This window comes from Schistocerca nitens, chromosome 6 (assembly GCF_023898315.1).
Source record: "Schistocerca nitens isolate TAMUIC-IGC-003100 chromosome 6, iqSchNite1.1, whole genome shotgun sequence".
Classification (NCBI taxonomy): Eukaryota; Metazoa; Arthropoda; class Insecta; order Orthoptera; family Acrididae; genus Schistocerca; species Schistocerca nitens.
This window is the reverse complement of record NC_064619.1, coordinates 582,102,864-582,171,110: the sequence shown is the minus strand read 5'-3', so window position 1 is coordinate 582,171,110 and position 68,247 is coordinate 582,102,864. Positions and strand designations below refer to the sequence as shown.

Genomic DNA, 68,247 nt, shown 5'->3' with positions numbered 1-68,247 from the left:
ATATGCGTTTTTCCCATATATGCGTTTTTCCCATATATGCGTTTTTCCCATATTTGCTTTTGAAGCATATTTAGTGAACCCTTGATGCTACAGACTCATACCAACTGATTCTTTCCTCTAGTCAATTTGTGCCACAAATTTCCCTTTCGCTACATTTGCGTTTTTCCCATATTTGCGTTTTTCCCATATTTGCGTTTTTCCCATATTTGCGTTTTTCCCATATTTGCGTTTTTCCCATATTTGCGTTTTTCCCATATTTGCGTTTTCCCATATTTTCGTTTTTCCCATATTTGCGTTTTTCCCATATTTGCGTTTTTCCCATATTTGCGTTTTTCCCGTATTTGCGTTTTTCCCGTATTTGCGTCTTTGCCGTATTTGCGTCTTTGCCGTATTTGCGTCTTTCCCGTATTTGCGTCTTTCCCGTATTTGTGTCTTTCCCGTACTTGCGTCTTTCCCGTACTTGCGTCTTTCCCGTACTTGCGTCTTTCCCGTACTTGCGTCTTTCCCGTATTTGCGTCTTTCCCGTATTTGCGTCTTTCCAGTATTTGCGTCTTAGCCGTATTTGCGTCTTTGCCGTATTTGCGTCTTTGCCGTATTTGCGTCTTTGCCGTATTTGCGTCTTTGCCGTATTTGCGTCTTTGCCGTATTTGCGTATTTGCCGTATTTGCGTTTTTGCCGTATTTGCGTTTTGCCATATTTGCGTTTTTGCCATATATGCATTTTTGCCATATATGCATTTTTGCCATATATGCATATTTGCCATATATGCGTTTTTGCCATATATGCGTTTTTGCCATATATGCGTTTTTGCCATATATGCGTTTTTGCCATATATGCGTTTTTGCCATATATGCGTTTTTGCCATATATGCGGTTTTCTCATATTTGCTTTTGAAGCATATTTAGTGAACCCTTGATGCTACAGACTATGTCATACCAACTGATTCTTTTCTCTAGTCAATTTGTGCCACAAATTTCCCTTTCGCTACATTTGCGTTTTTCCCATATTTGCGTTTTTCCCATATTTGCGTTTTTCCCATATTTGCGTTTTTCCCATATTTGCGTTTTTCCCATATTTGCGTTTTTCCCATATTTGCGTTTTTCCCAGATTTGCATTTTTTCCAAAATTTTTGCATTTTTCCCATATTTGCTTTTGAAGCATATTTGTTTTTGAAGCATATTTGCTTTTGAAGCATATTTCCTTTGGAAGCATATTTAGTGAACCCTTGATGCTACAGACTATGTCATACCAACTGATTCTTTTCTCTAGTCAATTTGTGCCACAAATTTCCCTTTCACTACATTTGCGTTTTTCCCATATTTGCGTTTTTCCCATATTTGCGTTTTTCCCATATTTGCGTTTTTCCCATATTTGCGTTTTTCCCATATTTGCGTTTTTCCCATATTTGCGTTTTTCCCATATTTGCGTTTTTCTCATATTTGCGTTTTTCCCATATTTGCGTTTTTCCCATATTTGCGTTTTTCCCATATTTGCGTTTTTCCCATATTTGCGTTTTTCCCATATTTGCGTTTTTCCCATATGTGCGTTTTTCCCATATTTGCGTTTTTCCCATATTTGCGTTTTTCCCATATTTGCGTTTTTCCCAAATTTGCGTTTTTCCCATATTTGCGTTTTCCCATATTTGCGTTTTTCCCATATTTGCGTTTTTCCCATATTTGCGTTTTTCCCATATTTGCGTTTTTCCCATATTTGCGTTTTTGCCATATTTGCGTTTTTGCCATATTTGCGTTTTTCCCATATTTGCGTTTTTTCCCATATTTGCGTTTTTTCCCATATTTGCGTTTTTGCCATATTTGCGTTTTTGCCATATTTGCGTTTTTCCCACATTTGCGTTTTTCCCACATTTGCGTTTTTCCCACATTTGCGTTTTTCCCACATTTGCGTTTTTCCCACATTTGCGTTTTTCCCACATTTGCGTTTTTCCCACATTTGCGTTTTTCCCACATTTGCGTTTTTCCCACATTTGCGTTTTTCCCACATTTGCGTTTTTCCCACATTTGCGTTTTTCCCACATTTGCGTTTTTCCCATATTTGCGTTTTTCCCATATTTGCGTTTTTCCCATATTTGCGTTTTTGCCATATTTGCGTTTTTGCCATATTTGCGTTTTTCCCATATTTGCGTTTTTCCCATTTATGCGTTTTTCCCATATTTGCGTTTTTCCCATTTATGCGTTTTTCCCAAATATGCGTTTTTCCCATATATGCGTTTTTCCCATATATGCGTTTTTCCCATATATGCGTTTTTCCCATATACGCGTTTTTCCCATATATGCGTTTTTCCCATATACGCGTTTTTCCCATATACGCGTTTTTCCCATATACGCGTTTTTCCCATATACGCGTTTTTCCCATATATGCGTTTTTCTCATATTTGCTTTTGAAGCATATTTAGTGAAACCTTGATGCTACAGACTGTCATACCAACTGATTCTTTCCTCTAGTCAATTTGTGCCACAAATTTCCCTTTCGCTACATTTGCGTTTTTCCCATATTTGCGTTTTTCCCATATTTGCGTTTTTCCCATATTTGCGTTTTTCCCATATTTGCGTTTTTCATATATTTGCGTTTTTCCCGTATTTGCGTTTTTCCCATATTTGCGTTTTTGCCATATTTGCGTTTTTGCCATATTTGCGTTTTTGCCATATTTGCGTTTTTGCCATATTTGCGTCTTTGCCATATTTGCGTTTTTGCCATATATGCGTTTTTGCCATATATGCATTTTTGCCATATATGCGTTTTTGCCATGTATGCGTTTTTGCCATGGATGCGTTTTTGCCGTGTATGCGTTTTTGCCGTGTATGCGTTTTTGCCGTATATGCGTTTTTGCCATATACGCATTTTTGCCATATACGCGTTTTTGCTATATACGCGTTTTTGCTATATACGCGTTTTTGCCATATACGCGTTTTTGCCATATATGCGTTTTTGCCATATATGCGTTTTTCCCATATTTGCTTTTGAAGCATATTTAGTGAACCCTTGATGCTACAGACTATGTCATACCAACTGATTCTTTCCTCTAGTCAATTTGTGCCACAAATTTCCCTTTCGCTACATGTGCGTTTTTCCCATATTTGCGTTTTTCCCATATTTACGTTTTTCCCATATTTGCGTTTTTCCCATATTTGCGTTTTTCCCATATTTGCGTTTTTCCCATATTTGCGTTTTTCCCATATTTGCGTTTTTCCCATATTTGCGTTTTTCCCATATTTGCGTTTTTCCCATATTTGCGTTTTTCCCATATTTGCGTTTTTCCCATATTTGCGTTTTTCCCATATTTGCGTTTTTCCCATATTTGCGTTTTTCCCATATTTGCGTTCTTCCCATATTTGCGTTTTTCCCATATATGCGTTTTTCCCATATATGCGTTTTTCCCATATATGCGTTTTTCCCATATATGCGTTTTTCCCATATATGCGTTTTTCCCATATATGCGTTTTTCCCATATTTGCTTTTGAAGCATATTTAGTGAAGCCTTGATGCTACAGACTGTCATACCAACTGATTCTTTGCTCTAGTCAATTTGTGCCACAAATTTCCCTTTCGCTACATTTGCGTTTTTCCCATATTTGCGTTTTTCCCATATTTGCGTTTTTCCCATATTTGCGTTTTTCCCATATTTGCGTTTTTCCCATATTTGCGTTTTTCCGATATTTGCATTTGAAGCATATTTGCATTTGAAGCATATTTAGTGAACCCTTGATGCTACAGACTATGTCATAACAACTGATTCTTTCCTCTAGTCAATTTGTGCAACAAATTTCCCTTTCGCTACATTTGCGTTTTTCCCATATTTGCGTTTTTCCCATATTTGCGTGTTTCCCATATTTGCGTGTTTCCCATATTTGCTTTTTTCCCAAATTTGCGTTTTTCCCATATTTGTGTTTTTGCCATATTTGCGTTTTTCCCATATTTGCGTTTTTCCCATATTTGCGTTTTTCCCATATTTGCGTTTTTCCCATATTTGCGTTTTTCCCATATTTGCGTCTTTCCCATATTTGCGTCTTTCCCATATTTGCGTCTTTCCCATATTTGCGTCCGTCCCATATTTGCGTCTTTCCCATATTTGCGTCTTTCCCATATTTGCGTCTTTACCATGTTTGCGTCTTTACCATGTTTGCGTCTTTCCCATATTTGCGTTTTTCCCATATTTGCGTCTTTCCCACATTTGCGTCTTTCCCACATTTGCGTCTTTCCCACATTTGCGTCTTTCCCACATTTGCGTCTTTCCCACATTTGCGTCTTTCCCACATTTGCGTCTTTCCCACATTTGCGTCTTTCCCACATTTGCGTCTTTCCCACATTTGCGTCTTTCCCACATTTGCGTTTTTCCCACATTTACGTTTTTCCCACATTTGCGTTTTTCCCACATTTGCGTTTTTCCCACATTTGCGTTTTCCCCATATATGCGTTTTCCCCATATATGCGTTTTCCCCATATATGCGTTTTCCCCATATATGCGTTTTTCCCATATATGCGTTTTTCCCATATATGCGTTTTTCCCATATATGCGTTTTTCCCATATATGCGTTTTTCCCATATATGCGTTTTTCCCCATACATGCGTTTTTCCCATATATGCGTTTTTCCCATATATGCGTTTTTCCCATTTACGCTTTTTTCCCATATACGCGTTTTTCCCATATACGCGTTTTTCCCATATACGCGTTTTTCCCATATACGCGTTTTTCCCATATACGCGTTTTTCCCATATACGCGTTTTTCCCATATACGCGTTTTTCCCATATACGCGTTTTTCCCATATACGCGTTTTTCCCATATACGCGTTTTTCCCATATATGCGTTTTTCCCATATTTGCTTTTGAAGCATATTTAGTGAACCCTTGATGCTACAGACTGTCATACCAACTGATTCTTTCCTCTAGTCAATTTGTGCCACAAATTTCCCTTTCGCTACATTTGCGTTTTTCCCATATTTGCGTTTTTCCCATATTTGCGTTTTTCCCATATTTGCGTTTTTCCCATATTTGCGTTTTTCCCATATTTGCGTTTTTCCCATATTTGCGTTTTTCCCATATTTGCGTTTTTCCCATATTTGCGTTTTTCCCATATTTGCGTTTTTCCCATATTTGCGTTTTTCCGATATTTGCATTTGAAGCATATTTAGTGAACCCTTGATGCTACAGACTATGTCATAACAACTGATTCTTTCCTCTAGTCAATTTGTGCAACAAATTTCCCTTTCGCTACATTTGCGTTTTTCCCATATTTGCGTTTTTCCCATATTTGCGTGTTTCCCATATTTGCGTGTTTCCCATATTTGCGTGTTTCCCATATTTGCTTTTTTCCCAAATTTGCGATTTTCCCATATTTGCGTTTTTCCCATATTTGCGTTTTTCCCATATTTGCGTTTTTCCCATATTTGCGTTTTTCCCATATTTGCGTTTTTCCCATATTTGCGTTTTTCCCATATTTGCGTCTTTCCCATATTTGCGTCTTTCCCATATTTGCGTCTTTCCCATATTTGCGTCTTTCCCATATTTGCGTCTGTCCCATATTTGCGTCTTTCCCATATTTGCGTCTGTCCCATATTTGCGTCTTTCCCATATTTGCGTCTTTCCCATATTTGCGTCTTTACCATGTTTGCGTCTTCCCCATATTTGCGTTTTTCCCATATTTGCGTCTTTCCCATATTTGCGTCTTTCCCACATTTGCGTCTTTGCCACATTTGCGTCTTTGCCACATTTGCGTCTTTCCCACATTTGCGTCTTTCCCACATTTGCGTCTTTCCCACATTTGCGTCTTTCCCACATTTGCGTCTTTCCCACATTTGCGTCTTTCCCACATTTGCGTCTTTCCCACATTTGCGTCTTTCCCACATTTGCGTCTTTCCCACATTTACGTTTTTCCCACATTTGCGTTTTTCCCATATTTGCGTTTTTCCCACATTTGCGTTTTTCCCATATATGCGTTTTCCCCATATATGCGTTTTCCCCATATATGCGTTTTTCCCATATATGCGTTTTTCCCATATATGCGTTTTTCCCCATATATGCGTTTTTCCCCATATATGCGTTTTTCCCATATATGCGTTTTTCCCATATATGCGTTTTTCCCATATATGCGTTTTTCCCATTTACGCTTTTTTCCCATATACGCGTTTTTCCCATATACGCGTTTTTCCCATATACGCGTTTTTCCCATATACGCGTTTTTCCCATATACGCGTTTTTCCCATATACGCGTTTTTCCCATATACGCGTTTTTCCCATATATGCGTTTTTCCCATATTTGCTTTTGAAGCATATTTAGAGAACCCTTGATGCTACAGACTGTCATACCAACTGATTCTTTCCTCTAGTCAATTTGTGCCACAAATTTCCCTTTCGCTACATTTGCATTTTTCCCATATTTGCGTTTTTCCCATATTTGCGTTTTTTTCATACTTGCGTTTTTCCCATATTTGCGTTTTTCCCATATTTCTGTTTTTCCCGTATATGCGTTTTTCCCATATATGCGTTTTTCCCACATATGCGTTTTTCCCCACATATGCGTTTTTCCCCACATATGCGTTTTTCCCCACATATGCGTTTTTCCCCACATATGCGTTTTTCCCCACATATGCGTTTTTCCCACATATGCGTTTTTCCCACATATGCGTTTTTCCCACATATGCGTTTTTCCCACATATGCGTTTTTCCCACTTATGCGTTTTTCCCACATATGCGTTTTTCCCACATATGCGTTTTTCCCACATCTGCGTTTTTCCCACATCTGCGTTTTTCCCACATCTGCGTTTCTCCCATATATGCGTTTCTCCCATATATGCGTTTCTCCCATATATGCGTTTCTCCCATATATGCGTTTCTCCCATATATGTGTTTTTCCCATATTTGCTTTTGAAGCATATTTAGTGAACCCTTGATGCTACAGACTATATCATACCAACTGATTCTTTCCTCTAGTCAATTTGTGCCACAAATTTCCCTTTCGCTACATTTGCGTTTTTCCCATATTTGCGTTTTTCCCATATTTGCGTTTTTCCCCATATTTGCGTTTTTCTCCATATTTGCGTTTTTCCCCATATTTGCGTTTTTCCCCATATTTACGTTTGTCCCCATATTTGCGTTTTTCCCCATATTTGCGTTTTCCCCATATTTGCGTTTTTCCCCATATTTGCGTTTTTCCCCATATTTGCGTTTTTCCCATTATTTGCGTTTTCCCCATATTTGCGTTTTTCCCATATTTGCGTTTTTCCAATATTTGCGTTTTTCCCATATGTGCGTTTTTCCCATATGTGCGTTTTTCCCATATGTGCGCTTTTCCCATATGTGCGCTTTTCCCATATGTGCGCTTTTCCCATATGTGCGCTTTTCCCATATGTGCGCTTTTCCCATATGTGCGCTTTTCCCATATTTGCGTTTTTCCCATATTTGCGTTTTTCCCATATTTGCGTTTTTCCCATATTTGCGTTTTTCCCATATTTGCGTTTTTCCCATATTTGCGTTTTTCCCATATTTGCGTTTTTCCCATATTTGCGTTTCTCCCATACTTGCGTTTTTCCCATATTTGCGTTTTTCCCATATTTGCGTTTTTCCCATATTTGCATTTTTCCCATATTTGCGTTTTTGCCATATTTGCGTTTTTGCCATATTTGCGTTTTTCCCACATTTGCGTTTTTCCCACATTTGCGTTTTTCCCACATTTGCGTTTTTCCCACATTTGCGTTTTTCCCACATTTGCGTTTTTCCCACATTTGCGTTATTCCCACATTTGCGTTTTTCCCACATTTGCGTTTTTCCCACATTTGCGTTTTTCCCACATTTGCGTTTTTCCCACATTTGCGTTTTTCCCACATTTGCGTTTTTCCCATATTTGCGTTTTTCCCATATTTGCGTTTTTCCCATATTTGCGTTTTTCCCATATTTGCGTTTTTCCCATATTTGCGTTTTTCCCATATTTGCGTTTTTCCCATATTTGCGTTTTTCCCATATTTGCGTTTTTCCCATATTTGCGTTTTTCCCATATTTGCGTTTTTCCCATATTTGCGTTTTTCCCATATTTGCGTTTTTCCCATATTTTCGTGTTTCCCATATTTGCGTTTTTCCCATATTTGCGTGTTTCCCATATTTGCGTGTTTCCCATATTTGCGTGTTTCCCATATTTGCGTTTTTCCCATATTTGCGTTTTTCCCATTTTTGCGTTTTTCCCATATTTGCATTTCTCCCATATTCCCATATTTGCGTTTTTCCCATATTTGCGTTTTTGCCATAGTTGCGTTTTTGCCATATTTGCGTTTTTGCCATATTTGCGTTTTTGCCATATTTGCGTTTTTGCCATATTTGCGTTTTTGCCATGTTTGCGTTTTTGCCATATTTGCGTTTTTGCCATATATGCGTTTTTGCCATGTATGCGTTTTTTCCATGTATGCGTTTTTGCCATGTACGCGTTTTTGCAATATACGCGTTTTTGCCATATACGCGTTTTTGCCATATACGCGTTTTTGCCATATACGCGTTTTTGCCATATACGCGTTTTTGCCATATACGCGTTTTTGCCATATACGCGTTTTTGCCATATATGCGTTTTTCCCATATTTGCTTTTGAAGCATATTTAGTGAACCCTTGATGCTACAGACTATGTCATACCAACTGATTCTTTCCTCTAGTCAATTTGTGCCACAAATTTCCCTTTCGCTACATTTGCGTTTTTCCCATATTTGCGTTTTTCCCATATTTGCGTTTTTCCCATATTTGCGTTTTTCCCATATTTGCGTTTTTCCCATATTTGCGTTTTTCCCATATTTGCGTTTTTCCCATATTTGCGTTTTTCCCATATTTGCGTTTTTCCCATATTTGCGTTTTTCCCATATTTGCGTTTTTCCCATATTTGCGTTTTTCCCATATTTGCGTTTTTCACATATTTGCGTTTTTCACATATTTGCGTTTTTCACATATTTGCGTTTTTCACATATATGCGTTTTTCACATATATGCGTTTTTCCCATATATGCGTTTTTCCCATATATGCGTTTTCCCATATATGCGTTTTTCCCATATATGCGTTTTTCCCATATATGCGTTTTTCCCATATATGCGTTTTTCCCATATATGCGTTTTTCCCATATATGCGTTTTTCCCATATATGCGTTTTTCCCATATATGCGCTTTTCCCATATATGCGTTTTTCCCATATTTGCTTTTGAAGCATATTTAGTGAACCCTTGATGCTACAGACTGTCATACCAACTGATTCTTTCCTCTAGTCAATTTGTGCCACAAATTTCCCTTTCGCTACATTTGCGTTTTTCCCATATTTGCGTTTTTCCCATATTTGCGTTTTTCCCATATTTGCGTTTTTCCCATATTTGCGTTTTTCCCATATTTGCGTTTTTCCCATATTTGCGTTTTTCCCATATTTGCGTTTTTCCCATATTTGCGTTTATCCCATATTTGCGTTTATCCCATATTTGCGTTTATCCCATATTTGCGTTTTTCCCATATTTGCGTTTTTCCCATATTTGCGTTTTTCCCATATTTGCGTTTTTCCCATATTTGCGTTTTTCCCATATTTGCGTTTTTCCCATATTTGCGTTTTTCCCATATTTGCGTTTTTCCCGTATTTCCGTTTTTCCCATATTTGTGTTTTTCCCATATTTGCGTTTGAAGCATATTTAGTGAACCCTTGATGCTACAGACTATGTCATACCAACTGATTCTTTCCTGTAGTCAATTTGTGCCACAAAATTCCCTTTCGCTACATTTGCGTTTTTCCCATATTTGCGTTTTTCCCATATTTGCGTTTTTCCCATATTTGCGTGTTTCCCATATTTGCGTTTTTCCCAAATTTGCGTTTTTCCCATATTTGCGTTTTTCCCATATTTGCGATTTTCCCATATTTGCGTTTTTCCCATATTTGCGTTTTTCCCATATTTGCGTCCTTCCCATATTTGCGTTTTTCTCATATTTGCGTCTTTCTCATATTTGCGTCTTTCTCATATTTGCGTCTTTCCCATATTTGCGTCTTTCCCATATTTGCGTCTTTCCCATATTTGCGTCTTTCCCATATTTGCGTCTTTCCCATATTTGCGTCTTTCCCACATTTGCGTCTTTCCCACATTTGCGTCTTTCCCACATTTGCGTCTTTCCCACATTTGCGTCTTTCCCACATTTGCGTCTTTCCCACATTTGCGTCTTTCCCACATTTGCGTCTTTCCCACATTTGCGTCTTTCCCACATTTGCGTCTTTCCCACATTTGCGTCTTTCCCACATTTGCGTCTTTCCCACATTTGCGTCTTTCCCACATTTGCGTCTTTCCCACATTAGCGTCTTTCCCACATTTGCGTCTTTCCCAAATTTGCGTCTTTCCCACATTTGCGTCTTTCCCACATTTGCGTCTTTCCAACATTTGCGTCTTTCCCACATTTGCGTTTTTCCCCCATTTGCGTTTTTCCCCCATTTGCGTTTTTCCCACATTTGCGTTTTTCCCACATTTGCGTTTTTCCCACATTTGCGTTTTTCCCATATATGCGTTTTTTCCCATATATGCGTTTTTTCCCATATATGCGTTTTCCCCATATATGCGTTTTCCCCATTTATTCGTTTTCCCCATATATGCGTTTTCCCCATATATGCGTTTTCCCCATATATGCGTTTTCCCCATATATGCGTTTTCCCCATATATGCGTTTTCCCCATATTTGCGTTTTTCCCATATTTGAGTTTTTCCCATTTTTGAGTTTTTCCCATATTTGCGTTTTTCCCATATTTGCGTTTTTCCCATATATGCGTTTTTCCCATATATGCGTTTTTCCCATATATGCGTTTTTCCCATATATGCGTTTTTCCCATATATGCGTTTTTCCCCACATATGCGTTTTTCCCCACATATGCGTTTTTCCCCACATATGCGTTTTCCCCACATATGCGTTTTCCCCACATATGCGTTTTCCCCACATATGCGTTTACCCCACATATGCGTTTTCCCCACATATGCGTTTTTCCCACATATGAGTTTTTCCCACATATGCGTTTTTCCCATATATGCGTTTCTCCTATATATGCGTTTCTCCCATATATGCGTTTCTCCCATATATGCGTTTCTCCCATATATGCGTTTCTCCCATATATGCGTTTCTCCCATATATGCGTTTTTCCCATATTTGCTTTTGAAGCATATTTAGTGAACCCTTGATGCTACAGACTATGTCATACCAACTGATTCTTTCCTCTAGTCTATTTGTGCCACAAATTTCCCTTTCGATACATTTGCGTTTTTCCCATATTTGCGTTTTTCCCATATTTGCGTCTTTCCCATATTTGCGTTTTTCCCCATATTTGCGTTTTTCCCCATATTTGCGTTTTTCCCCATATTTGCGTTTTTCCCCATATTTGCGTTTTTCCCCATATTTGCGTTTTTCCCCATATTTGCGTTTTTCCCCATATTTGCGTTTTTCCCCATATTTACGTTTTTCCCCATATTTACGTTTTTCCCCATATTTGCGTTTTCCCCATATTTGCGTTTTTCCCCATATTTGCGTTTTTCCCCATATTTGCGTTTTTCCCCATATTTGCGTTTTTCCCCATATTTGCGTTTTTCCCCATATTTGCGTTTTTCCCCATATTTGCGTTTTTCCCCATATTTGCGTTTTTCCCCATATTTGCGTTTTCCCCATATTTGCGTTTTTCCCCATATTTGCGTTTTTCCCCATATTTGCGTTTTTCCCCATATTTGCGTTTTTTCCCATATTTGCGTTTTTCCCATATGTGCGTTTTTCCCATATGTGCGTTTTTCCCATATGTGCGTTTTTCCCATATGTGCGCTTTTCCCATATGTGCGCTTTTCCCGTATGTGCGCTTTTCGCGTATGTGCTCTTTTCCCGTATGTGCGCTTTTCCCGTATGTGCGCTTTTCCCGTATGTGCGCTTTTCCAGTATGTGCGCTTTTCCCGTATGTGCGCTTTTCCCGTATGTGCGCTTTTCCCGTATGTGCGCTTGTCCCGTGTGTGCGCTTGTCCCGTATGTGCGCTTGTCCCGTATCTGCGCTTGTCCCGTATGTGCGCTTGTCCCGTATGTGCGCTTGTCCCGTATGTGCGCTTTTCCCATATGTGCGCTTTTCCTATATGTGCGCTTTTCCCATATGTGCGCTTTTCCCATATGTGCGCTTTTCCCACATGTGCGCTTTTCCCACATGTGCGCTTTTCCCACATGTGCGCTTTTCCCATATGTGCGCTTTTCCCATATGTGCGCTTTTCCCATATGTGCGCTTATCCCATATGTGCGCTTTTCCCATATGTGCGCTTTTCCCATGTGTGCGCTTTTCCCATGTGTGCGCTTTTCCCATGTGTGCGCTTTTCCCATGTGTGCGCTTTTCCCATGGGTGCGCTTTTCCCATGTGTGCGCTTTTCCCATTTGTGCGCTTTTCCCATATTTGCGCTTTTCCCATATTTGCGCTTTTCCCATATTTGCGCTTTTCCCATATTTGCGCTTTTCCCATATTTGCGTTTTTCCCCTATATGTGCTTTTCCCCTATATGCGCTTTTCCCCTATATGCGCTTTTCCCCTATATGCGTTTTACCCCTATATGCGTTTTTCCCCTATATGCGTTTTCCCACATATGCGTTTTACCCACATATGCGTTTTTCCCACATATGCGTTTTTCCCACATATGCGTTTTTCCCACATATGCGTTTTTCCCACATTTGCGTTTTTCCCACATTTGCGTTTTTCCCACATTTGCGTTTTTCCCACATTTGCGTTTTTCCCACATTTGCGTTTTTCCCATATTTGCGTTTTTCCCATATTTGCGTTTTTCCCATATTTGCGTTTTTCCCATATTTGCGTTTTTCCCATATTTGCATTTTTCCCATATTTGCGTTTTTCCCATATTTGCGTTTTTCACATATTTGCGTTTTTCACATATTTGCGTTTTTCACATATTTGCGTTTTTCACATATATGCGTTTTTCACATATATGCGTTTTTCACATATATGCGTTTTTCCCATATATGCGTTTTTCCCATATATGCGTTTTTCCCATATATGCGTTTTTCCCATATATGCGTTTTTCCCATATATGCGTTTTTCCCATATATGCGTTTTTCCCATATATGCGTTTTTCCCATATATGCGTTTTTCCCATATATGCGCTTTTCCCATATATGCGCTTTTCCCATATATGCGTTTTTCCCATATTTGCTTTTGAAGCATATTTAGTGAACCCTTGATGCTACAGACTGTCATACCAACTGATTCTTTCCTCTAGTCAATTTGTGCCACAAATTTCCCTTTCGCTACATTTGCGTTTTTCCCATATTTGCGTTTTTCCCATATTTGCGTTTTTCCCATATTTGCGTTTTTCCCATATTTGCGTTTTTCCCATATTTGCGTTCTTCCCATATTTGCGTTTTTCCCATATTTGCGTTTTTCCCATATTTGCGTTTATCCCATATTTGCGTTTATCCCATATTTGCGTTTATCCCATATTTGCGTTTTTCCCATATTTGCGTTTTTCCCATATTTGCGTTTTTCCCATATTTGCGTTTTTCCCATATTTGCGTTTTTCCCATATTTGCGTTTTTCCCATATTTGCGTTTTTCCCATATTTGCGTTTTTCCCATATTTGCGTTTTTCCCGTATTTGCGTTTTTCCCATATTTGTGTTTTTCCCATATTTGCGTTTGAAGCATATTTAGTGAACCCTTGATGCTACAGACTATGTCATACCAACTGATTCTTTCCTGTAGTCAATTTGTGCCACAAAATTCCCTTTCGCTACATTTGCGTTTTTCCCATATTTGCGTTTTTCCCATATTTGCGTTTTTCCCATATTTGCGTGTTTCCCATATTTGCGTTTTTCCCAAATTTGCGTTTTTCCCATATTTGCGTTTTTCCCATATTTGCGATTTTCCCATATTTGCGTTTTTCCCATATTTGCGTTTTTCCCATATTTGCGTCTTTCCCATATTTGCGTTTTTCTCATATTTGCGTCTTTCTCATATTTGCGTCTTTCTCATATTTGCGTCTTTCCCATATTTGCGTCTTTCCCATATTTGCGTCTTTCCCATATTTGCGTCTTTCCCATATTTGCGTCTTTCCCATATTTGCGTCTTTCCCACATTTGCGTCTTTCCCACATTTGCGTCTTTCCCACATTTGCGTCTTTCCCACATTTGCGTCTTTCCCACATTTGCGTCTTTCCCACATTTGCGTCTTTCCCACATTTGCGTCTTTCCCACATTTGCGTCTTTCCCACATTTGCGTCTTTCCCACATTTGCGTCTTTCCCACATTTGCGTCTTTCCCACATTTGCGTCTTTCCCACATTTGCGTCTTTCCCACATTAGCGTCTTTCCCACATTTGCGTCTTTCCCAAATTTGCGTCTTTCCCAAATTTGCGTCTTTCCCACATTTGCGTCTTTCCCACATTTGCGTCTTTCCCACATTTGCGTCTTTCCCACATTTGCGTCTTTCCAACATTTGCGTTTTTCCCACATTTGCGTTTTTCCCCCATTTGCGTTTTTCCCCCATTTGCGTTTTTCCCACATTTGCGTTTTTCCCACATTTGCGTTTTTCCCACATTTGCGTTTTTCCCACCTTTGCGTTTTTCCCATATATGCGTTTTTTCCCATATATGCGTTTTCCCCATATATGCGTTTTCCCCATATATGCGTTTTCCCCATATATGCGTTTTCCCCATATATGCGTTTTCACCATATATGCGTTTTCCCCATATATGCGTTTTCCCCATATATGCGTTTTCCCCATATATGCGTTTTCCCCATATTTGAGTTTTTCCCATTTTTGAGTTTTTCCCATTTTTGAGTTTTTCCCATATTTGCGTTTTTCCCATATTTGCGTTTTTCCCATATATGCGTTTTTCCCATATATGCGTTTTTCCCATATATGCGTTTTTCCCCACATATGCGTTTTTCCCCACATATGCGTTTTCCCCACATATGCGTTTTCCCCACATATGCGTTTTCCCCACATATGCGTTTTCCCCACATATGCGTTTACCCCACATATGCGTTTTCCCCACATATGCGTTTTCCCCACATATGCGTTTTTCCCACATATGAGTTTTTCCCACATATGCGTTTTTCCCATATATGAGTTTTTCCCATTTTTGAGTTTTTCCCATTTTTGAGTTTTTCCCATTTTTGAGTTTTTCATATATTTGCGTTTTTCCCATATTTGCGTTTTTCCCATATTTGCGTTTTTCCCATATATGCGTTTTTCCCATATACGCGTTTTTCCCATATACGCGTTTTTCCCATGTACGCGTTTTTCCCATGTACGCGTTTTTCTCATATACGCGTTTTTCCCATATACGCGTTTTACCCATATATGCGTTTTTCCCATATATGCGTTTTTCCCATATTTGCATTTGAAGCATATTTAGTGATCCCTTGATGCTACAGACTGTCATACCAACTGATTCTTTCCTCTAGTCAATTTGTGCCACAAATTTCCCTTTCGCTACATCTGCATTTTTCCCATATTTGCGTTTTTCCCATATTTGCGTTTTTCCCATATTTGCGTTTTTCCCATATTTGCGTTTTTCCCATATTTGCGTTTTTCCCATATTTGAGTTTTTCCCATATTTGCGTTTTTCCCATATTTGCGTTTTTCCCATATTTGCGTTTTTCCCATATATGCGTTTTTCCCATATATGCGTTTTTCCCATATATGCGTTTTTCCCATATATGCGTTTTCCCATATATGCGTTTTTCCCACATATGCGTTTTTCCCACATATGCGTTTTCCCCCACATATGCGTTTTTCCCCACATATGCGTTTTTCCCCACATATGCGTTTTCCCCACATATGCGTTTTCCCCACATATGCGTTTTCCCCACATATGCGTTTTTCCCACATATGCGTTTTTCCCACATATGCGTTTTTCCCATATATGCGTTTCTCCTATATATGCGTTTCTCCCATATATGCGTTTCTCCCATATATGCGTTTCTCCCATATATGCGTTTCTCCCATATATGCGTTTCTCCCATGTATGCGTTTCTCCCATGTATGCGTTTTTCCCATATTTGCTTTTGAAGCATATTTAGTGAACCCTTGATGCTACAGACTACGTCATACCAACTGATTCTTTCCTCTAGTCAATTTGTGCCACAAATTTCCCTTTCGATACATTTGCGTTTTTCCCATATTTGCGTTTTTCCCATATTTGCGTCTTTCCAATATTTGCGTTTTTCCCCATATTTGCGTTTTTCCCCATATTTGCGTTTTTCCCCATATTTGCGTTTTTCCCCATATTTACGTTTTTCCCCATATTTGCGTTTTTCCCCATATTTGCGTTTTTCCCCATATTTGCGTTTTCCCCATATTTGCGTTTTTCCCCATATTTGCGTTTTTCCCCATATTTGCGTTTTTCCCCATATTTGCGTTTTTCCCCATATTTGCGTTTTTCCCCATATTTGCGTTTTTCCCCATATTTGCGTTTTTCCCCATATTTGCGTTTTCCCCATATTTGCGTTTTTCCCCATATTTGCGTTTTTTCCCATATTTGCGTTTTTCCCATATGTGCGTTTTTCCCACATGTGCGTTTTTCCCACATGTGCGTTTTTCCCATATGTGCGCTTTTCCCATATGTGCGCTTTTCCCATATGTGCGCTTTTCCCATATGTGCGCTTTTCCCATATGTGCGCTTTTCCCGTATGTGCGCTTTTCCCGTATGTGCGCTTTTCCCGTATGTGCGCTTTTCCCGTATGTGCGCTTTTCCCGTATGTGCGCTTTTCCCGTATGTGCGCTTTTCCCATTTGTGCGCTTTTCCCATATGTGCGCTTTTCCCATATGTGCGCTTTTCCCACATGTGCGCTTTTCCCACATGTGCGCTTTTCCCACATGTGCGCTTTTCCCATATGTGCGCTTTTCCCACATGTGCGCTTTTCCCACATGTGCGCTTTTCCCATATGTGCGCTTTTCCCATATGTGCGCTTTTCCCATATGTGCGCTTTTCCCATATGTGCGCTTTTCCCATATGTGCGCTTTTCCCATATGTGCGCTTTTCCCATATGTGCGCTTTTCCCATGTGTGCGCTTTTCCCATATGTGCGCTTTTCCCATGTGTGCGCTTTTCCCATGTGTGCGCTTTTCCCATGTGTGCGCTTTTCCCATGTGTGCGCTTTTCCCATGTGTGCGCTTTACCCATGTGTGCGCTTTTCCCATGTGTGCGCTTTTCCCATGTGTGCGCTTTTCCCATGTGTGCGCTTTTCCCATGTGTGCGCTTTTCCCATGTGTGCGCTTTTCCCATATTTGCGCTTTTCCCATATTTGCGCTTTTCCCATATTTGCGCTTTTCCCATATTTGCGCTTTTCCCATATTTGCGCTTTTCCCATATTTGCGCTTTTCCCATATTTGCGCTTTTCCCATATTTGCGCTTTTCCCATATTTGCGCTTTTCCCATATTTGCGCTTTTCCCATATTTGCGCTTTTCCCATATTTGCGTTTTTCCCCTATATGTGTTTTTCCCCTAATGTGCTTTTCCCCTATATGCGCTTTTCCCCTATATGCGTTTTACCCCTATATGCGTTTTACCCCTATATGCGTTTTTCCCCTATATGCGTTTTTCCCCTATATGCGTTTTTCCCACATATGCGTTTTTCCCACATATGCGTTTTTCCCACATATGCGTTTTTCCCACATATGCGTTTTTCCCACATATGCGTTTTTCCCACATATGCGTTTTTCCCACATATGCGTTTTTCCCACATATGCGTTTTTCCCACATTTGCGTTTTTCCCACATTTGCGTTTTTCCCACATTTGCGTTTTTCCCACATTTGCGCTTTTCCCACACGTGCGCTTTTCCCACACGTGCGCTTTTCCCACACGTGCGCTTTTCCCACACGTGCGCCTTTCCCACACGTGCGCCTTTCCCATACGTGCGCTTTTCCCATACGTGCGCTTTTCCCATACGTGCGCTTTTCCCATACGTGCGCTATTCCCATACGTGCGCTTTTCCCATATGTGCGCTTTTCCCATATGTGCGCTTTTCCCATATGTGCGCTCTTCCCATATGTGCGCTCTTCCCATATGTGCGCTTTTCCCATATGTGCGCTTTTCCCATATGTGCGCTTTTCCCATATGTGCGCTTTTCCCATATGTGCGCTATTCCCATATGTGCGCTTTTCCCATATGTGCGCTTTTCCCATATGTGCGCTTTTCCCATATGTGCGCTTTTCCCATATGTGCGCTTTTCCCATATGTGCGCTTTTCCCATAAGTGCGCTTTTCCCATATGTGCGTTTTTCCCATATGTGCGTTTTTCCCATAAGTGCGTTTTTCCCATATTTGCTTTTGAAGCATATTTAGTGAACCCTTGATGCTACAGACTATGTCATACCAACTGATTCTTTCTCTAGTTAATTTGTGCCACAAATTTCCCTTTCGCTACATTTGCGTTTTTCCCATATTTGCGTTTTTCCCATATTTGCGTTTTTCCCAAATTTGCGTGTTTCCCATATTTGCGTTTTTCCCAAATTTGCGTTTTTCCCATATTTGCGTTTTTCCCATATTTGCGTTTTTCCCATATTTGCGTTTTTCCCATTTTTGCGTTTTTCCCATATTTGCGTCTTTCCCATATTTGCGTTTTTCTCATATTTGCGTCTTCTTCATATTTGCGTCTTTCCCATATTTGCGTCTTTCCCATATTTGCGTCTTTCCCATATTTGCGTCTTTCCCATATTTGCGTCTTTCCCTTATTTGCGTCTTTCCCATATTTGCGTCTTTCCCATATTTGCGTCTTTCCCACATTTGCGTCTTTCCCACATTTGCGTCTTTCCCACATTTGCGTCTTTCCCACATTTGCGTCTTTCCCACATTTGCGTCTATCCCACATTTGCGTCTTTCCCACATTTGCGTCTTTCCAACATTTGCGTCTTTCCCACATTTGCGTCTTTCCCACATTTGCGTCTTTCCCACATTTGCGTCTTTCCCACATTTGCGTCTTTCCCACATTTGCGTCTTTCCCACATTTGCGTCTTTCCCACATTTGCGTCTTTCCCACATTTGCGTCTTTCCCACATTTGCGTCTTTCCCACATTTGCGTCTTTCCCACATTTGCGTCTTCCCCACATTTGCGTCTTTCCCACATTTGCGTCTTTCCCACATTTGCGTCTTTCCCACATTTGCGTCTTTCCCACATTTGCGTCTTTCCAACATTTGCGTTTTTCCCACATTTGCGTTTTTCCCACATTTGCGTTTTTCCCATATATGCGTTTTTCCCATATATGCGTTTTTCCCATATACGCCTTTTTCCCATATACGCGTTTTTCCCATATACGCGTTTTTCCCATATACGCGTTTTTCCCATGTACGCGTTTTTCCCATGTACGCGTTTTCCCCATATACGCGTTTTTCCCATATACGCGTTTTACCCATATATGCGTTTTTCCCATATATGCGTTTTTCCCATATTTGCATTTGAAACATATTTAGTGAACCCTTGATGCTACAGACTGTCATACCAACTGATTCTTTCCTCTAGTCAATTTGTGGCACAAATTTCCCTTTCGCTACATCTGCATTTTTCCCATATTTGCGTTTTTCCCATATTTGCGTTTTTCCCATATTTGCGTTTTTCCCATATTTGCGTTTTTCCCATATTTGAGTTTTTCCCATTTTTGAGTTTTTCCCATATTTGCGTTTTTCCCATATTTGCGTTTTTCCCATATATGCGTTTTTCCCATATTTGCGTTTTTCACATATATGCGTTTTTCCCATATATGCGTTTTTCCCATATATGCGTTTTTCCCATATATGCGTTTTTCCCGCATATGCGTTTTTCCCACATATGCGTTTTTCCCCACATATGCGTTTTTCCCCACATATGCGTTTTTCCCCACATATGCGTTTTTCCCCACATATGCCTTTTTCCCACATATGCGTTTTTCCCACATATGCGTTTTTCCCACATATGCGTTTTTCCCACATATGCGTTTTTCCCATATATGCGTTTCTCCTATATATGCGTTTCTCCCATATATGCGTTTCTCCCATATATGCGTTTCTCCCATATATGCGTTTCTCCCATATATGCGTTTCTCCCATATATGCGTTTCTCCCATATATGCGTTTTTCCCATATTTGCTTTTGAAGCATATTTAGTGAACCCTTGATGCTACAGACTACGTCATACCAACTGATTATTTCCTCTAGTCAATTTGTGCCACAAATTTCCCTTTCGATACATTTGCGTTTTTCCCATATTTGCGTTTTTCCCATATTTGTGTCTTTCCCATATTTGCGTTTTTGCCCATATTTGCGTTTTTCCCCATATTTGCGTTTTTCCCCATATTTGCGTTTTTCCCCATATTTACATTTTTCCCCATATTTGCGTTTTTCCCCATATTTGCGTTCTCCCCATATTTGCGTTTTTCCCCATATTTGCGTTTTTCCCCTTATTTGCGTTTTTCCCCATATTTGCGTTTTTCCCCATATTTGCGTTTTTCCCCATATTTGCGTTTTTCCCCATATTTGCGTTTTTCCCCATATTTGCGTTTTTCCCCATATTTGCGTTTTCCCCATATTTGCGTTTTCCCCATATTTGCGTTTTCCCCATATTTGCGTTTTTCCCCATATTTGCGTTTTTTCCCATATCTGCGTTTTTTCCCATATTTGCGTTTTTCCCATATGTGCGTTTTCCCATATGTGCGTTTTTCCCATATGTGCGTTTTTCCCATATGTGCGTTTTTCCCGTATGTGCGCTTTTCCCGTATGTGCGCTTTTCCCGTATGTGCGCTTTTCCCGTATGTGCGCTTTTCCCGTATGTGCGCTTTTCCCGTATGTGCGCTTTTCCCGTATGTGCGCTTTTCCCGTATGTGCGCTTTTCCCGTATGTGCGCTTTTCGTGTATGTGCGCTTGTCCCGTATGTGCGTTTGTCCCGTATCTGCGCTTGTCTCGTATGTGCGCTTGTCCCGTATGTGCGCTTGTCCCGTATGTGCGCTTTTCCCGTATGTGCGCTTTTCCCATATGTGCGCTTTTCCCACATGTGCGCTTTTCCCATATGTGCGCTTTTCCCATATGTGCGCTTTTCCCATATGTGCGCTTTTCCCATATGTGCGCTTTTCCCATATGTGCGCTTTTCCCATATGTGCGCTTTTCCCATGTGTGCGCTTTTCCCATGTGTGCGCTTTTCCCATGTGTGCGCTTTTCCCATGTGTGCGCTTTTCCCATATGTGCGCTTTTCCCATGTGTGCGCTTTTCCCATGTGTGCGCTTTTCCCATGTGTGCGCTTTTCCCATGTGTGCGCTTTTCCCATGTGTGCGCTTTTCCCATGTGTGCGCTTTTCCCATATTTGCGCTTTTCCCATATTTGCGCTTTTCCCATATTTGCGTTTTTCCCCTATATGCGCTTTTCCCCTATATGCGCTTTTCCCCTATATGCGCTTTTCCCCTATATGCGTTTTACCCCTATATGCGTTTTACCCCTATATGCGTTTTTCCCCTATATGCGTTTTTCCCCTATATGCGTTTTTCCCCTATATGCGTTTTTCCCACATGCGTTTTTCCCACATGCGTTTTTCCCACATTTGCGTTTTTCCCACATTTGCGTTTTTCCCACATTTGCGTTTTTCCCACATTTGTGCTTATCCCACATTTGCGCTTTTCCCACACGTGCGCTTTTCCCACACGTGCGCTTTTCCCATACGTGCGCCTTTCCCATACGTGCGCCTTTCCCATACGTGCGCTTTTCCCATACGTGCGCTTTTCCCATACGTGCGCTTTTCCAATACGTGCGCTTTTCCCATATGTGCGCTTTTCCCATATGTACGCTTTTCCCATATGTACGCTTTTCCCATATGTGCGCTTTTCCCATATGTGCGCTTTTCCCATATGTGCGCTTTTCCCATATGTGCGCTTTTCCCATATGTGCGCTTTTCCCATATGTGCGCTATTCCCATATGTGCGCTATTCCCATATGTGCGCTTTTCCCATATGTGTGCTTTTCCCATATGTGCGCTTTTCCCATATGTGCGTTTTTCCCATATGTGCGTTTTTCCCATATATGCGTTTTTCCCATATTTGCTTTTGAAGCATATTTAGTGAACCCTTGATGCTACAGACTATGTCATACCAACTGATTCTTTCTCTAGTTAATTTGTGCCACAAATTTCCCTTTCGCTACATTTGCGTTTTTCCCATATTTGCGTTTTTCCCATATTTGCGTTTTTCCCATATTTGCGTTTTTCCCATATTTGCGTTTTTCGCATATTTGCGTTTTTCGCATATTTGCGTTTTTCCCATATTTGCGTTTTTCCCATATTTGCGTTTTTCCCATATTTGCGTTTTTCCCATATTTGCGTTTTTCCCATATTTGCGTTTTTCCCATATTTGCATTTTTCCCATATTTGCGTTTTTCCCATTTTTGCGTTTTTCCCATATTTGCGTTTTTCCCATATTTGCGTTTTTCCCATATTTGCGTTTTTCCCATATTTGTGTTTTTCCCATATTTGCGTTTTTCCCCTATTTGCGTTTTTCCCATATTTGCGTTTTTCCCATATTTGCGTTTTTCCCATATTTGCGTTTTTCCCATATTTGCGTTTTTCCCATATTTGCGTTTTTCCCATATTTGCGTTTTTCCCAGATTTGCGTTTTTCCCATATTTGCGTTTTTCCCATATTTGCGTTTTTCCCATATGTGCGTTTTTCCCATATGTGCGTTTTTCCCATATGTGCATTTTTCCCATATATGTGTTTTTCCCATATATGCGTTTTCCCCATATATGCGTTTTCCCCATATATGCGTTTTCCCCATATATGCGTTTTCCCCATATATGCGTTTTCCCCATATATGCGTTTTTCCCATATATGCGTTTTTCCCATATATGCGTTTTTCCCATATATGCGTTTTTCCCATATATGCGTTTTTCCCGTATATGCGTTTTTCCCATATATGCGTTTTTCCCATATTTGCTTTTGAAGCATATTTAGTGAACCCTTGATGCTACAGACTATGTCATACCAACTGATTCTCTCCTCTAGTCAATTTGTGCCACAAATTTCCCTTTCGCTACATTTGCGTTTTTCCCATATTTGCGTTTTTCCCATATTTGCGTTTTTCCCATATTTGCGTTTTTCCCATATTTGCGTTTTTCCCATATTTGCGTTTTTCCCATATTTGCGTTTTTCCCATATTTGCGTTTTTCCCATATTTGCGTTTTTCCCATAATTGCGTTTTTCCCATAATTGCGTTTTTCCCATATTTGCGTTTTTCCCATATTTGCGTTTTTCCCATAATTGCGTTTTTCCCATATTTGCGTTTTCCCCATATCTGCGTTTTCCCCATATTTGCGTTTTTCCCATATTTGCGTTTTTCCCATATTTGCGTTTTTCCCATATTTGCGTTTTTCCCATATTTGCGCTTTTCCCATATTTGCGTTTTTCCCATATTTGCGCTTTTCCCATATTTGCGTTTTTCCCATATTTGCGTTTTTCCCATATTTGCGTTTTTCCCATATTTGCGTTTTTGCCATATTTGCGTTTTTCCCGTATTTGCGTTTTTCCCGTATTTGCGTTTTTCCCGTACTTGCGTTTTTCCCGTATTTGCGTTTCTCCCAAACTTGCGTTTTTCCCGTATTTGCGTTTTTCCCGTATTTGCGTTTTTCCCGTATTTGCGTTTTTCCCGTATTTGCGTTTCTCCCGTGTTTGCGTTTCTCCCGTATTTGCGTTTCTCCAGTATTTGCGTTTCTCCCGTATTTGCGTTTTTGCCATATTTGCGTTTTTGCCGTATTTGCGTTTTTGCCGTATATGCGTTTTTGCCGTATATGCGTTTTTCCCATATTTGCGTTTTTCCCATATTTGCGTTTTTCCCATATTTGCTTTTGAAGCATATTTAGTGAACGCTTGATGCTACAGACTATGTCATACCAACTGATTCTTTCCTCTAGTCAATTTGTGCCACAAATTTCCCTTTCGCTACATTTGCGTTTTTCCCATATTTGCGTTTTTCCCATATTTGCGTTTTTCCCATATTTGCGTTTTCCCCATATTTGCGGTTTTCCCATATTTGCGTTTTTCCCATATTTGCGTTTTTCCCATATTTGCGTTTTTCCCATATTTGCGTTTTTCCCATATTTGCGTTTTTCCCATATTTGCGTTTTTACCATATTTGCGTTTTACCCATATTTGCGTTTTTCCCATATATGCGTTTTTCCCATATATGCGTTTTTTCCATATCTGCGTTTTTTCCATATCTGCGTTTTTCCCATATATGCGTTTTTCCCATATTTGCGTTTTTCCTACATTTGCGTTTTTCCCACATTTGCGTTTTTCCCACATTTGCGTTTTTCCCACATTTGCGGTTTTCACACATTTGCGTTTTTCCCACATTTGCGTTTTTCCCACATTTACGTTTTTCCCACATTTGCGTTTTTCCCACATTTGCGTTTTTCCCACATTTGCGTTTTTCCCACATTTGCGTTTTTCCCACATTTGCGTTTTTGCCACATTTGCGTTTTTGCCATATTTCCGTTTTTGCCATATTTGCGTTTTTGCCATATTTGCGTTTTTGCCATATTTGCGTTTTTGCCATATTTGCGTTTTTGCCATATTTGCGTTTTTCCCATATTTGCGTTTTTCCCATATTTGCGTTTTTCCCATATTTGCGTTTTTCCCACATTTGCGTTTTTCCCATGTTTGCGTTTTTCCCATATTTGCTTTTGAAGCATATTTGCTTTTGAAGCATATTTGCTTTTGAAGCATATTTAGTGAATCCTTGATGCTACAGACTGTCTTACCAACTGATTCTTTCCTAAAGTCAATTTGTGCCACAAATTTCCCTTTCCCTACATTTGCGTTTTTGCCATATTTGCGTTTTTGCCATATTTGCGTTTTTGCCATATTTGCGTTTTTGCCATATTTGCGTTTTTCCCATATTTGCGTTTTTCCCATATTTGCGTTTTTCCCATATTTGCGTTTTTCCCATATTTGCGTTTTTCCCATATTTGCGTTTTTCCCATTTTTGCGTCTTTCCCATATATGCGTTTTTCCCATATTTGCGTTTTTCCCATATTTGCGTTTTTCCCATATTTGCGTTTTTCACATATGTGCGTTTTTCCCATATGTGCGTTTTTCACATATGTGCGTTTTTCCCATATGTGCGTTTTTCCCATATGTGCGTTTTTCCCATATGTGCGTTTTTCCCATATGTGCGTTTTTCCCATATATGCGTTTTTCCCATATATGCGTTTTTCCGTTATATGCGTTTTTCCCATATATGCGTTTTTCCCATATATGCGTTTTTCCCATATATGCGTTTTTCCCATATATGCGTTTTTCCCATATTTGCTTTTGAAGCATATTTAGTGAACCCTTGATGCTACAGACTATGTCATACCAACTGATTCTCTCCTCTAGTCAATTTGTGCCACAAATTTCCCTTTCGCTACATTTGCGTTTTTCCCATATTTGCGTTTTTCCCATATTTGCGTTTTTCCCATATTTGCGTTTTTCCCATATTTGCGTTTTTCCCATATTTGCGTTTTTCCCATATTTGCGTTTTTCCCATATTTGCGTTTTTCCCATATTTGCGTTTTTCCCATATTTGCGTTTTTCCCATATTTGCGTTTTTCCCATTTTTGCGTTTTCCCATTTTTGCGTTTTCCCCATATTTGCGTTTTTCCCATATTTGCGTTTTTCCCATATTTGCGTTTTTCCCATATTTGCGTTTTTCCCATATTTGCGTTTTTCGAATATTTGCGTTTTTCCCATATTTGCGTTTTTCCCCTATTTGCGTTTTTCCCGTATTTGCGTTTTTCCCGTATTTGCGTTTTTCCCGTACTTGCGTTTTTCCGCGTACTTGCGTTTTTCCCGTACTTGCGTTTTTCCCGTACTTGCGTTTTTCCCGTGTTTGCGTTTCTCCCGTATTTGCGTTTCTCCCGTATTTGCGTTTCTCCAGTATTTGCGTTTCTCCCGTATTTGCGTTTCTCCCGTATTTGCGTTTCTGCCGTATTTGCGTTTCTGCCGTATTTGCGTTTCTGCCGTATATGCGTTTTTGCCGTATATGCGTTTTTGCCGTATATGCGTTTTTCCCGTATATGCGTTTTTCCCATATTTGCGTTTTTCCCATATTTGCTTTTGAAGCATATTTAGTGAACCCTTGATGCTACAGACTATGTCATACCAACTGATTCTTTCCTCTAGTCAATTTGTGCCACAAATTTCCATTTCGCTACATTTGCGTTTTTCCCATATTTGCGTTTTTCCCATATTTGCGTTTTTCCCATATTTGCGTTTTCCCCATATTTGCGTTTTTCCCATATCAGCGTTTTTCCCATATTTGCATTTTTCCCATATTTGCGTTTTTCCCATATTTGCGTTTTTCCTATATTTGCGTTTTTACCATATTTGCGTTTTTACCATATTTGCGTTTTTCCCATATTTGCGTTTTTCCCACATTTGCGTTTTTCCCACATTTGCGTTTTTCCCACATTTGCGTTTTTCCCACATTTGCGTTTTTCCCACATTTGCGTTTTTGCCACATTTACGTTTTTGCCACATTTGCGTTTTTGCCACATTTGCGTTTTTGCCACATTTGCGTTTTTGCCACATTTGCGTTTTTGCCACATTTGCGTTTTTGCCACATTTGCGTTTTTGCCATATTTCCGTTTTTGCCATATTTCCGTTTTTGCCATATTTGCGTTCTTCCCATATTTGCGTTCTTCCGATATTTGCGTTTTTCCCATATTTGCGTTTTTCCCATATTTGCGTTTTTCCCATATTTGCGTTTTTCCCATATTTGCGTTTTTCCCATATTTGCGTTTTTCCCATATTTGCTTTTGAAGCACATTTAGTGAATCCTTGATGCTACAGACTGTCATACCAACTGATTCTTTCCTAAAGTCAATTTGTGCCACAAATTTCCCTTTCCCTACATTTGCGTTTTTGCCATATTTGCGTTTTTGCCATATTTGCGTTTTTTCCATATTTGCGTTTTTGCCATATTTGCGTTTTTCCCATATTTGCGTTTTTGCCATATTTGCGTTTTTCCCATATTTGCGTTTTTCCCATATTTGCGTTTTTCCCATATTTGCGTTTTTCCCATATTTGCGTTTTTCCCATATTTGCGTTTTTCCCATATTTGCGTTTTTCCCATATTTGCGCTTTTCCCATATTTGCGTTTTTCCCATATTTGCGTTTTTCCCATATTTGCGTTTTTCCCATATTTGCGTTTTTCCCATATTTGCGTTTTTGCCATATTTGCGTTTTTCCCGTATTTGCGTTTTTCCCGTATTTGCGTTTTTCCCGTACTTGCGTTTTTCCCGTATGTGCGTTTCTCCCAAACTTGCGTTTTTCCCGTATTTGCGTTTTTCCCGTATTTGCGTTTCTCCCGTGTTTGCGTTTCTCCCGTATTTGCGTTTCTCCAGTATTTGCGTTTCTCCCGTATTTGCGTTTTTGCCATATTTTTGTTTTTGCCGTATTTGCGTTTTTGCCGTATATGCGTTTTTGCCGTATATGCGTTTTTGCCGTATATGCGTTTTTCCCATATTTGCGTTTTTCCCATATTTGCGTTTTTCCCATATTTGCGTTTTTCCCATATTTGCGTTTTTCCCATATTTGCTTTTGAAGCATATTTAGTGAACGCTTGATGCTACAGACTATGTCATACCAACTGATTCTTTCCTCTAGTCAATTTGTGCCACAAATTTCCCTTTCGCTACATTTGCGTTTTTCCCATATTTGCGTTTTTCCCATATTTGCGTTTTTCCCATATTTGCGTTTTCCCCATATTTGCGGTTTTCCCATATTTGCGTTTTTCCCATATTTGCGTTTTTCCCATATTTGCGTTTTTCCCATATTTGCGTTTTTACCATATTTGCGTTTTACCCATATTTGCGTTTTTCCCATATATGCGTTTTTCCCATATATGCGTTTTTTCCATATCTGCGTTTTTCCCATATATGCGTTTTTCCCACATTTGCGTTTTCCCATATTTGCGTTTTTCCCACATTTGCGTTTTTCCCACATTTGCGTTTTTCCCACATTTGCGGTTTTCACACATTTGCGTTTTTCCCACATTTGCGTTTTTCCCACATTTGCGTTTTTCCCACATTTGCGTTTTTCCCACATTTGCGTTTTTGCCACATTTGCGTTTTTGCCATATTTCCGTTTTTGCCATATTTGCGTTTTTGCCATATTTGCGTTTTACCATATTTGCGTTTTTGCCATATTTGCGTTTTTCCCATATTTGCGTTTTTCCCATATTTGCGTTTTTCCCATATTTGCGTTTTTCCCATATTTGCGTTTTTCCCATATTTGCGTTTTTTCAATATTTGCGTTTTTCCCATATTTGCTTTTGAAGCATATTTGCTTTTGAAGCACATTTGCTTTTGAAGCATATTTAGTGAATCCTTGATGCTACAGACTGTCATACCAACTGATTCTTTCCTAAAGTCAATTTGTGCCACAAATTTCCCTTTCCCTACATTTGCGTTTTTGCCATATTTGCGTTTTTGCCATATTTGCGTTTTTGCCATATTTGCGTTTTTCCCATATTTGCGTTTTTCCCATATTTGCGTTTTTCCCATATTTGCGTTTTTCCCATATTTGCGTTTTTCCCATATTTGCGTTTTTCCATATTTGCGTTTTTCCCATATTTGCGTTTTTCCCATTTTTGCGTTTTTCCCATATATGCGTCTTTCCCATATATGCGTTTTTCCCATATTTGCGTTTTTCACATATGTGCGTTTTTCACATATGTGCGTTTTTCCCATATGTGCGTTTTTCCCATATGTGCGTTTTTCCCATATGTGCGTTTTTCCCATATATGCGTTTTTCCCATATATGCGTTTTTCCCATATATGCGTTTTTCCCATATATGCGTTTTTCCCATATATGCGTTTTTCCCATATATGCGTTTTTCCCCTATATGCGTTTTTCCCATATATGCGTTTTTCCCATATATGCGTTTTTCCCATATTTGCGTTTTTCCCATATTTGCGTTTTTCCCATATTTGCTTTTGAAGCACATTTAGTGAATCCTTGATGCTACAGACTGTCATACCAACTGATTCTTTCCTAAAGTCAATTTGTGCCACAAATTTCCCTTTCCCTACATTTGCGTTTTTGCCATATTTGCGTTTTTGCCATATTTGCGTTTTTTCCATATTTGCGTTTTTGCCATATTTGCGTTTTTCCCATATTTGCGTTTTTCCCATATTTGCGTTTTTCCCATATTTGCGTTTTTCCCATATTTGCGTTTTTCCCATATTTGCGTTTTTCCCATATTTGCGTTTTTCCCATATTTGCGTTTTTCCCATATTTGCGTTTTTCCCATATTTGCGTTTTTCCCATATTTGCGTTTTTCCCATATTTGCTTTTGAAGCACATTTAGTGAATCCTTGATGCTACAGCCTGTCATACCAACTGATTCTTTCCTAAAGTCAATTTGTGCCACAAAATTCCCTTTCCCTACATTTGCGTTTTTGCCATATTTGCGTTTTTGCCATATTTGCGTTTTTTCCATATTTGCGTTTTTGCCATATTTGCGTTTTTGCCATATTTGCGTTTTTCCCATATTTGCGTTTTTCCCATATTTGCGTTTTTCCCATATTTGCGTTTTTCCCATATTTGCGTTTTTCCCATATTTGCGTTTTTCCCATATTTGCGTTTTTCCCATATTTGCGTTTTTCCCATATTTGCGTTTTTCCCATATTTGCGCTTTTCCCATATTTGCGTTTTTCCCATATTTGCGTTTTTCCCATATTTGCGTTTTTGCCATATTTGCGTTTTTCCCGTATTTGCGTTTTTCCCGTATTTGCGTTTTTCCCGTACTTGCGTTTTTCCCGTATTTGCGTTTCTCCCAAACTTGCGTTTTTCCCGTATTTGCGTTTTTCCCGTATTTGCGTTTTTCCCGTATTTGCGTTTTTCCCGTATTTGCGTTTCTCCCGTGTTTGCGTTTCTCCCGCATTTGCGTTTCTCCAGTATTTGCGTTTCTCCCGTATTTGCGTTTTTGCCATATTTGCGTTTTTGCCGTATTTGCGTTTTTGCCGTTTATGCGTTTTTGCCGTATATGCGTTTTTGCCGTATATGCGTTTTTGCCGTATATGCGTTTTTGCCGTATATGCGTTTTTCCCATATTTGCGTTTTTCCCATATTTGCGTTTTTCCCATATTTGCTTTTGAAGCATATTTAGTGAACGCTTGATGCTACAGACTATGTCATACCAACTGATTCTTTCCTCTAGTCAATTTGTGCCACAAATTTCCCTTTCGCTACATTTGCGTTTTTCCCATATTTGCGTTTTTCCCATATTTGCGTTTTTCCCATATTTGCGTTTTTCCCATATTTGCGTTTTCCCCATATTTGCGGTTTTCCCATATTTGCGTTTTTCCCATATTTGCGTTTTTCCCATATTTGCGTTTTTCCCATATTTGCGTTTTTCCCATATTTGCGTTTTTACCATATTTGCGTTTTTACCATATTTGCGTTTTACCCATATTTGCGTTTTTCCCATATATGCGTTTTTCCCATATATGCGTTTTTTCCATATCTGCGTTTTTCCCATATATGCGTTTTTCCCACATTTGCGTTTTTCCCATATTTGCGTTTTTCCCACATTTGCGTTTTTCCCACATTTGCGTTTTTCCCACATTTGCGGTTTTCCCACATTTGCGTTTTTCCCACATTTGCGTTTTTCCCACATTTGCGTTTTTCCCACATTTGCGTTTTTCCCACATTTGCGTTTTTCCCACATTTGCGTTTTTCCCACATTTGCGTTTTTCCCACATTTGCGTTTTTCCCACATTTGCGTTTTTGTCACATTTGCGTTTTTGCCATATTTCCGTTTTTGCCATATTTGCGTTTTTGCCATATTTCCGTTTTTGCCATATTTGCGTTTTTGCCATATTTGCGTTTTTCCCATATTTGCGTTTTTCCCATATTTGCGTTTTTCCCATATTTGCGTTTTTCCCATATTTGCGTTTTTCCCATATTTGCGTTTTTCCCATATTTGCTTTTGAAGCATATTTGCTTTTGAAGCATATTTGCTTTTGAAGCATATTTGCTTTTGAAGCATATTTAGTGAATCCTTGATGCTACAGACTGTCATACCAACTGATTCTTTCCTAAAGTCAATTTGTGCCACAAATTTCCCTTTCCCTACATTTGCGTTTTTGCCATATTTGCGTTTTTGCCATATTTGCGTTTTTGCCATATTTGCGTTTTTCCCATATTTGCGTTTTTCCCATATTTGCGTTTTTCCCATATTTGCGTTTTTCCCATATTTGCGTTTTTCCCATATTTGCGTTTTTCCATATTTGCGTTTTTCCCATATTTGCGTTTTTCCCATTTTTGCGTTTTTCCCATATATGCGTCTTTCCCATATATGCGTTTTTCCCATATTTGCGTTTTTCACATATGTGCGTTTTTCACATATGTGCGTTTTTCCCATATGTGCGTTTTTCCCATATGTGCGTTTTTCCCATATGTGCGTTTTTCCCATATATGCGTTTTTCCCATATATGCGTTTTTCCCATATATGCGTTTTTCCCATATATGCGTTTTTCCCATATATGCGTTTTTCCCATATATGCGTTTTTCCCCTATATGCGTTTTTCCCATATATGCGTTTTTCCCATATATGCGTTTTTCCCATATATGCGTTTTTCCCATATTTGCGTTTTTCCCATATTTGCGTTTTTCCCATATTTGCTTTTGAAGCACATTTAGTGAATCCTTGATGCTACAGACTGTCATACCAACTGATTCTTTCCTAAAGTCAATTTGTGCCACAAATTTCCCTTTCCCTACATTTGCGTTTTTGCCATATTTGCGTTTTTGCCATATTTGCGTTTTTTCCATATTTGCGTTTTTGCCATATTTGCGTTTTTCCCATATTTGCGTTTTTCCCATATTTGCGTTTTTCCCATATTTGCGTTTTTCCCATATTTGCGTTTTTCCCATATTTGCGTTTTTCCCATATTTGCGTTTTTCCCATATTTGCGTTTTTCCCATATTTGCGTTTTTCCCATATTTGCGTTTTTCCCATATTTGCGTTTTTCCCATATTTGCTTTTGAAGCACATTTAGTGAATCCTTGATGCTACAGCCTGTCATACCAACTGATTCTTTCCTAAAGTCAATTTGTGCCACAAATTTCCCTTTCCCTACATTTGCGTTTTTGCCATATTTGCGTTTTTGCCATATTTGCGTTTTTTCCATATTTGCGTTTTTGCCATATTTGCGTTTTTCCCATATTTGCGTTTTTCCCATATTTGCGTTTTTCCCATATTTGCGTTTTTCCCATATTTGCGTTTTTCCCATATTTGCGTTTTTCCCATATTTGCGTTTTTCCCATATTTGCGTTTTTCCCATATTTGCGTTTTTCCCATATTTGCGCTTTTCCCATATTTGCGTTTTTCCCATATTTGCGTTTTTCCCATATTTGCGTTTTTGCCATATTTGCGTTTTTCCCGTATTTGCGTTTTTCCCGTATTTGCGTTTTTCCCGTACTTGCGTTTTTCCCGTATTTGCGTTTTTCCCGTATTTGCGTTTTTCCCGTATTTGCGTTTTTCCCGTATTTGCGTTTTTCCCGTATTTGCGTTTCTCCCGTGTTTGCGTTTCTCCCGCATTTGCGTTTCTCCAGTATTTGCGTTTCTCCCGTATTTGCGTTTTTGCCATATTTGCGTTTTTGCCGTATTTGCGTTTTTGCCGTTTATGCGTTTTTGCCGTATATGCGTTTTTGCCGTATATGCGTTTTTCCGTATATGCGTTTTTGCCGTATATGCGTTTTTCCCATATTTGCGTTTTTCCCATATTTGCGTTTTTCCCATATTTGCTTTTGAAGCATATTTAGTGAACGCTTGATGCTACAGACTATGTCATACCAACTGATTCTTTCCTCTAGTCAATTTGTGCCACAAATTTCCCTTTCGCTACATTTGCGTTTTTCCCATATTTGCGTTTTTCCCATATTTGCGTTTTTCCCATATTTGCGTTTTTCCCATATTTGCGTTTTCCCCATATTTGCGGTTTTCCCATATTTGCGTTTTTCCCATATTTGCGTTTTTCCCATATTTGCGTTTTTCCCATATTTGCGTTTTTCCCATATTTGCGTTTTTACCATATTTGCGTTTTTACCATATTTGCGTTTTACCCATATTTGCGTTTTTCCCATATATGCGTTTTTCCCATATATGCGTTTTTTCCATATCTGCGTTTTTCCCATATATGCGTTTTTCCCACATTTGCGTTTTTCCCATATTTGCGTTTTTCCCACATTTGCGTTTTTCCCACATTTGCGTTTTTCCCACATTTGCGGTTTTCCCACATTTGCGTTTTTCCCACATTTGCGTTTTTCCCACATTTGCGTTTTTCCCACATTTGCGTTTTTCCCACATTTGCGTTTTTCCCACATTTGCGTTTTTCCCACATTTGCGTTTTTCCCACATTTGCGTTTTTGTCACATTTGCGTTTTTGCCATATTTCCGTTTTTGCCATATTTGCGTTTTTGCCATATTTCCGTTTTTGCCATATTTGCGTTTTTGCCATATTTGCGTTTTTGCCATATTTGCGTTTTTCCCATATTTGCGTTTTTCCCATATTTGCGTTTTTCCCATATTTGCGTTTTTCCCATATTTGCGTTTTTCCCATATTTGCGTTTTTCCCATATTTGCTTTTGAAGCATATTTGCTTTTGAAGCATATTTGCTTTTGAAGCATATTTGCTTTTGAAGCATATTTAGTGAATCCTTGATGCTACAGACTGTCATACCAACTGATTCTTTCCTAAAGTCAATTTGTGCCACAAATTTCCCTTTCCCTACATTTGCGTTTTTGCCATATTTGCGTTTTTGCCATATTTGCGTTTTTGCCATATTTGCGTTTTTCCCATATTTGCTTTTGAAGCATATTTGCTTTTGAAGCATATTTGCTTTTGAAGCATATTTAGTGAATCCTTGATGCTACAGACTGTCATACCAACTGATTCTTTCCTAAAGTCAATTTGTGCCACAAATTTCCCTTTCCCTACATTTGCGTTTTTGCCATATTTGCGTTTTTGCCATATTTGCGTTTTTGCCATATTTGCGTTTTTCCCATATTTGCGTTTTTCCCATATTTGCGTTTTTCCCATATTTGCGTTTTTCCCATATTTGCGTTTTTCCCATATTTGCGTTTTTCCCATATTTGCGTTTTTCCATATTTGCGTTTTTCCCATATTTGCGTTTTTCCCATTTTTGCGTTTTTCCCATATATGCGTCTTTCCCATATATGCGTTTTTCCCATATTTGCGTTTTTCCCATATTTGCGTTTTTCCCATATTTGCGTTTTTCACATATGTGCGTTTTTCCCATATATGCGTTTTTCCCATATGTGCGTTTTTCCCATATGTGCGTTTTTCCCATATGTGCGTTTTTCCCATGTGTGCGTTTTTCCCATATGTGCGTTTTTCCCATATGTGCGTTTTTCCCATATATGCGTTTTTCCCATATATGCGTTATTCCCATATATGCGTTTTTCCCATATATGCGTTTTTCCCATATATGCGTTTTTCCCATATATGCGTTTTTCCCATATTTGCTTTTGAAGCATATTTAGTGAACCCTTGATGCTACAGACTATGTCATACCAACTGATTCTCTCCTCTAGTCAATTTGTGCCACAAATTTCCCTTTCGCTACATTTGCGTTTTTCCCATATTTGCGTTTTTCCCATATTTGCGTTTTTCCCATATTTGCGTTTTTCCCATATTTGCGTTTTTCCCATATTTGCGTTTTTCCCATATTTGCGTTTTTCCCATATTTGCGTTTTTCCCATATTTGCGTTTTTCCCATATTTGCGTTTTTCCCATATTTGCGTTTTTCCCATATTTGCGTTTTTCCCATATTTGCGTTTTTCCCATATTTGCTTTTTTCCCATATTTGCGTTTTTCCCATATTTGCGTTTTTCCCATATTTGCGTTTTTCCCATTTTTGCGTTTTCCCATTTTTGCGTTTTCCCCATATTTGCGTTTTTCCCATATTTGCGTTTTTCCCATATTTGCGTTTTTCCCATATTTGCGTTTTTCCCATATTTGCGTTTTTCGAATATTTGCGTTTTTCCCATATTTGCGTTTTTCCCGTATTTGCGTTTTTCCCGTATTTGCGTTTTTCCCGTATTTGCGTTTTTCCCGTATTTGCGTTTTTCCCGTACTTGCGTTTTTCCGCGTACTTGCGTTTTTCCCGTACTTGCGTTTTTCCCGTACTTGCGTTTTTCCCGTACTTGTGTTTTTCCCGTGTTTGCGTTTCTCCCGTATTTGCGTTTCTCCCGTATTTGCGTTTCTCCAGTATTTGCGTTTCTCCCGTATTTGCGTTTCTCCCGTATTTGCGTTTCTGCCGTATTTGCGTTTCTGCCGTATTTGCGTTTTTGCCGTATATGCGTTTTTGCCGTATATGCGTTTTTGCCGTATATGCGTTTTTGCCGTATATGCGTTTTTGCCGTATATGCGTTTTTCCCGTATATGCGTTTTTCCCGTATATGCGTTTTTCCCATATTTGCGTTTTTCCCATATTTGCGTTTTTCCCATATTTGCTTTTGAAGCATATTTAGTGAACCCTTGATGCTACAGACTATGTCATACCAACTGATTCTTTCCTCTAGTCAATTTGTGCCACAAATTTCCCTTTCGCTACATTTGCGTTTTTCCCATATTTTCGTTTTTCCCATATTTGCGTTTTTCCCATATTTGCGTTTTCCCCATATTTGCGTTTTTCCCATATTAGCGTTTTTCCCATATTTGCGTTTTTCCCATATTTGCGTTTTTCCCATATTTGCGTTTTTCCCATATTTGCGTTTTTCCCATATTTGCGTTTTTCCTATATTTGCGTTTTTACCATATTTGCGTTTTTACCATATTTGCGTTTTTCCCATATTTGTGTTTTTCCCATATTTGCGTTTTTCCCACATTTGCGTTTTTCCCACATTTGCGTTTTTCCCACATTTGCGTTTTTGCCACATTTGCGTTTTTCCCACATTTGCGTTTTTCCCACATTTGCGTTTTTGCCACATTTACGTTTTTGCCACATTTGCGTTTTTGCCACATTTGCGTTTTTGCCACATTTGCGTTTTTGCCACATTTGCGTTTTTGCCACATTTGCGTTTTTGCCACATTTGCGTTTTTGCCATATTTCCGTTTTTGCCATATTTCCGTTTTTGCCATATTTGCGTTCTTCCCATATTTGCGTTCTTCCGATATTTGCGTTCTTCCCATATTTGCGTTTTTCCCACATTTGCGTTTTTCCCATATTTGCGTTTTTCCCATATTTGCGTTTTTCCCATATTTGCGTTTTTCCCATATTTGCTTTTGAAGCACATTTAGTGAATCCTTGATGCTACAGACTGTCATACCAACTGATTCTTTCCTAAAGTCAATTTGTGCCACAAATTTCCCTTTCCCTACATTTGCGTTTTTGCCATATTTGCGTTTTTGCCATCTTTGCGTTTTTTCCATATTTGCGTTTTTGCCATATTTGCGTTTTTCCCATATTTGCGTTTTTCCCATATTTGCGTTTTTCCCATATTTGCGTTTTTCCCATATTTGCGTTTTTCCCATATTTGCGTTTTTCCCATATTTGCGTTTTTCCCATATTTGCGTTTTTCCCATATTTGCGTTTTTCCAATATTTGCGTTTTTCCCATATTTGCGTTTTTGCCATATTTGCGTTTTTGCCATATTTGCGTTTTTGCCATATTTGCGTTTTTGCCATATTTGCGTTTTTCCCACATTGCGTTTTTCCCACATTTGCGTTTTTCCCACATTTGCGTTTTTCCCACATTTGCGTTTTTCCCACATTTGCGTTTTTCCCACATTTGCGTTTTTCCCACATTTGCGTTTTTCCCACATTTGCGTTTTTCCCACATTTGCGTTTTTCCCACATTTGCGTTATTCCCACATTTGCGTTTTTCCCACATTTGCGTTTTTCCCACATTTGCGTTTTTCCCACATATGCGTTTTTCCCACATATGCGTTTTTCCCATATATGCGTTTTTCCTATATATGCGTTTTTCCCATATTTGCTTTTGAAGCATATTTAGTGAACCCTTGATGCTACAGACTGTCATACCAACTGATTCTTTCCTCTAGTCAATTTGTGCCACATATTTCCCTTTCGCTACATTTGCGTTTTTCCCATATTTGCGTTTTTGCCGTATTTGCGTTTTTCCCCAATTTGCGTTTTTCCCGTATTTGCGATTTTCCCATATATGCGATTTTCCCATATATGCGTTTTTCCCATATATGCGTTTTTCCCATATATGCGTTTTTCCCATATATGCGTTTTTCCCATATATGCGTTTTCCCCATATATGCGTTTTCCCCATATATGCGTTTTTCCCATATATGCGTTTTTTCCCATATATGCCTTTTTCCCCATATATGCGTTTTCCCCATATATGCGTTTTCCCCATATATGCGTTTTCCCCATATATGCGTTTTTCCCATATATGCGTTTTTCCCATATATGCGTTTTTCCCATATATGCGTTTTTCCCATATACGCTTTTTTCCCATATACGCGTTTTCCCATATACGCGTTTTTCCCATATACGCGTTTTTCCCATATACGCGTTTTTCCCATGTACGCGTTTTCCCCATGTACGCGTTTTCCCCATATACGCGTTTTCCCCATATACGCGTTTTTCCCATATACGCGTTTTACCCATATACGCGTTTTTCCCATATATGCGTTTTTCCCATATATGCGTTTTTCCCATATTTGCATTTGAAGCATATTTAGTGAACCCTTGATGCTACAGACTGTCATACCAACTGATTCTTTCCTCTAGTCAATTTGTGCCACAAATTTCCCTTTCGCTACATCTGCATTTCTCCCATATTTGCGTTTTTCCCATATTTGCGTTTTTCCCATATTTGCGTTTTTCCCATATTTGCGTTTTTCCCATATTTGCGTTTTTCCCATATTTGCGTTTTTCCCATATTTGAGTTTTTCCCATTTTTGAGTTTTTCCCATATTTGCGTTTTTCCCATATTTGCGTTTTTCCCATATATGCGTTTTTCCCATATATGCGTTTTTCCCATATATGCGTTTTTCCCATATATGCGTTTTTCCCATATATGCGTTTTTCCCACATATGCGTTTTTCCCACATATGCGTTTTTCCCACATATGCGTTTTTCCCCACATATGCGTTTTTCCCCACATATGCGTTTTCCCCAAATATGCGTTTTTCCCACATATGCGTTTTTCCCACATATGCGTTTTTCCCATATATGCGTTTCTCCTATACATGCGTTTCTCCCATATATGCGTTTCTCCCATATATGCGTTTCTCCCATATATGCGTTTCTCCCATATATGCGTTTTTCCGATATTTGCTTTTGAAGCATATTTAGTGAACCCTTGATGCTACAGACTATGTCATACCAACTGATTCTTTCCTCTAGTCAATTTGTGCCACAAATTTCCCTTTCGATACATTTGCGTTTTTCCCATATTTGCGTTTTTCCCATATTTGCGTTTTTCCCATATTTGCGTTTTTCCCATATTTGCGTTTTTCCCGTATTTGCGTTTTTCCCGTATTTGCGTTTTTCCCGTATTTGCGTTTTTCCCGTATTTGCGTTTTTCCCGTACTTGCGTTTTTCCGCGTACTTGCGTTTTTCCGCGTACTTGCGTTTTTCCCGTACTTGCGTTTTTCCCGTACTTGCGTTTTTCCCGTACTTGCGTTTTTCCCGTGTTTGCGTTTCTCCCGTATTTGCGTTTCTCCCGTATTTGCGTTTCTCCAGTATTTGCGTTTCTCCCGTATTTGCGTTTCTCCCGTATTTGCGTTTCTGCCGTATTTGCGTTTCTGCCGTATTTGCGTTTTTGCCGTATATGCGTTTTTGCCGTATATGCGTTTTTGCCGTATATGCGTTTTTGCCGTATATGCGTTTTTGCCGTATATGCGTTTTTCCCGTATATGCGTTTTTCCCATATTTGCGTTTTTCCCATATTTGCTTTTGAAGCATATTTAGTGAACCCTTGATGCTACAGACTATGTCATACCAACTGATTCTTTCCTCTAGTCAATTTGTGCCACAAATTTCCCTTTCGCTACATTTGCGTTTTTCCCATATTTGCGTTTTTCCCATATTTGCGTTTTTCCCATATTTGCGTTTTCCCCATATTTGCGTTTTTCCCATATTAGCGTTTTTCCCATATTTGCGTTTTTCCCATATTTGCGTTTTTCCCATATTTGCGTTTTTCCTATATTTGCGTTTTTACCATATTTGCGTTTTTACCATATTTGCGTTTTTCCCATATTTGTGTTTTTCCCATATTTGCGTTTTTCCCACATTTGCGTTTTTCCCACATTTGCGTTTTTCCCACATTTGCGTTTTTCCCACATTTGCGTTTTTCCCACATTTGCGTTTTTCCCACATTTGCGTTTTTGCCACATTTGCGTTTTTGCCACATTTGCGTTTTTGCCACATTTGCGTTTTTGCCACATTTGCGTTTTTGCCACATTTGCGTTTTTGCCACATTTGCGTTTTTGCCACATTTGCGTTTTTGCCACATTTGCGTTTTTGCCACATTTGCGTTTTTGCCATATTTCCGTTTTTGCCATATTTGCGTTTTTCCCATATTTGCGTTTTTTCCCATATTTGCTTTTCCCATATTTGCGTTTTTCCCATATTTGCGTTTTTCCCATATTTGCGTTTTTCCCATATTTGCGTTTTTCCCATATTTGCTTTTGAAGCACATTTAGTGAATCCTTGATGCTACAGACTGTCATACCAACTGATTCTTTCCTAAAGTCAATTTGTGCCACAAATTTCCCTTTCCCTACATTTGCGTTTTTGCCATATTTGCGTTTTTGCCATATTTGCGTTTTTGCCATATTTGCGTTTTTTCCATATTTGCGTTTTTGCCATATTTGCGTTTTTCCCATATTCGCGTTTTTCCCATATTTGCGTTTTTCCCATATTTGCGTTTTTCCCATATTTGCGTTTTTCCCATATTTGCGTTTTTCCCATATTTGCGTTTTTCCCATATTTGCGTTTTTCCCATATTTGCGTTTTTGCCATATTTGCGTTTTTGCCATATTTGCGTTTTTGCCATATTTGCGTTTTTCCCACATTTGCGTTTTTCCCACATTTGCGTTTTTCCCACATTTGCGTTTTTCCCACATTTGCGTTTTTCCCACATTTGCGTTTTTCCCACATTTGCGTTTTTCCCACATTTGCGTTTTTCCCACATTTGCGTTTTTCCCACATATGCGTTTTTCCCATATATGCGTTTTTCCTATATATGCGTTTTTCCCATATTTGCTTTTGAAGCATATTTAGTGAACCCTTGATGCTACAGACTGTCATACCAACTGATTCTTTCCTCTAGTCAATTTGTGCCACAAATTTCCCTTTCGCTACATTTGCGTTTTTCCCATATTTGCGTTTTTGCCGTATTTGCGTTTTTCCCCAATTTGCGTTTTTCCCGTATTTGCGATTTTCCCATATATGCGATTTTCCCATATATGCGTTTTTCCCATATATGCGTTTTTCCCATATATGCGTTTTTCCCATATATGCGTTTTTCCCATATATGCGTTTTTCCCATATATGCGTTTTCCCCATATATGCGTTTTCCCCATATATGCGTTTTCCCCATATATGCGTTTTTCCCATATATGCGTTTTTTCCCATATATGCCTTTTTCCCCATATATGCGTTTTCCCCATATATGCGTTTTCCCCATATATGCGTTTTTCCCCATATTTGCGTTTTTCCCCATATTTGCGTTTTTCCCCATATTTGCGTTTTTCCCCATATTTGCGTTTTTCCCCATATTTGCGTTTTTCCCCATATTTGCGTTTTTCCCCATATTTGCGTTTTTCCCCATATTTGCGTTTTTCCCCATATTTGCATTTTTCCCCATATTTGCGTTTTCCCCATATTTGCGTTTTTCCCCATATTTGCGTTTTTTCCCATATGTGCGTTTTTCCCATATGTGCGTTTTTCCCATATGTGCGTTTTTCCCATATGTGCGTTTTTCCCATATGTGCGCTTTTCCCATATGTGCGCTTTTCCCATATGAGCGCTTTTCCCATATGAGCGCTTTTCCCATATGTGCGCTTTTCCCGTATGTGCGCTTTTCCCGTATGTGCGCTTTTCCCGTATGTGCGCTTTTCCCGTATGTGCGCTTTTCCCGTATGTGCGCTTTTCCCGTATGTGCGCTTGTCCCGTATGTGCGCTTTTCCCGTATCTGCGCTTGTCCCGTATCTGCGCTTGTCCCGTATCTGCGCTTGTCCCGTATCTGCGCTTGTCCCGTATGTGCGCTTGTCCCGTATGTGCGCTTGTCCCGTATGTGCGCTTGTCCCGTATGTGCGCTTGTCCCGTATGTGCGCTTTTCCCGTATGTGCGCTTTTCCCGTATGTGCGCTTTTCCCGTATGTGCGCTTTTCCCACATGTGCGCTTTTCCCACATGTGCGCTTTTCCCACATGTGCGCTTTTCCCACATGTGCGCTTTTCCCACATGTGCGCTTTTCCCATATGTGCGCTTTTCCCATATGTGCGCTTTTCCCATATGTGCGCTTTTCCCATATGTGCGCTTTTCCCATATGTGCGCTTTTCCCATGTGTGCGCTTTTCCCATGTGTGCGCTTTTCCCATATTTGCGCTTTTCCCATATTTGCGCTTTTCCCATATTTGCGCTTTTCCCATATTTGCGCTTTTCCCATATTTGCGCTTTTCCCATATTTGCGCTTTTCCCATATTTGCGCTTTTCCCATATTTGCGCTTTTCCCATATTTGCGCTTTTCCCATATTTGCGTTTTTCCCCTATATGTGCTTTTCCCCTATATGCGCTTTTCCCCTATATGCGTTTTACCCCTATATGCGTTTTACCCCTATATGCGTTTTTCCCCTATATGCGTTTTTCCCCTATATGCGTTTTTCCCACATATGCGTTTTTCCCACATTTGCGTTTTTCCCACATTTGCGTTTTTCCCACAATTGCGTTTTTCCCACATTTGCGTTTTTCCCACATTTGCGCTTATCCCACATTTGCGCTTTTCCTACACGTGCGCTTTTCCCACACGTGCGCTTTTCCCACACGTGCGCCTTTCCCATACGTGCGCTTTTCCCATACGTGCGCTTTTCCCATACGTGCGCTTTTCCCATACGTGCGCTTTTCCCATATGTGCGCTTTTCCCATATGTGCGCTTTTCCCATATGTGCGCTTTTCCCATATGTGCGCTTTTCCCATATGTGCGCTTTTCCCATATGTGCGCTATTCCCATATGTGCGCTTTTCCCATATGTGCGCTTTTCCCATATGTGTGCTTTTCCCATATGTGCGCTTTTCCCATATGTGCGCTTTTCCCATATGTGCGCTTTTCCCATATGTGCGTTTTTCCCATATGTGCGTTTTTCCCATATATGCGTTTTTCCCATATTTGCTTTTGAAGCATATTTAGTGAACCCTTGATGCTACAGACTATGTCATACCAACTGATTCTTTCTCTAGTTAATTTGTGCCACAAATTTCCCTTTCGCTACATTTGCGTTTTTCCCATATTTGCGTTTTTCCCATATTTGCGTTTTTCCCATATTTGCGTTTTTCCCATATTTGCGTTTTTCCCATATTTGCGTTTTTCCCATATTTGCGTTTTTCCCATATTTGCGTTTTTCCCATATGTGCGTTTTTCCCATATATGCGTTTTTCCCATATATGCGTTTTTCCCATATATGCGTTTTCCCCATATATGCGTTTTCCCCATATATGCGTTTTTCCCATATGCGTTTTTCCCATATATGCGTTTTTCCCATATATGCGTTTTTCCCATATATGCGTTTTTCCCATATATGCGTTTTTCCCATATATGCGTTTTTCCCATATATGCGTTTTTCCCATATATGCGTTTTTCCCATATATGCGTTTTTCCCATATATGCGTTTTTCCCATATTTGCTTTTGAAGCATATTTAGTGAACCCTTGATGCTACAGACTATGTCATACCAACTGATTCTCTCCTCTAGTCAATTTGTGCCACAAATTTCCCTTTCGCTACATTTGCGTTTTTCCCATATTTGCGTTTTTCCCATATTTGCGTTTTTCCCATATTTGCGTTTTTCCCATATTTGCGTTTTTCCCATATTTGCGTTTTTCCCATATTTGCGTTTTTCCCATATTTGCGTTTTTCCCATATTTGCGTTTTTCCCATATTTGCGTTTTTCCCATATTTGCGTTTTTCCCATAATTGCGTTTTTCCCATAATTGCGTTTTTCCCATAATTGCGTTTTTCCCATATTTGCGTTTTTCCCATATTTGCGTTTTTCCCATAATTGCGTTTTTCCCATATTTGCGTTTTTCCCATATCTGCGTTTTCCCCATATTTGCGTTTTTCCCATATTTGCGTTTTTCCCATATTTGCGTTTTTCCCATATTTGCGTTTTTCCCATATTTGCGTTTTTCCCATATTTGCGTTTTTCCCATATTTGCGTTTTTCCCATATTTGCGCTTTTCCCATATTTGCGTTTTTCCCATATTTGCGTTTTTCCCATATTTGCGTTTTTCCCATATTTGCGTTTTTGCCATATTTGCGTTTTTCCCGTATTTGCGTTTTTCCCGTATTTGCGTTTTTCCCGTATTTGCGTTTTTCCCGTATTTGCGTTTTTACCGTATTTGCGTTTCTCCCAAACTTGCGTTTTTCCCGTATTTGCGTTTTTCCCGTATTTGCGTTTTTCCCGTATTTGCGTTTCTCCCGTGTTTGCGTTTCTCCCGTGTTTGCGTTTCTCCCGTATTTGCGTTTCTCCAGTATTTGCGTTTCTCCCGTATTTGCGTTTTTGCCATATTTGCGTTTTTGCCGTATTTGCGTTTTTGCCGTATATGCGTATTTGCCGTATATGCGTTTTTGCCGTATATGCGTTTTTGCCGTATATGCGTTTTTCCCATACTTGCGTTTTTCCCATATATGCGTTTTTCCCATATTTGCTTTTGAAGCATATTTAGTGAACGCTTGATGCTACAGACTATGTCATACCAACTGATTCTTTCCTCTAGTCAATTTGTGCCACAAATTTCCCTTTCGCTACATTTGCGTTTTTCCCATATTTGCGTTTTTCCCATATTTGCGTGTTTCCCATATTTGCGTTTTCCCCATATTTGCGGTTTTCCCATATTTGCGTTTTTCCCATATTTGCGTTTTTCCCATATTTGCGTTTTTCCCATATTTGCGTTTTTACCATATTTGCGTTTTTCCCATATTTGCGTTTTTCCCATATTTGCGTTTTTCCCATATATGCGTTTTTCCCATATATGCGTTTTTCCCATATCTGCGTTTTTCCCATATATGCGTTTTTCCCACATTTGCGTTTTTCCCACATTTGCGTTTTTCCCACATTTGCGTTTTTCCCACATTTGCGGTTTTCACACATTTGCGTTTTTCCCACATTTGCGTTTTTCCCACATTTGCGTTTTTCCCACATTTGCGTTTTTCCCACATTTGCGTTTTTCCCACATTTGCGTTTTTCCCACATTTGCGTTTTTCCCACATTTGCGTTTTTCCCACATTTGCGTTTTTCCCACATTTGCGTTTTTGCCACATTTGCGTTTTTGCCACATTTGCGTTTTTGCCACATTTCCGTTTTTGCCATATTTGCGTTTTTCCCATATTTGCGTTTTTCCCATATTTGCGTTTTTCCCATATTTGCGTTTTTCCCATATTTGCGTTTTTCCCATATTTGCGTTTTTCCCATATTTGCGTTTTTCCCATATTTGCGTTTTTCCCATATTTGCGTTTTTCCCATATTTGCTTTTGAAGCATATTTGCTTTTGAAGCATATTTAGTGAATCCTTGATGCTACAGACTGTCATACCAACTGATTCTTTCCTAAAGTCAATTTGTGCCACAAATTTCCCTTTCCCTACATTTGCGTTTTTGCCATATTTGCGTTTTTGCCATATTTGCGTTTTTGCCATATTTGCGTTTTTCCCATATTTGCGTTTTTCCCATATTTGCGTTTTTCCCATATTTGCGTTTTTCCCATATTTGCGTTTTTCCCATATTTGCGTTTTTCCCATATTTGCGTTTTTCCCATATTTGCGTTTTTCCCATTTTTGCGTTTTTCCCATTTTTGCGTTTTTCCCATATATGCGTTTTTCCCATATATGCGTTTTTCCCATATATGCGTTTTTCCCATATTTGCGTTTTTCCCATATTTGCGTTTTTCCCATATGTGCGTTTTTCCCATATATGCGTTTTTCCCATATATGCGTTTTTCCCATATATGCGTTTTTCCCATATATGCGTTTTTCCTATATATGCGTTTTTCCCATATATGCGTTTTTCCCATATATGCGTTTTTCCCATATTTGCTTTTGAAGCATATTTAGTGAACCCTTGATGCTACAGACTATGTCATACCAACTGATTCTCTCCTCTAGTCAATTTGTGCCACAAATTTCCCTTTCGTTACATTTGCGTTTTTCCCATATTTGCGTTTTTCCCATATTTGCGTTTTTCCCATATTTGCGTTTTTCCCATATTTGCGTTTTTCCCATATTTGCGTTTTTCCCGTATTTGCGTTTTTCCCATATTTGAGTTTTTCCCATATTTGCGTTTTTCCCATATTTGCGTTTTTCCCATATTTGCGTTTTTCCCATATTTGCGTTTTTCCCATATTTGCGTTTTTCCCATATTTGCGTTTTTCCCATATTTGCGTTTTTCCCATATTTGCGTTTTTCCCATATTTGCGTTTTTCCCAGATTTGCGTTTTTCCCATTTTTGCGTTTTCCCCATATTTGCGTTTTCCCCATATTTGCGTTTTTCCCATATTTGCGTTTTTCCCATATTTGCGTTTTTCCCATATTTGCGTTTTTCCCATATTTGCGTTTTTCCCATATTTGCGTTTTTCCCCTATTTGCGTTTTTCCCGTAATTGCGTTTTTCCTGTATTTGCGTTTTTCCCGTATTTGCGTTTTTCCCGTATTTGCGTTTTTCCCGTATTTGCGTTTTTCCCGTATTTGCGTTTTTCCCGTACTTGCGTTTTTCCGCGTACTTGCGTTTTTCCCGTACTTGCGTTTTTCCCGTACTTGCGTTTTTCCCGTACTTGCGTTTTTCCCGTGTTTGCGTTTCTCCCGTATTTGCGTTTCTCCCGTATTTGCGTTTCTCCAGTATTTGCGTTTCTCCCGTATTTGCGTTTCTCCCGTATTTGCGTTTCTGCCGTATTTGCGTTTTTGCCGTATTTGCGTTTTTGCCGTATTTGCGTTTTTGCCGTATTTGCGTTTTTGCCGTATATGCGTTTTTGCCGTATATGCGTTTTTGCCGTATATGCGTTTTTGCCGTATATGCGTTTTTCCCATATTTGCGTTTTTCCCATATTTGCTTTTGAAGCATATTTAGTGAACCCTTGATGCTACAGACTATGTCATACCAACTGATTCTTTCCTCTAGTCAATTTGTGCCACTAATTTCCCTTTCGCTACATTTGCGTTTTTCCCATATTTGCGTTTTTCCCATATTTGCGTTTTTCCCATATTTGCGTTTTCCCCATATTTGCGTTTTTCCCATATTAGCGTTTTTCCCATATTTGCGTTTTTCCCATATTTGCGTTTTTCCTATATTTGCGTTTTTACCATATTTGCGTTTTTACCATATTTGCGTTTTTCCCACATTTGCGTTTTTCCCACATTTGTGTTTTTCCCACATTTGTGTTTTTCCCACATTTGCGTTTTTCCCACATTTGCGTTTTTCCCACATTTGCGTTTTTCCCACATTTGCGTTTTTCCCACATTTGCGTTTTTGCCACATTTGCGTTTTTGCCACATTTGCGTTTTTGCCACATTTGCGTTTTTGCCACATTTGCGTTTTTGCCACATTTGCGTTTTTTCCATATTTCCGTTTTTGCCATATTTCCGTTTTTGCCATATTTGCGTTCTTCCCATATTTGCGTTCTTCCCATATTTGCGTTTTTCCCATATTTGCGTTTTTCCCATATATGCGTTTTTCCCATATTTGCGTTTTTCCCATATTTGCGTTTTTCCCATATTTGCTTTTGAAGCACATTTAGTGAATCCTTGATGCTACAGACTGTCATACCAACTGATTCTTTCCTAAAGTCAATTTGTGCCACAAATTTCCCTTTCCCTACATTTGCGTTTTTGCCATATTTGCGTTTTTGCCATATTTGCGTTTTTTCCATATTTGCGTTTTTCCCATATTTGCGTTTTTCCCATATTTGCGTTTTTCCCATATTTGCGTTTTTCCCATATTTGCGTTTTTCCCATATTTGCGTTTTTCCCATATTTGCGTTTTTCCCATATTTGCGTTTTTCCCATATTTGCGTTTTTCCCATATTTGCGTTTTTCCCATATTTGCGTTTTTGCCATATTTGCGTTTTTGCCATATTTTCGTTTTTGCCATATTTGCGTTTTTGCCATATTTGCGTTTTTGCCATATTTGCGTTTTTCCCACATTTGCGTTTTTCCCACATTTGCGTTTTTCCCACATTTGCGTTTTTCCCACATTTGCGTTTTTCCCACATTTGCGTTTTTCCCACATTTGCGTTTTTCCCACATTTGCGTTTTTCCCACATTTGCGTTTTTCCCACATTTGCGTTTTTCCCACATTTGCGTTTTTCCCACATATGCGTTTTTCCCACATATGCGTTTTTCCCATATACGCGTTTTTCCCATATATGCGTTTTTCCCATATATGCGTTTTTCCCATATTTGCTTTTGAAGCATATTTAGTGAACCCTTGATGCTACAGACTGTCATACCAACTGATTCTTTCCTCTAGTCAATTTGTGCCACAAATTTCCCCTTCGCTACATTTGCGTTTTTCCCATATTTGCGTTTTTCCCATATTTGCGTTTTTCCCATATTTGCGTTTTTCCCAAATTTGCGTTTTTCCCATATTTGCGTTTTTCCCATATTTGCGTTTTTCCCATACTTGCGTTTTTCCCATATTTGCGTTTTTCCCATATTTGCGTTTTTCCCATATTTGCGTTTTTCCCATATTTGCGTTTTTCCCATATTTGCGTTTTTCCCATATATGCGTCTTTCCCATATATGCGTTTTTCCCATATTTGCGTTTTTCCCATATTTGCGTTTTTCCCACATTTGCCTTTTTGCCACATTTGCGTTTTTGCCATATTTGTGTTTTTCCCATATTTGCGTTTTTGCCATATTTGCGTTTTTCCATATTTGCGTTTTTGACGTATTTGCGTTCTTGCCGTATTTGCGTTTTTGCCGTATTTGCGTTTTTGCCGTATTTGCGTTTTTGCCGTATTTGCGTTTTTGCTATATTTGCGTTTTTGCCATATTACCGTTTTTGCCATATTTGCGTTTTTCCCATATTTGCGTTTTTCCCATATTTGCGTTTTTCCCATATTTGGGTTTATCCCATATTTTCGTTTTTCCCATATTTGCGTTTTTCCCATATTTGCGTTTTTCCCATATTTGCGTTTTTCCCATATTTGCGTTTTCCCATATACGCGTTTTTCCCATATATGCGTTTTTCCCATATTTGCGTTTTTCCCATATATGCGTTTTTCCCATATTTGCATTTTTTCCCATATTTGCGTTTTTCCCATATTTGCGTTTTTCCCATATTTGCGTTTTTCCCATATTTGCGTTTTTCCCATATTTGCGTTTTTCCCATATTTCCGTTTTTCCCATATTTGCGTGTTTCCCATATTTGCGTTTTTCCCATATTTGCGTTTTTCCCATATTTGCGTTTTTCCCATATTTGCGTTTTTCCCATATTTGCGTTTTTCCCATATTTGCGTTTTTCCCATATTTGCGTTTTTCCCATATTTGCGTTTTTCCCATATTTGCGTTTTTCCCATATTTGCGTTTTTCCCATATTTGCGTTTTTCCCATATTAGCTTTTGAGCATATTTAGTGAACCCTTGATTGTACAGACTATGTCATACCAACTGATTCTTTCCTCTAGTCAATTTGTGCCACAAATTTCCCTTTCGCTACATTTGCGTTTTTCCCATATTTGCGTTCTTCCCATATTTGCGTTTTTCCCATATTTGCGTTTTTCCCTTATTTGCGTTTTTCCCATATTTGCGTTTTTCCCATATTTGCGTTTTTCCCATATTTGCGTTTTTCCCATATTTGCGTTTTTCCCATATTTGCGTTTTTCCCATATTTGAGTTTTTCCCATATTTGCGTTTTTCCCATATTTGCGTTTTTCCCATATTTGCGTTTTTCCCATATTTGCGTTTTTCCCATATTTGCGTTTTTCCCATATTTGCGTTTTTCCCATATTTGCGTTTTTCCCAAATTTGCGTTTTTCCCATATGTGCGTTTTTCCCATATGTGCGTTTTTCCCATATGTGCGTTTTTCCCATATGTGCGTTTTTCCCATATGTCCGTTTTTCCCATATGTGCGCTTTTCCCATATGTGCGCTTTTCCCATATGTGCGCTTTTCCCATATGTGCGCTTTTCCCATATGTGCGTTTTTCCCATATGTGCGCTTTTCCCATATGTGCGCTTTTCCCATATGTGCGCTTTTCCCATATGTGCGCTTTTCCCATATGTGCGCTTTTCCCATATGTGCGCTTTTCCCATATGTGCGCTTTTCCCATATGTACGCTTTTCCCATATGTGAGCTTTTCCCATATGTGAGCTTTTCCCATATGTGCGCTTTTCCCATATGTGCGCTTTTCCTGTATGTGCGCTTTTCCCATGTTTGCGCTTTTCCCATATTTGCGCTTTTCCCATATTTGCGTTTTTCCCATATATGCGTTTTTCCCATATATGCGTTTTTCCCATATATGCGTTTTCCCCATATTTGCTTTTGAAGCATATTTAGTGAACCCTTGATGCTACAGACTGTCATACCAACTGATACTTTCCTCTAGTCAATTTGTGCCACAAATTTCCCTTTTGCTACATTTGCGTTTTTCCCATATTTGCGTTTTTCCCATATTTGCGTTTTTCCCATTTTTGCGTTTTTCCCATATTTGCGTTTTTCCCATATTTGCGTTTTTCCCATATTTGCGTTTTTCCCATATTTGCATTTTTCCCATATTTGCTTTTTTCCCATATTTGCGATTTTCCCATATTTGCGTTTTTGCCATATTTGCGTTTTTCCCATATTTGCGTTTTTCCCATATTTGCGTTTTTCCCATATTTCCGTTTTTCCCATATTTGCGTTTTTCCCATATTTGCGGTTTTCCCATATTTGCTTTTGAGCATATTTAGTGAACCCTTGATTGTACAGACTATGTCATACCAACTGATTCTTTCCTCTAGTCAATTTGTGCCACAAATTTCCCTTTCGCTACGTTTGCGTTTTTCCCATATTTGCGTTTTTCCCATATTTGCGTTTTTCCCATATTTGCGTTTTTCCCATATTTGCGTTTTTCCCATATCTGCGTTTTTCCCTTATTTGCGTTTTTCCCATATTTGCGTTTTTCCCATATTTGCGTTTTTCCCATATTTGCGTTTTTCCCATATTTGCGTTTTTCCCATATTTGCGTTTTTCCCATATTTGCGTTTATCCCATATATGCGTTTATCCCATATATGCGTTTATCCCATATATGCGTTTATCCCATATATGCGTTTATCCCATATATGCGTTTTTCCCATATATGCGTTTTTCCCATATATACGTTTTTCCCATATATGCGTTTTTCCCATATATGCGTTTTTCCCATATATGCGTTTTTCCCATGTATGCGTTTTCCCCATATTTGCTTTTGAAGCATATTTAGTGAACCCTTGATACTACAGACTGTCATACCAACTGATTCTTTCCTCTAGTCAATTTGTGCCACAAATTTCCCTTTCGCTACATTTGCGTTTTTCCCATATTTGCGTTTTTCCCATATTTGCGTTTTTCCCATATTTGCGTTTTTCCCATATTTGCGTTTTTCCCATATTTGCGTTTTTCCCATATTTGCGTTTTTCCCATATTTGCGTTTTTCCCATATTTGCGTTTTTCCCATATTTGCGTTTTTCCCATATTTGCGTTTTTCCCATATTTGCGTTTTTGCCATATTTGCGTTTTTGCCATATTTGCGTTTGTGCCATATTTGCGTTTTTGCCATATTTGCGTTTTTGCCATATTTGCGTTTTTGCCATATTTGCGTTTTTGCCATATTTGCGTTTTTGCCATATTTGCGTTTTTGCCACATTTGCGTTTTTGCCGTATTTGCGTTTTTGCCGTATTTGCGTTTTTGCCGTATTTGCGTTTTTGCCATATTTGCGTTTTTGCCATATTTGCGTTTTTGCCATATTAGCGTTTTTGCCATATTTGCGTTTTTGCCATATTTGCTTTGGAAGCATATTTAGTGAACCCTTGATGCTACAGACTATGTCATACCAACTGATTCTTTCCTCTAGTCAATTCGTGCCACAAATTTCCCTTTCGCTACATTTGCGTTTTTCCCATATTTGCGTTTTTCCCATATTTGCGTTTTTCCCATATTTGCGTTTTTCCCATATTTGCGTTTTTCCCAAATTTGCGTTTTTCCCATATTTGCGTTTTTCCCATATTTGCGTTTTTCCCATATTTGCGTTTTTCCCATATTTGCGTTTTTCCCATATATGCGTTTTTCCCATATATGCGTTTTTCCCATATTTGCGTTTTTCCCATATTTGCGTTTTTCCCATATTTGCGTTTTTCCCATATTTGCGTTTTTCCCATATTTGCGTTTTTCCCATATTTGCGTTTTTCCCATATTTGCGTTTTTGCCATATTTGCGTTTTTGCCATATTTGCGATTTTGCCATATTTGCGATTTTGCCATATTTGCGTTTTTGCCATATTTGCGTTTTTCCCATATTTGCGTTTTTCCCATATTTGCGTTTTTCCCATATTTGCGTTTTTCCCATATTTGCGTTTTTCCCATATTTGCGTTTTTCACATATTTGCGTTTATCCCATATTTGCGTTTATCCCATATTTGCGTTTATCCCATATTTGCGTTTATCCCATATATGCGTTTTTCCCATATATGCGTTTTTCCCATATTTGCTTTTGAAGCATATTTAGTGAAACCTTGATGCTACAGACTATGTCATACCAACTGATTCTTTCCTCTAGCCAATTTGTGCCACAAATTTCCCTTTCGCTACATTTGCGTTTTTCCTATATTTGCGTTTTTCCCATATTTGCGTTTTTCCCATATTTGCGTTTTTCCCATATTTGCGTTTTTCCCATATTTGCGTTTTTCCCATATTTGCGTTTTTGCCATATTTGCGTTTTTGCCATATTTGCGTTTTTGCCATATTTGCGTTTTTGCCATATTTGCGTTTTTGCCATATTTGCGTTTTTGCCATATTTGCGTTTTTGCCATATTTGCGTTTTTCCCATATTTGCTTTTGAAGCATATTTAGTGAACCCTTGATGCTACAGACTATGTCATACCAACTGATTCTTTCCTCTACTCAATTTGTGCCACAAATTTCCCTTTCGCTACATTTGCGTTTTCCCCATATTTGCGTTTTTCCCATATTTGCGTTTTTCCCATATTTGCGTTTTTCCCATATTTGCGTTTTTGCCATATTTGCGTTTTTGCCATATTTGCGTTTTTGCCATATTTGCGTTTTTGCCATATTTGCGTTTTTGCCATATTTGCGTTTTTGCCATATTTGCGTTTTTGCCATATTTGCGTTTTTCCCATATTTGCTTTTGAAGCATATTTAGTGAACCCTTGATGCTACAGACTATGTCATACCAACTGATTCTTTCCTCTACTCAATTTGTGCCACAAATTTCCCTTTCGCTACATTTGCGTTTTTCCCATATTTGCGTTTTTCCCATATTTGCGTTTTTCCCATATTTGCGTTTTTCCCATATTTGCGTTTTTCCCATATTTGCGTTTTTCCCATATTTGCGTTTTTCCCATATTTGCGTATTTCCCATATTTGCGTTTTTCCCATATTTGCGTTTTTCCCATATTTGCGTTTTTCCCATATATGCGTTTTTCCCACATATGCGTTTTTCCCACATATGCGTTTTTCCCACATATGCGTTTTTCCCATATATGCGTTTTCCCATATATGCAATTTTCCCATATATGCGTTTTTCCCATATTTGCGTTTTTCCCATATTTGCGTTTTTCCCATATTTGCGTTTTTCCCATATTTTCGTTTTTCCCATATTTGCGTTTTTCCCATATTTGCGTTTTTCCCATATTTGCTTTTGAGCATATTTAGTGAAACCTTGATTGTACAGACTATGTCATAAAAACTGATTCTTTCCTCTAGTCAATTTGTGCCACAAATTTCCCTTTCGCTACGTTTGCGTTTTTCCCATATTTGTGTTCTTCCCATATTTGCGTTTTTCCCATATTTGCGTTTTTCCCATATTTGCGTTTTTCCCTTATTTGCGTTTTTCCCTTATTTGCGTTTTTCCCTTACTTGCGTTTTTCCCATATTTGCGTTTTTCCCATATTTGCGTTTTTCCCATATTTGCGTTTTTCCCATATTTGCGTTTTTCCCATATTTGCGTTTTTCCCATTTTGCGTTTTTCCCATATGTGCGTTTTCCCCATATGTGCGTTTTTCCCATATGTGCGTTTTTCCCATATGTGCGTTTTTCCCATATGTGCGCTTTTCCCATATGTGCGCTTTTCCCATATGTGCGATTTTCCCATATGTGCGTTTTTCCCATATGTGCGCTTTTCCCATATGTGCGCTTTTCCCATATGTGCGCTTTTCCCATATGTGCGCTTTTCCCATATGTGCGCTTTTCCCATATGTGCGCTTTCCCCATTTGTGCGCTTTCCCCATATGTGCGCTTTCCCCATATGTGCGCTTTTCCCATATGTGCGCTTTTCCCATATGTGCGCTTTTCCCATATGTGCGCTTTTCCCATATGTGCGCTTTTCCCATATGTGCGCTTTTCCCTTGTTTGCGCTTTTCCCATATTTGCGCTTTTCCCATATTTGCGCTTTTCCCATATTTGCGCTTTTCCCATATTTGCGCTTTTCCCATATTTGCGCTTTTCCCATATTTGCGCTTTTCCCATATTTGCGCTTTTCCCATATTTGCGCTTTTCCCATATTTGCGCTTTTCCCATATTTGCGTTTATCCCATATCTGCGTTTTTCCCATATTTGCTTTTTCCCTTATTTGCGTTTATCCCATATATGCGTTTATCCCATATATGTGTTTATCCCATATATGCGTTTATCCCATATATGCGTTTATCCCATATATGCGTTTATCCCATACATGCGTTTTTCCCATATATGCGTTTCTCTCATATATGCGTTTTTCCCATATATGCGTTTTTCCCATATATGCGTTTTTCCCATATATGCGTTTTCCCCATATTTGCTTTGAAGCATATTTAGTGAACCCTTGATGCTACAGACTGTCATACCAACTGATTCTTTCCTCTAGTCAATTTGTGCCACAAATTTCCCTTTTGCTACATTTGCGTTTTTCCCATATTTGCGTTTTTCCCATATTTGCGTTTTTCCCATTTTTGCGTTTTTCCCATTTTTGCGTTTTTCCCATATTTGCGTTTTTCCCATATTTGCGTTTTTCCCATATTTGCGTTTTTCCCAAATTTGCGTTTTTCCCATATTTGCGTTTTTCCCATATTTGCGTTTTTCCCATATTTGCGTTTTCCCATATTTGCGTTTTTCCCATATTTGCGTTTTTCCCATATTTGCGTTTTTCCCATATTTGCGTTTTTTCCATATTTGCGTTTTTGCCATATTTGCGTTTTTGCCATATTTGCGTTTTTGCCATATTTGCGTTTTTGCCATATTTGCGTTTTTCCCATATTTGCGTTTTTCCCATATTTGCGTTTTTCCCATATTTGCGTTTTTCCCATATTTGCGTTTTTCCCATATTTGCGTTTTTCCCATATTTGCGTTTTTCCGATATTTGCGTTTTTCCCATATTTGCTTTTGAGCATATTTAGTGAACCCTTGATTGTACAGACTATGTCATACCAACTGATTCTTTCCTCTAGTCAATTTGTGCCACAAATTTCCCTTTCGCTACGTTTGCGTTTTTCCCATATTTGCGTTCTTCCCATATTTGCGTTTTTCCCATATTTGCGTTTTTCCCATATTTGCGTTTTTCCCATATTTGCGTTTTTCCCTTATTTGCGTTTTTCCCATATTTGCGTTTTTCCCATATTTGCGTTTTTCCCATATTTGCGTTTTTCCCATATTTGCGTTTTTCCCATATTTGCGTTTTTCCCATATTTGCGTTTTTCCCATATTTGCGTTTTTCCCATATTTGCGTTTTTCCCATATTTGCGTTTTTCCCATATTTGCGTTTTTCCCATATTTGCGTTTTTCCCATATTTGCGTTTTTCCCATATTTGCGTTTTTCCCATATTTGCGTTTTTCCCATATGTGCGTTTTTCCCATATGTGCGTTTTTCCCATATGTGCGTTTTTCCCATATGTGTGTTTCTCCCATATGTGCGCTTTTCCCATATGTGCGCTTTTCCCATATGTGCGCTTTTCCCATATGTGCGCTTTTCCCATATGTGTGCTTTTCCCATATGTGTGCTTTTCCCATATGTGCGCTTTTCCCATATGTGCGCTTTTCCCATATGTGAGCTTTTCCCATATGTGCGCTTTTCCCATATGTGCCCTTTTCCCATATGTGCGCTTTTCCCATATGTGCGCTTTTCCCATATGTGCGCTTTTCCCATATGTGCGCTTTTCCCATATGTGCGCTTTTCCCATATTTGCGCTTTTCCCATATTTGCGCTTTTCCCATATTTGCGCTTTTCCCATATTTGCGCTTTTCCCATATTTGCGCTTTTCCCACATTTGCGCTTTTCCCACATTTGCGCTTTTCCCACATTTGCGCTTTTCCCATATTTGCGTTTTTCCCATATTTGCATTTATCCCATATATGCGTTTATCCCATATATGCGTTTATCCCATATATGCGTTTATCCCATATATGCGTTTATCCCATATATGCATTTATCCCATATATGCGTTTATCCCATATATGCGTTTTTCCCATATATGCGTTTTTCCCATATATGCGTTTTTCCCATATTTGCGTTTTTCCCATATTTGCTTTTGAAGCATATTTAGTGAACCCTTGATGCTACAGACTATGTCATACCAACTGATTCTTTCCTCTAGTCAATTTGTGCCACAAATTTCCCTTTCGCTACATTTGCATTTTTCCCATATTTGCGTTTTTCCCATATTTGCGTTTTTCCCATATTTGCGTTTTTCCCATATTTGCGTTTTTCCCATATTTGCGTTTTTCCCATATTTGCGTTCTTCCCATATTTGCGTTTTTCCCATATATGCATTTTTCCCTTATACGCGTTTTTCCCATATATGCGTTTTTCCCATATATGCGTTTTTCCCAAATATGCGTTTTTCCCATATATGCGTTTTTCCCATATATGCGTTTTTCCCATATATGCGTTTTTCCCATATATGCGTTTTTCCCATATATGCGTTTTTCCCATATATGCGTTTCTCCCATATATGCGTTTCTCCCGTTTATGCGTTTCTCCCATATATGCGTTTTTCCAATATATATGCGTTTTTCCAATATATATGCGTTCTTCCAATATATATGCGTTTTTCCAATATATATGCGTTTTTCACATGTATGCGTTTTTCCCATATATATGCGTTTTTCCCATATATATGCGTTTTTCCCATATATATGGGTTTTTCCCATATATATGGTTTTTTCCCATATATGCGTTTTTCCCATATATGCGTTTTTCCCATATATGCGTTTTTCCCATATATGCGTTTTTCCCATATATGCGTTTTTCCCATATACGCGTTTTTCCCATATTTGCTTTTGAAGCATATTTAGTGAACCCTTGATGCTACAGACTATGTCATACCAACTGATTCTTTCCTCTAGTCAATTTGTGCCACAAATTTACCTTTCGCTACATTTGCGTTTTTCCCATATTTGCGTTTTTCCCATATTTGCGTTTTTCCCATATTTGCGTTTTTCCCATATTTGCGTTTTTCCCATATTTGCGTTTTTCCCATATTTGCATTTTTCCAATATTTGCGTTTTTCCCATATTTGCGTTTTTCCCCATATTTGCGTTTTTCCCATATTTGCGTTTTTCCCATATTTGCGTTTTTCCCATATGTGCGTTTTTCCCATACGTGCGTTTTTCCCATATGTGCGTTTTTCCCATATGTGCGTTTTTCCCATATGTGCGCTTTTCCCATATGTGCGCTTTTACCATATGTGCGCTTTTCCCATATGTGCGCTTTTCCCATATGTGCGCTTTTCCCATATGTGCGCTTTTCCCATATGTGCGCTTTTCCCATATATGCGTTTTTCCCATATATGCGTTTTTCCCATATATGCGTTTTTCCCATATATGCGTTTTTCCCATATATGCGTTTTTCCCATATATGCGTTTTTCCCATATATGCGTTTTCCCCATATTTGCTTTGAAGCATATTTAGTGAACCCTTGATGCTACAGACTGTCATACCAACTGATTCTTTCCTCTAGTCAATTTGTGCCACAAATTTCCCTTTTGCTACATTTGCGTTTTTCCCATATTTGCGTTTTTCCCATATTTGCGTTTTTCCCATTTTTGCGTTTTTCCCATTTTTGCGTTTTTCCCATATTTGCGTTTTTCCCATATTTGCGTTTTTCCCATAATTGCGTTTTTCCCAAATTTGCGTTTTTCCCATATTTGCGTCTTTCCCATATTTGCGTTTTTCCCATATTTGCGTTTTTCCCATATTTGCGTTTTTCCAATGTTTGCGTTTTTCCCATATTTGCGTTTTTCCCATATTTGCGTTTTTCCCATATTTGCTTTTGAGCATATTTAGTGAACCCTTGATTGTACAGACTATGTCATACCAACTGATTCTTTCCTCTAGTCAATTTGTGCCACAAATTTCCCTTTCGCTACGTTTGCGTTTTTCCCATATTTGCGTTCTTCCCATATTTGCGTTTTTCCCATATTTGCGTTTTTCCCATATTTGCGTTTGTCCCATATTTGCGTTTTTCCCATATTTGCGTTTTTCCCATATTTGCGTTTTTCCCTTATTTGCGTTTTTCCCATATTTGCGTTTTTCCCATATTTGCGTTTTTCCCATATTTGCGTTTTTCCCATTTTTGCGTTTTTCCCATATTTGCGTTTTTCCCATATTTGCGTTTTTCCCATATTTGCGTTTTTCCCATATTTGCGTTTTTCCCATATGTGCGTTTTTCCCATATGTGCGTTTTTCCCATATGTGCGTTTTTCCCATATTTGCGTTTTTCCCATATGTGCGCTTTTCCCATATGTGCGCTTTTCCCATATGTGCGCTTTTCCCATATGTGCGCTTTTCCCATATGTGCGCTTTTCCCATATGTGCGCTTTTCCCATATGTGAGCTTTTCCCATATGTGCGCTTTTCCCATATGTGCGCTTTTCCCATATGTGCGCTTTTCCCATATGTGCGCTTTTCCCATATGTGCGCTTTTCCCATATTTGCGCTTTTCCCATATTTGCGCTTTTCCCATATTTGCGCTTTTCCCATATTTGCGCTTTTCCCATATTTGCGCTTTTCCCATATTTGCGCTTTTCCCATATTTGCGTTTTTCCCATATATGCGTTTATCCCATATATGCGTTTATCCCATATATGCGTTTATCCCATATATGCGTTTATCCCATATATGCGTTTATCCCATATATGCGTTTATCCCATATATGCGTTTTTCCCATATTTGCGTTTTTCCCATATTTGCTTTTGAAGCATATTTAGTGAACCCTTGATGCTACAGACTATGTCATACCAACTGATTCTTTCCTCTAGTCAATTTGTGCCACAAATTTCCCTTTCGCTACATTTGCATTTTTCCCATATTTGCGTTTTTCCCATATTTGCGTTTTTCCCATATATGCATTTATCCCATATTTGCGTTTTTCCCATATTTGCGTTTTTCCCATATTTGCGTTTTTCCCATATTTGCGTTTTTCCCATATTTGCGTTTTTCCCATATTTGCGTTTTTCCCATATTTGCGTTCTTCCCATATTTGCGTTTTTCCCATATATGCATTTTTCCCATATACGCGTTTTTCCCATATATGCGTTTTTCCCATATATGCGTTTTTCCCAAATATGCGTTTTTCCCATATATGCGTTTTTCCCATATATGCGTTTTTCCCATATATGCGTTTTTCCCATATATGCGTTTTTCCCATATATGCGTTTTTCCCATATATGCGTTTTTCCCATATATGCGTTTTTCCCATATATGCGTTTTTCCCATATATGCGCTTTTCCCATATTTGCGCTTTTCCCATATTTGCGTTTCTCCCATATATGCGTTTCTCCCGTTTATGCGTTTCTCCCATATATGCGTTTTTCCAATATATATGCGTTTTTCCAATATATATGCGTTTTTCCAATATATATGCGTTTTTCCAATATATATGCGTTTTTCCCATGTATGCGTTTTTCCCATGTATGCGTTTTTCCCATGTATGCGTTTCTCCCATATATATGCGTTTTTCCCATATATATGGGTTTTTCCCATATATGCGATTTTCCCATATATGCGTTTTTCCCATATATGCGTTTTTCCCATATATGCGTTTTTCCCATATATGCGTTTTTCCCATATATGCGTTTTTCCCATATATGCGTTTTTCCCATATATGCGTTTATCCCATATATGCGTTTATCCCATATATGCGTTTATCCCATATATGCGTTTTTCCCATATATGCGTTTTTCCCATATTTGCGTTTTTCCCATATTTGCTTTTGAAGCATATTTAGTGAACCCTTGATGCTACAGACTATGTCATACCAACTGATTCTTTCCTCTAGTCAATTTGTGCCACAAATTTCCCTTTCGCTACATTTGCATTTTTCCCATATTTGCGTTTTTCCCATATTTGCGTTTTTCCCATATATGCGTTTATCCCATATTTGCGTTTTTCCCATATTTGCGTTTTTCCCATATTTGCGTTTTTCCCATATTTGCGTTTTTCCCATATATGCGTTTTTCCCATATATGCGTTTTTCCCATATATGCGTTTTCCCCATATTTGCTTTGAAGCATATTTAGTGAACCCTTGATGCTACAGACTGTCATACCAACTGATTCTTTCCTCTAGTCAATTTGTGCCACAAATTTCCCTTTTGCTACATTTGCGTTTTTCCCATATTTGCGTTTTTCCCATATTTGCGTTTTTCCCATTTTTGCGTTTTTCCCATTTTTGCGTTTTTCCCATATTTCCGTTTTTCCCATATTTGCGTTTTTCCCATATTTGCGTTTTTCCCAAATTTGCGTTTTTCCCATATTTGCGTTTTTCCCATATTTGCGTTTTTCCCATATTTGCGTTTTCCCATATTTGCGTTTTTCCCATATTTGCGTTTTTCCCATATTTGCGTTTTTCCCATATTTGCGTTTTTTCCATATTTGCGTTTTTGCCATATTTGCGTTTTTGCCATATTTGCGTTTTTGCCATATTTGCGTTTTTGCCATATTTGCGTTTTTCCCATATTTGCGTTTTTCCCATATTTGCGTTTTTCCCATATTTGCGTTTTTCCCATATTTGCGTTTTTCCCATATTTGCGTTTTTCCGATATTTGCGTTTTTCCCATATTTGCGTTTTTCCCATATTTGCTTTTGAGCATATTTAGTGAACCCTTGATTGTACAGACTATGTCATACCAACTGATTCTTTCCTCTAGTCAATTTGTGCCACAAATTTCCCTTTCGCTACGTTTGCGTTTTTCCCATATTTGCGTTCTTCCCATATTTGCGTTTTTCCCATATTTGCGTTTTTCCCATATTTGCGTTTTTCCCATATTTGCGTTTTTCCCTTATTTGCGTTTTTCCCATATTTGCGTTTTTCCCATATTTGCGTTTTTCCCATATTTGCGTTTTTCCCATATTTGCGTTTTTCCCATATTTGCGTTTTTCCCATATTTGCGTTTTTCCCATATTTGCGTTTTTCCCATATTTGCGTTTTTCCCATATTTGCGTTTTTCCCATATTTGCGTTTTTCCCATATTTGCGTTTTTCCCATATTTGCGTTTTTCCCATATTTGCGTTTTTCCCATATTTGCGTTTTTCCCATATGTGCGTTTTTCCCATATGTGCGTTTTTCCCATATGTGCGTTTTTCCCATATGTGTGTTTCTCCCATATGTGCGCTTTTCCCATATGTGCGCTTTTCCCATATGTGCGCTTTTCCCATATGTGTGCTTTTCCCATATGTGTGCTTTTTCCATATGTGTGCTTTTCCCATATGTGCGCTTTTCCCATATGTGAGCTTTTCCCATATGTGCGCTTTTCCCATATGTGCCCTTTTCCCATATGTGCGCTTTTCCCATATGTGCGCTTTTCCCATATGTGCGCTTTTCCCATATGTGCGCTTTTCCCATATGTGCGCTTTTCCCATATTTGCGCTTTTCCCATATTTGCGCTTTTCCCATATTTGCGCTTTTCCCATATTTGCGCTTTTCCCATATTTGCGCTTTTCCCACATTTGCGCTTTTCCCACATTTGCGCTTTTCCCATATTTGCGTTTTTCCCATATTTGCATTTATCCCATATATGCGTTTATCCCATATATGCGTTTATCCCATATATGCGTTTATCCCATATATGCGTTTATCCCATATATGCGTTTATCCCATATATGCGTTTATCCCATATATGCGTTTTTCCCATATATGCGTTTTTCCCATATTTGCGTTTTTCCCATATTTGCTTTTGAAGCATATTTAGTGAACCCTTGATGCTACAGACTATGTCATACCAACTGATTCTTTCCTCTAGTCAATTTGTGCCACAAATTTCCCTTTCGCTACATTTGCATTTTTCCCATATTTGCGTTTTTCCCATATTTGCGTTTTTCCCATATTTGCGTTTTTCCCATATTTGCGTTTTTCCCATATTTGCGTTTTTCCCATATTTGCGATCTTCCCATATTTGCGTTTTTCCCATATATGCATTTTTCCCTTATACGCGTTTTTCCCATATATGCGTTTTTCCCATATATGCGTTTTTCCCAAATATGCGTTTTTCCCATATATGCGTTTTTCCCATATATGCGTTTTTCCCATATATGCGTTTTTCCCATATATGCGTTTTTCCCATATATGCGTTTTTCCCATATATGCGTTTCTCCCATATATGCGTTTCTCCCGTTTATGCGTTTCTCCCATATATGCGTTTTTCCAATATATATGCGTTTTTCCAATATATATGCGTTTTTCCAATATATATGCGTTCTTCCAATATATATGCGTTTTTCCAATATATATGCGTTTTTCACATGTATGCGTTTTTCCCATATATATGCGTTTTTCCCATATATATGCGTTTTTCCCATATATATGGGTTTTTCCCATATATATGGTTTTTTCCCATATATGCGTTTTTCCCATATATGCGTTTTTCCCATATATGCGTTTTTCCCATATATGCGTTTTTCCCATATATGCGTTTTTCCCATATACGCGTTTTTCCCATATTTGCTTTTGAAGCATATTTAGTGAACCCTTGATGCTACAGACTATGTCATACCAACTGATTCTTTCCTCTAGTCAATTTGTGCCACAAATTTACCTTTCGCTACATTTGCGTTTTTCCCATATTTTCGTTTTTCCCATATTTGCGTTTTTCCCATATTTGCGTTTTTCCCATATTTGCGTTTTTCCCATATTTGCGTTTTTCCCATATTTGCATTTTTCCAATATTTGCGTTTTTCCCATATTTGCGTTTTTCCCCATATTTGCGTTTTTCCCATATTTGCGTTTTTCCCATATTTGCGTTTTTCCCATATGTGCGTTTTTCCCATACGTGCGTTTTTCCCATATGTGCGTTTTTCCCATATGTGCGTTTTTCCCATATGTGCGCTTTTCCCATATGTGCGCTTTTACCATATGTGCGCTTTTCCCATATGTGCGCTTTTCCCATATGTGCGCTTTTCCCATATGTGCGCTTTTCCCATATGTGCGTTTTTCCCATATATGCGTTTTTCCCATATATGCGTTTTTCCCATATATGCGTTTTTCCCATATATGCGTTTTTCCCATATATGCGTTTTCCCCATATTTGCTTTGAAGCATATTTAGTGAACCCTTGATGCTACAGACTGTCATACCAACTGATTCTTTCCTCTAGTCAATTTGTGCCACAAATTTCCCTTTTGCTACATTTGCGTTTTTCCCATATTTGCGTTTTTCCCATATTTGCGTTATTCCCATTTTTGCGTTTTTCCCATTTTTGCGTTTTTCCCATATTTGCGTTTTTCCCATATTTGCGTTTTTCCCATAATTGCGTTTGTCCCATATTTGCGTTTGTCCCATATTTGCGTTTGTCCCATATTTGCGTTTTTCCCATATTTGCGTTTGTCCCATATTTGCGTTTTTCCCATATTTGCGTTTTTCCCATATTTGCGTTTTTCCCATATTTGCGTTTTTCCCATAATGCGTTTTTCCCATATTTGCGTTTTTGCCATATTTGCGTTTCTGCCATATTTGCGTTTTTGCCATATTTGCGTTTTTGCCATATTTGCGTTTTTCCCATATTTGCGTTTTTCCCATATTTGCGTTTTTCCCATATTTGCGTTTTTCCCATATTTGCGCCTTTCCCATATTTGCGTTTTTCCCATATTTGCGTTTTTCCCATATTTGCGTTTTTCCAATGTTTGCGTTTTTCCCATATTTGCGTTTTTCCCATATTTGCGTTTTTCCCATATTTGCTTTTGAGCATATTTAGTGAACCCTTGATTGTACAGACTATGTCATACCAACTGATTCTTTCCTCTAGTCAATTTGTGCCACAAATTTCCCTTTCGCTACGTTTGCGTTTTTCCCATATTTGCGTTCTTCCCATATTTGCGTTTTTCCCATATTTGCGTTTTTCCCATATTTGCGTTTGTCCCATATTTGCGTTTTTCCCATATTTGCGTTTTTCCCATATTTGCGTTTTTCCCTTATTTGCGTTTTTCCCATATTTGCGTTTTTCCCATATTTGCGTTTTTCCCATTTTTGCGTTTTTCCCATATTTGCGTTTTTCCCATATTTGCGTTTTTCCCATATTTGCGTTTTTCCCATATTTGCGTTTTTCCCATATTTGCGTTTTTCCCATATTTGCGTTTTTCCCATATGTGCGTTTTTCCCATATGTGCGTTTTTCCCATATTTGCGTTTTTCCCATATGTGCGCTTTTCCCATATGTGCGCTTTTCCCATATGTGCGCTTTTCCCATATGTGCGCTTTTCCCATATGTGCGAGTTTCCCATATGTGCGCTTTTCCCATATGTGAGCTTTTCCCATATGTGCGCTTTTCCCATATGTGCGCTTTTCCCATATGTGCGCTTTTCCCATATGTGCGCTTTTCCCATATGTGCGCTTTTCCCATATGTGCGCTTTTCCCATATGTGCGCTTTTCCCATATTTGCGCTTTTCCCATATTTGCGCTTTTCCCATATTTGCGCTTTTCCCATATTTGCGCTTTTCCCATATTTGCGCTTTTCCCATATTTGCGCTTTTCCCATATTTGCGCTTTTCCCATATTTGCGTTTTTCCCATATATGCGTTTATCCCATATATGCGTTTATCCCATATATGCGTTTATCCCATATATGCGTTTATCCCATATATGCGTTTATCCCATATATGCGTTTTTCCCATATATGCGTTTTTCCCATATTTGCGTTTTTCCCATATTTGCTTTTGAAGCATATTTAGTGAACCCTTGATGCTACAGACTATGTCATACCAACTGATTCTTTCCTCTAGTCAATTTGTGCCACAAATTTCCCTTTCGCTACATTTGCATTTTTCCCATATTTGCGTTTTTCCCATATTTGCGTTTTTCCCATATATGCGTTTATCCCATATTTGCGTTTTTCCCATATTTGCGTTTTTCCCATATTTGCGTTTTTCCGATATTTGCGTTTTTCCCATATTTGCTTTTGAGCATATTTAGTGAACCCTTGATTGTACAGACTATGTCATACCAACTGATTCTTTCCTCTAGTCAATTTGTGCCACAAATTTCCCTTTCGCTACGTTTGCGTTTTTCCCATATTTGCGTTCTTCACATATTTGCGTTTTTCCCATATTTGCGTTTTTCCCATATTTGCGTTTTTCCCATATTTGCGTTTTTCCCTTATTTGCGTTTTTCCCATATTTGCGTTTTTCCCATATTTGCGTTTTTCCCATATTTGCGTTTTTCCCATATTTGCGTTTTTCCCATATTTGCGTTTTTCCCATATTTGCGTTTTCCCATATTTGCGTTTTTCCCATATTTGCGTTTTTCCCATATTTGCGTTTTTCCCATATTTGCGTTTTTTCCATATTTGCGTTTTTGCCATATTTGCGTTTTTGCCATATTTGCGTTTTTGCCATATTTGCGTTTTTGCCATATTTGCGTTTTTCCCATATTTGCGTTTTTCCCATATTTGCGTTTTTCCCATATTTGCGTTTTTCCCATATTTGCGTTTTTCCCATATTTGCGTTTTTCCCATATTTGCGTTTTTCCCATATTTGCGTTTTTCCGATATTTGCGTTTTTCCCATATTTGCTTTTGAGCATATTTAGTGAACCCTTGATTGTACAGACTATGTCATACCAACTGATTCTTTCCTCTAGTCAATTTGTGCCACAAATTTCCCTTTCGCTACGTTTGCGTTTTTCCCATATTTGCGTTCTTCCCATATTTGCGTTTTTCCCATATTTGCGTTTTTCCCATATTTGCGTTTTTCCCATATTTGCGTTTTTCCCTTATTTGCGTTTTTCCCATATTTGCGTTTTTCCCATATTTGCGTTTTTCCCATATTTGCGTTTTTCCCATATTTGCGTTTTTCCCATATTTGCGTTTTTCCCATATTTGCGTTTTTCCCATATTTGCGTTTTTCCCATATTTGCGTTTTTCCCATATTTGCGTTTTTCCCATATTTGCGTTTTTCCCATATTTGCGTTTTTCCCATATTTGCGTTTTTCCCATATTTGCGTTTTTCCCATATTTGCGTTTTTCCCATATTTGCGTTTTTCCCATATGTGCGTTTTTCCCATATGTGCGTTTTTCCCATATGTGCGTTTTTCCCATATGTGTGTTTCTCCCATATGTGCGCTTTTCCCATATGTGCGCTTTTCCCATATGTGCGCTTTTCCCATATGTGTGCTTTTCCCATATGTGTGCTTTTCCCATATGTGCGCTTTTCCCATATGTGCGCTTTTCCCATATGTGAGCTTTTCCCATATGTGCGCTTTTCCCATATGTGCCCTTTTCCCATATGTGCCCTTTTCCCATATGTGCGCTTTTCCCATATGTGCGCTTTTCCCATATGTGCGCTTTTCCCATATGTGCGCTTTTCCCATATGTGCGCTTTTCCCATATTTGCGCTTTTCCCATATTTGCGCTTTTTCCATATTTGCGCTTTTCCCATATTTGCGCTTTTCCCACATTTGCGCTTTTCCCACATTTGCGCTTTTCCCATATTTGCGTTTTTCCCATATTTGCATTTATCCCATATATGCGTTTATCCCATATATGCGTTTATCCCATATATGCGTTTATCCCATATATGCGTTTATCCCATATATGCATTTATCCCATATATGCGTTTATCCCATATATGCGTTTATCCCATATATGCGTTTATCCCATATATGCGTTTTTCCCATATATGCGTTTTTCCCATATTTGCGTTTTTCCCATATTTGCTTTTGAAGCATATTTAGTGAACCCTTGATGCTACAGACTATGTCATACCAACTGATTCTTTCCTCTAGTCAATTTGTGCCACAAATTTCCCTTTCGCTACATTTGCATTTTTCCCATATTTGCGTTTTTCCCATATTTGCGTTTTTCCCATATTTGCGTTTTTCCCATATTTGCGTTTTTCCCATATTTGCGTTCTTCCCATATTTGCGTTTTTCCCATATATGCATTTTTCCCTTATACGCGTTTTTCCCATATATGCGTTTTTCCCATATATGCGTTTTTCCCAAATATGCGTTTTTCCCATATATGCGTTTTTCCCATATATGCGTTTTTCCCATATATGCGTTTTTCCCATATATGCGTTTTTCCCATATATGCGTTTTTCCCATATATGCGTTTCTCCCATATATGCGTTTCTCCCGTTTATGCGTTTCTCCCATATATGCGTTTTTCCAATATATATGCGTTTTTCCAATATATATGCGTTTTTCCAATATATATGCGTTCTTCCAATATATATGCGTTTTTCCAATATATATGCGTTTTTCACATGTATGCGTTTTTCCCATATATATGCGTTTTTCCCATATATATGCGTTTTTCCCATATATATGGGTTTTTCCCATATATATGGTTTTTTCCCATATATGCGTTTTTCCCATATATGCGTTTTTCCCATATACGCGTTTTTCCCATATATGCGTTTTTCCCATATATGCGTTTTTCCCATATACGCGTTTTTCCCATATTTGCTTTTGAAGCATATTTAGTGAACCCTTGATGCTACCGACTATGTCATACCAACTGATTCTTTCCTCTAGTCAATTTGTGCCACAAATTTACCTTTCGCTACATTTGCGTTTTTCCCATATTTGCGTTTTTCCCATATTTGCGTTTTTCCCATATTTGCGTTTTTCCCATATTTGCGTTTTTCCCATATTTGCGTTTTTCCCATATTTGCATTTTTCCAATATTTGCGTTTTTCCCATATTTGCGTTTTTCCCCATATTTGCGTTTTTCCCATATTTGCGTTTTTCCCATATTTGCGTTTTTCCCATATGTGCGTTTTTCCCATACGTGCGTTTTTCCATATGTGCGTTTTTCCCATATGTGCGTTTTTCCCATATGTGCGCTTTTCCCATATGTGCGCTTTTACCATATGTGCGCTTTTCCCATATGTGCGCTTTTCCCATATGTGCGCTTTTCCCATATGTGCGCTTTTCCCATATGTGCGCTTTTCCCATATGTGCGCTTTTCCCATATATGCGTTTTTCCCATATATGCGTTTTTCCCATATATGCGTTTTTCCCATATATGCGTTTTTCCCATATATGCGTTTTTCCCATATATGCGTTTTCCCCATATATGCGTTTTCCCCATATTTGCTTTGAAGCATATTTAGTGAACCCTTGATGCTACAGACTGTCATACCAACTGATTCTTTCCTCTAGTCAATTTGTGCCACAAATTTCCCTTTTGCTACATTTGCGTTTTTCCCATATTTGCGTTTTTCCCATTTTTGCGTTTTTCCCATATTTGCGTTTTTCCCATATTTGCGTTTTTCCCATAATTGCGTTTTTCCCAAATTTGCGTTTTTCCCATATTTGCGTTTGTCCCATATTTGCGTTTGTCCCATATTTGCGTTTGTCCCATATTTGCGTTTTTCCCATATTTGCGTTTTTCCCATATTTGCGTTTTTCCCATATTT

General features: G+C 38.6%; 5 protein-coding genes across 5 annotated transcripts; all 5 read right to left on the bottom strand.

Annotated features, from left to right (window-relative positions):
• Nucleotides 1-16,097: 16,097 nt before the first annotated feature.
• Nucleotides 16,098-17,420, bottom strand: LOC126263498 (LWamide neuropeptides-like). Its single transcript, XM_049960591.1, has one exon. It carries the CDS (start codon nt 17,418-17,420, stop codon nt 16,098-16,100), a length of 1,323 nt encoding a protein of 440 aa, XP_049816548.1.
• Nucleotides 17,421-20,154: 2,734 nt separating this feature from the next.
• LOC126263497 (LWamide neuropeptides-like) lies at nt 20,155-21,324 on the bottom strand. The gene has a single exon (XM_049960590.1). The coding sequence runs from the start codon at nt 21,322-21,324 to the stop codon at nt 20,155-20,157; it is 1,170 nt and encodes a 389-aa protein (XP_049816547.1).
• A 33,554-nt stretch (nt 21,325-54,878) lies between these two features.
• LOC126263496 (uncharacterized) lies at nt 54,879-55,715 on the bottom strand. The gene has a single exon (XM_049960589.1). It carries the CDS (start codon nt 55,713-55,715, stop codon nt 54,879-54,881), a length of 837 nt encoding a protein of 278 aa, XP_049816546.1.
• A 4,859-nt stretch (nt 55,716-60,574) lies between these two features.
• LOC126263495 (LWamide neuropeptides-like) lies at nt 60,575-61,402 on the bottom strand. Its single transcript, XM_049960587.1, has one exon. The coding sequence runs from the start codon at nt 61,400-61,402 to the stop codon at nt 60,575-60,577; it is 828 nt and encodes a 275-aa protein (XP_049816544.1).
• Nucleotides 61,403-62,436: 1,034 nt separating this feature from the next.
• LOC126263494 (uncharacterized) lies at nt 62,437-62,883 on the bottom strand. The gene has a single exon (XM_049960586.1). It carries the CDS (start codon nt 62,881-62,883, stop codon nt 62,437-62,439), a length of 447 nt encoding a protein of 148 aa, XP_049816543.1.
• Nucleotides 62,884-68,247: the final 5,364 nt, after the last annotated feature.

Excerpts from the sequence above, each read along its gene's own strand:
- LOC126263498 (XM_049960591.1), bottom strand. The coding sequence starts at position 17,420 with ATGGGAAAAGCGCAAATATGGGAAAAGCGCAAATATGGGAAAAGCGCA.
- LOC126263497 (XM_049960590.1), bottom strand. The coding sequence starts at position 21,324 with ATGGGAAAAGCGCAAATATGGGAAAAGCGCAAATATGGGAAAAGCGCA.
- LOC126263496 (XM_049960589.1), bottom strand. The coding sequence starts at position 55,715 with ATGGGAAAAGCGCAAATGTGGGAAAAGCGCAAATGTGGGAAAAGCGCA.
- LOC126263495 (XM_049960587.1), bottom strand. The coding sequence starts at position 61,402 with ATGCAAATATGGGAAAAACGCAAATATGGGAAAAGCGCAAATGTGGGA.
- LOC126263494 (XM_049960586.1), bottom strand. The coding sequence starts at position 62,883 with ATGGGAAAAACGCATATATGGGAAAAACGCATATATGGGAAAAACGCA.